Source organism: Chanodichthys erythropterus, chromosome 21 (genome assembly GCF_024489055.1).
Source record: "Chanodichthys erythropterus isolate Z2021 chromosome 21, ASM2448905v1, whole genome shotgun sequence".
NCBI classification, from domain to species: Eukaryota; Metazoa; Chordata; class Actinopteri; order Cypriniformes; family Xenocyprididae; genus Chanodichthys; species Chanodichthys erythropterus.
Genome location: NC_090241.1, coordinates 10,112,712 through 10,173,659, shown reverse-complemented (window position 1 = coordinate 10,173,659; position 60,948 = coordinate 10,112,712). Strand labels below are relative to the sequence as shown.

Here is a 60,948-nt window from a genome sequence, read left to right as displayed (position 1 = left end):
ATTCTCAAAAACTTTTTTATATTTTTGTTGTTTGCTGTGGGTGAATGGGAATATGTGTGTTTATGTCTGTGTGTGTTTGTGTGTACTTGCTGGTTTTGATAAATATGATTGTGTGTGTGTGTGTGTGTGTGTGTGTGTGTGTGTGTGTGTGTGTGTGTGTGTGTGTGTGTGTGTGTGTTGCTGTATGCACTCATTTCACATTCGCTGTTTCTGTTAAAAAAAATCAGAAACAGCGAAAACTAATAATACTAATGAGAAACTGAATGACAGTTTATGATCACACAACCTTGGCTTGTGCTTCTAGCCCACACCATATCCTCCTTTTTTTTAACGCGGAAGTGAGCTGTTTTCTATGAATGTTCGGAGACTTACGATTTATTTAACTGGAAGAAGTTGTAAAATTATTTGCACTACAAGCCAGTGAGTTCATTATTATGATAATAAATTAAAATAATATGATATGCAACACAACAGACTGATTTTAAACAGCTAAAAGAACTGAAAGTGGAAGCGGAGGACACCTGAAGCATCGACACTCAAGTTACAATGTCTGCGCCCGTTCTTACGTTAAAAATAAGGTCAGTGCTTCACTAAATATTACTTTTTTGCATGCTAGTATGTTAGTGGTGGGAATTTTGAAAAAAAAAAGAAAAAAACATTCAGTGACAAATGAGAATAACAAGTAAACAAACTTCAACAACTTATTATATATATATATATATATATATATATATATATATATATATATATATATATATATATATATATATATATATATATATATATATATATATATAAAATTCAAGCGAAACCAAAAAACTTATACTCTGGCAAAACTGCTAATCCCATGTGATTTTTGTCCGCATTAAGCTTCCATAGGGCTGATCAAATTTTTACCCAGAATGCTCCGCTAGTCATCACGTGACGGCGCCATTTTTACAGACCTGCGCGCTGAGGAGGACACGAGAACGGCCAATGAACGTCAATGTTGTTTATATTGTCTTCATTTTAGTAGCATTAGTTTAACTTGGATCAAACATGTAAGTTATACTCTGAGTTGACTAGTACAAAGGGAAGAACGAAATGGAAATATTAAAAGACGCACTAATGTACACATGTAGCATGTTAGCATGCTAATCATTCAATCATTAAATGGTTAAATGTTACGATTCTATTGCTAATGGAAGCAGATAGTGTTGATTATACACTATGCAAGTCTTCGTTAGATATTTATACAGTTTAAACAATGTGATACACTAGGTTTGCTGCTGCTGTTTTCACTTGTGTATTAGCATAACTGGCGTGAGGCTAGGAAAATATGCAACATGACGAAAAATAAAGTTGTAGTGTTGTTTTATTTAAAAAGTTATTTTGAATATCAAAAGCATCATAAACAACAGGTAGAAGTGACCTCTTGGACAGGTTAACCGCCGTAATGTGTGTTATTCTGCTGATAGTGAAATTGCTTAAATTGACTTTTACGGTCAGGAACTTCATTAATCCGCTAGAGTAGGCAAAAACCCTCGATATGTAGGAAGAGGACGTGTTACATTAAGCAATATTAAATACCAGTGTATTCTATAGTGAAGCTTTCAAAATCTGCCAAAGACGTGGCTAAGTCATAATGCACAGATGTGTAAGAGTGTTGTTACACTGGTGAAACAAGTTGTTGATGTTGTATAGAGTCTGTAAGCACAAATCTTTTGCTGTACTAGAGTTTGTTGTGTTTTGTGCTTGCAGCGTGATGGGGGTGAAGGCGCAGCGTCCTCGCTGCTTCTTTGACATTGGCATCAGTAACGTGCCAGGTAAGAATCTATATGCGCTTTGTAAGACAGCTGCTCTTCAATGTCTGCAAATGTGGCATTTATTTCTCTGTTATCTTCTTCTCCTCCTGGTTTTCCTTTCTACAGCGGGGCGAGTCGTCATCGAGCTTTTCTCTGAGGCATGTCCCAAGACGTGTGAAAACTTCCGCTGCCTGTGCACAGGTAATAAACAAAACAAAACAAAAAACACTTGTTTTTAATCTATGGATCACTCTCTCAGTGAGAGATGTTTTACATCAAGTCTTGCATTGTCCTGGGCTGCGTTTCCCAAAAGCTTTGTGAGCACAAGTTGATCATTGCCAGTGCCACTAATGTTGTCTACGATCAACTTAGCTCATGATACTTTTGGAAAACGCCACCCATGTCTATATTTATGCATTGTGGGGGGTTTCTTTTCCAGGTGAGAAAGGAATTGGCAAGACTACCCAGAAACCTTTGCACTACAAAGGAAGTCTGTTCCATAGGATAGTGAAGGACTTTATGATACAAGGAGGAGACTTCAGTGAAGGTACCACTCTCTTGCTTTTTTCCGTTGAATTATGTATATCCTGTCAGGGCTCGACAATAAGGACTGCCCGGGGCCAGTGTGAACGACGCTTGGGACAGTAGACAACACTGTCACTTGCCCGATCGGGCCAGTGCTGTATGGGTGTGTGTTATGTATCGTCTATGACAGGGGTACACAAGTTCAGAGGCCAAGAGGGCCGCATTTCAACCAAATGAAACGCGAAGGGCCACAAGTTATAACTTGGATCGTAAGACTTTTTAGGCCTACTTAAGACAATATTTGTAGTTTTACTGTTTATTTACTAGTTTATCATCTAGCTAAGTCTTAATAGTATGGTGTCCTTTTTAAAGTGTCACTCAACATGATAAATGGCATTTAAAAAAATGATTAATAGCTTGTCTTGCTGTATTCTTAATGTAAAAATGCATAAAGAAAAACAAGAACTGATGAAAAGAAATCCTTATTCATTCCTTATTCATCCTTATTTCATTTCTTTTCACAAGAAATTTAAGGTCTGGCTGTTGTTCACTGGCTGATAAGAGTTTGTCCGTAAGACGAAAACATTGCACTTTTTTTTATAGTCTTTTTATACTCCATTGCACCTTTTTAACACTTTTTATAGCACCTATTTATACTCAGAGAATAAACGTTTTATTATTTATATTATTATTACCTTTTAATTTGGTAAGAATCCAAAAATCTTTTTTTTCTTTTTTTTAAATGTTCAATCACAATCTCATGAATTATCTAACTATAACCAACGTTGTAAAAATGATAAATAAGATATTCTCCGTGAGCTCAATGATGTGATGACAGATCTGTAATGGGAGCGCTGCTTGCTTTCTGTTTATAATACATTGACATTAAGAATAAAAGGTTTGTTTCTCATGATGCTCGGCAACTTACACACTGCAAAGTTTGAGGAATGTCAACTGCATTTCATCATGGAAAAATAAGGTTACTTTGTTTTTTACTTGCGCGCACAGTCTCGAGCCTTTGATGGCGTTCACGAACACAAAGTGCTCGACACATGCGCACTAGAGAGATTCATGCTTGTCTAGTGTTTTTCGCTCAAATAGTTACAATAAAATGTCTTTGTACTTGTTTAAAATTAGACTTGCTGGTATCTTTTAATCCCCTCAAACAAGCGCTCTTCAACACGGTCGGCTATTGTGTTTGTTGTTACTCTTGTTCCGTCTTATCCGTTTCTTTTCAGACTGAAACAACAGCCCGTTTCAGTGCTGACACCTTGTGGACAAACTAAATTAGTGCAAAAACTATTCAATGCGTGCGTGCAAAGTGCCTTCAGTTTATTGTTCTTTGCAGTTAGAAAAACTGTGCTGCGCGCGTACACTATACGCGTTCTCTGCTGATGATTACAGCGTCACGCGCACTGTACGCCTAACCTTGTGTACGTGTAAAAAAACGAAGTAATATTCACGCTAATTTTAGACGCAAATTATAATAAATATACATTTATATGTAGCATGATGCGGGCCACAAATTTAATGCTGACGGGCCGGATGCGGCCCGCGGGCCGCCTGTTGAGTACCCCTGGTCTATGATATCGGAAATGTTGGTTTAACGATCTGAAATTATCGAGCATGTCCCTCGCTTTACAAAAAACAAACACAAACGCACCCATTGAGTGCACGAATGCACTACGTGGTGTAGTCTAGTAGGTTAGACTAGTGCGCGTGCATATTAAGATTTACGATTTTACGATTAAGATGTACGATTTCACTGCGTGATTTAGTCTACTAAAATGCCTTTAGATGAGGGACAGAAATGACCCTGTATATCTTTCATATTTATACAATTTAACATAGTTAACCAATATTAAACAATGAGCGCTTTTTGTCCAAATATCAGCATGATTACAGATGTTATACTGATTTTACACAGCATACAGTCTAATGAACATTTTAGAAACCAAATCGCCTGTTTCACTCTTTCGCCAATGAAAATGGTCCACAGCATTGTTTTGCATCTCTGAGCAACACTTTCTGTTGATGAATCAGCCGCTTGAATGAATCTGTTGAATCTGTGACATTCGCTGCCACCTACTGGCAGGTTTAATTTCACGTTTAAAGTGTCTTCTCATTTTTTTAATAATTTCAAATAACAGTATTTAATGTTTTATATTTTCAGCATTTCAAAACATTATTTATGCATCTGTAACTGCTCCTGACTGATTCACTTTAATTAAGTTTAATCTATTCTATAGTTATACATAGGGCTGGGCGATATATCGCATGCGATTGTCACGCGTATTTCGTCAGTAAAGCCGGTTCCCTGATTACCGTGAAATCGCCATTACCTGCTTTCTGCGATATGAACGCGTTATTGCGTGGCTTGTCAGTGATCTACGGCTCTGTCTATTAAATGCCGCTCCATTTGAAAGCAGGTGATGGCGATTTTGCTGTAATCAGGGAACCGGCTTTACTGACGAAAAGCGCGTGACAATCGCATGCGATATATCGCCCAGCCCTAGTTATACATTAGATTACAGTTTCTGTACCTGAAAATCTCCTGTTTAAACCTACATGAAAAACTTGAAAAGCACTGTTTATTTATTTGTTTGTTCTGTTGTATCTATTTTTGCTATTACTCATATTTGTAACTATTTTATTACTTACTGTTTATTTGTCTAACAATATTTAAAATTTAAGTGAGTTAATCTAGTAGCTTTTGGTGTCATAACCCTATTTATTAAGGTTACATGTATCAAAAACAATAACTAGGCTTATTTTATAGGGCCATTTTCTTTTCTTTTACTTAATTTTTTGTTGTGGGGCCGGTGAAAATTTTGGCGGGGCAAGTAAAAATTTGAACCACTTACCCAATCGGGCCAGTAGAAAAAATCCTTAGCGTTGAGCCCTGCCTGTGTGTGGAGACATTTGACAAAAGTGTTTGCCTTAACAGGGAATGGCAGAGGTGGAGAATCTATATATGGAGGATTCTTTGAAGGTGAGTCTCCTTTTTCCGTAAGATTTTACTTTTACTAACAATGCTGGTTTCAATATTTTGCCACTTTTCTTTTTCTAGATGAAAGCTTCTCAATGAAACATACCAAGGAGTTCCTGCTGTCAATGGCAAACAGAGGGAAAGACACCAATGGCTCACAGTTCTTTATGTGAGTCCAACATACAGGCTTCTTCAGGCGTCCCTACTGTCCTCTTGGATAATGGATGATAATCTGCAACTGTCGTGTTCTTTTTTTTGCAGCCTTGATGTAGAATAACATTTACATTTAGTCATTTAGCAGACGCTTTTCTCCAAAGCGACTCAAATAAATGTATATGTCCTCAGTGCATTGGTCTGGTCTTGAACGAGTTATAAACTGCGGATGATAATGACCCAGATTGATTTATGATGTGCATTAATCACTGTTTTTGTGTTCGTTAGATTTGTATTTACATTCTGCCTCACTGTTTTGTGTCCCTGACCATAGAACTACAAAACCAACTCCTCACTTGGACGGGTAAGTGTGTAGCATAACGTGATCTATTAAGGAATATAGATTCGTGTTTGCCAATGCAGTACCAACTAGTAATATTTGATAAACCAACTGCTAGGTAACATAAATTCAAGTATATTTTAATGATTTTGTTGCTTTTTCCCTCACCAGCATTCATGTGGTGTTTGGTCAGGTGATCTCCGGCCAGGAGGTGATCCGGATGATCGAGAGTCAGAAGACTGATACCAACAGCCGACCCTATGCCGAGGTCAAAGTGCTCAACTGTGGGGAACTTGTTCCAAAATCTAAAGGTGATATTGCATATTTTCTCTCCTCATGTTTAAGATGGTTTTTGTTATTAGCTTCTAGCTACACAAGATCAACATCATGTGTTATTGCATTTCTGAATATGTTGGCATGCAATTCATTACCAAACACAAGTATGCTCATTGCTCACTGACCTTATATTCTTTTATTGCGTACTTGCAATAAAAAAAAAAAAAATTTGGCCTATGACATGATTTAGATCCAGCTGCTGTTTTTCCATCTCATTAGTTTGTACTGTATTCTACACACAAAAATAAACCACTGTTAGTTAATGAGGATTTGACAGATGAGCTTGCACCTTGATTGCTCATTTATTAAATAACATCAATTGCGATTAGACTGTCCAGTGTTATGGACGTCAATATTTACTTTCACGGTCACTAACGTGTTATTCAAGGGGCTTGACTTTAATTATTCATTCATATAGAAAGTTTTATATCCATTCCTGTAAACTTGTATGAACTAAAATTATGCTCGGCAGTCCAAAAATACTGAATCTGAATTGCAAACGGTTAATAGTGGACACCACACTTTTGGACACCACACTAATTTAATCTTGGTTTAATTGAAGCATCGCAATTTTTTTCCCCCAGTCAATTTATGAGAAAGTGTGTTTGAAAGTATTGTTTCAACTCCTTTCATTCAGCAAAGAAAGAAAAGAAGAAGCATCAGTCATCCAGTGAGAGTGACGACGACTCTTCTTCAGGCAGCTCCACGGGCTCGGAGGAATCGGAGAAGGATAAGAAGCGACGGAAGAAACACAAAAAGGAACACAAGAAAAAGAAGGAACAGAAACACAAGAAGAAAGAGAAGAAAGGGTACAAATCATGTTTATCCTTGTTGAAAGTGAAGTGAAAGTATTTTAAAGGTGCAATATGGAAGAATTTTGCAGTAAAATGTCCAAAAACCACTAGGCCAGTGTTATATATTTTGTTCATTTGAGTATTTAGAATATCCCAAATGTTTGCAAGTTTTTTTTTTTTTTTTGCTATGTTAGCTATTTTGTGAAGTAGCTAACATAGCAAAATCAGATGCAGCTTTATTTTTAGTAACAGTAATATAGCATTTTCTCCATCATACAGTATGTTTTAAAATTAATTCCATTAAATTGACATTTATCAACACAAGCCACCCAGCATTTAATATATTATCAGTGTGCAACAATGTCTCACAGCAGCCGCCAAGCGAACGCACAGAGTAACATTATAATGTTTTCAACACACTCAAAAGTATCTAATATGATAAACAGAGCTATGTTACCTCATACTGATGACCGGAAAAGCGGAAGCAGCGCTGGCGACTGGCATTATAAAAGTTACGCTGCTCGCGGTATGTTGTGCAATCGCTCCAACGGCCTCGTTCAGCTCCCACAACACTCAGTCCTGCTCTGTTTCATACTACAGTAACGTTAATAACCGCATCCATGAGCATGATTTCTTCCCGAGTCCTGTCCTGATTATTTTCCACCGTCTGTGAGGTGAAGACCAGATGTCCCAAATTTTTCACGCTCAAACTTGGCCTCATCAAGCTACGCCTTTGTTTTGAATAGGCCTCTAGTGACCTCTAGTGGACAGAATTTTACATTTTGCACCTTTAAAGGTGCCCTAGATTCAAAAATTGAATTTACCTCGGCATAGTTCAATAACAAGAGTTCAGTACATGGAAAAGACATACAGTGAGTCTCAAACTCCATTGTTTCCTCCTTCTTATGTAAATTTCATTTGTTTAAAAGACCTCAGAAGAACAGGCGAATCTCAACATAACACTGACTGTTACGTAACAGTCGGGATCATTAATATGTACGCCCCCAATATTTGCATATGCCAGCCCATGATTGAGGCATTACACAAGGGCAGCCAGTATTAACGTCTGGATGAAAGGCATTAGACAAGGGCAGAATGTCTGGATGTGCACAGCTGAATCATCAGACTAGGTAAGCAAGCAAGGACAATAGCAAAAAATGGCAGATGGAGCAATAATAACTGACATGATCCATGATATCATGATATTTTTTGTGATATTTGTAAATTGTCTTTCTAAATGTTTCGTTAGCATGTTGCTAATGTACTGTTAAATGTGGTTAAAGTTACCATCGTTTCTTACTGTATTCACGGAGACAAGAGCCGTCGCTATTTTCATTTTTAAAACACTTGCAGTCTGTATAATTCATAAACACAACTTCATTCTTTATAAATCTCTCCAACAGTGTAGCGTTAGCCACGGAGCACAGCCTCAAACTCATTCAGAATCAACATAAACATCAAAATAAACACTGTACTTGCGCGATTAGACATGCTGCATGACGAACACTTTGTAAAGATCCATTTTGAGGGTTATATTAGCTGTTTGAACTTTGTCGTTTAAGGCAAGCGTGAGCTCTTGGGGCGTGGAGCACAGGATTTAAAGGGCCACACACCCTGAATCGGCTCATTTCTAATAATGCCCAAAAATAGGCAGTTAAAAAAAATGAATTAAAAAAAAATCTATGGGGTATTTTGAGCTGAAATTTCACAGACACATTCAGGGGACACCTTAGACTTATATTACATCTTTTTAAAAAAAGTCCTAGGGCACCTTTAATGTAGTCTGGGTTGTATTTTCCATTTACCTTTGTCTAGTTTTTGCTAGGTTTTTTAGGGATTGGAGCAATAAGTCACACAACCTGTCCATGTTGGCATTTGCCTTATTTGACTAGCTTCTACCAAGTGACAGGTAAATTTGCCCCTGAATTCTGTTGAGTAAGTTTGTTTGGACTCACAACCTGTGACGTCAGCAACATGACGAGATGTGGGTTTTCGTTTCTCTTTTAAAAATTTGAATGCTTGTTTTTTTATATATATATATATATATATATATATATATATATATATATATATATATATATATATATATATATATATATATATATATATATATATATATATATATAATATATATAAAATTTGATTTCCACAATAATTATATGGCACATTTCATTTTATTATATGCAGTGAGTGCTGTTTTCACCTTCTGTTGACAACTTCATAATGCAATTTTTACATGTTTTCTGTAGGTCTGATGAGGAAGAGGCTGATCCCCAACCTTTGTCGACCATCCGCCCAGAGGAAGTCCCGCCCATTCCAGAAAACCGCTTCCTAATGAGGCGAAGCCCTCAGAAGTCCAAAGAGGAGGAGCAGGGGAAAGAACAGCAGAAGGAGGACTCTGCGAGAGAGAGACAGAGAGAAAGAGACAGGGACAGGGAGAGAGAGAGGGAAAGAGACAGGTAGATGTGGTATTTTTTTTCACCCAGTCATGGTGTGGAAAATCATTAGTTTGTACAGACATTAATGAAATCTTTGTTGTGTTATTTATTATTCTTTCATTATTATTTTCCTCTCCAGTTCATAACTTGTTTGTTATATTGTAGACCCATGGCGAATTCACGGCCAAACCGCACAAGACTCGTGATGACCAGGTCAGGACGCAGAATTAAAGGAAGAGGACCGAGGGTGAGAATAAATGTGGTTTGCATTGAAAGGCAGATTATGAGTTAGATGTAAAGACACAGCTGTTCAAACGTTTGGGGTTTGGGGTGCTAAAAGTCTCTTCTGCTCACCAAGACTGCATTTATTTGACCAAAAATGCAGTAAAAACCAGTAAATGCAGTAAAAATATTGTAATATTATTACACTTTAATATTAGGGTTTTGTATTTAAATATATCTTAAAATGTAATTTATTCCTGTGATCAAAGCTGAATTTTCAGCATCATTACTCCAGTCTTCATTGTCACATGATCCTTCAGAAATCATTCTAATATGCTGATTTGTTACTCGAGAAACATTTATCAATGTTGAAAACAGTTGTGTGCTGCTCAATATTTTTGAGGAAACTTTGGTAAAAAAATGTTTTCAGTATTCTCTGATGAATAGAAAGTTCAAAAGAACAATTATTTAAAATCGAAATTTTTTGCAACATTATAAATGTCTTTACAGTCACTTTTGATTAATTTAATATGTCCTTGCTGAATAAACGTATTAATTTCTTTTATAAAAGGAAAAATCTTAACTGACCCCAAACTTTCAAAGTAGTTTGTGTTGTCTTACATTTAAATCAGGGTTTCCGCGGGGTCTTAAAAAGTCTTAAAAAGTCTAAAATTCTGAACTTTGAATTTAAGGCCTTAAAAAGTCTTAAAAACGGCCAGATTTTCATCAGAGGTCTTAAATTTCATTTAGTCAGGTCTTACATTTTTTTACCCATTTCCAGAAACGCTACCTGCTGAAAGTTATTACAAAGTAGCAAAAAAGTAGCGAGTCGTAGTTCTTTCTGAGGTATATTGGTGTTTGTATACGCGGTGATAAAACTACAAATCCCGTGATAAATGCAATACCTGCCCGCGAAATACGTCTGCGTCTCCTCAGAGTTTGTTAAAGTTCGGCTACGTGTGGATGGTGAAATGGGAAAGTGTACTTTCAACGAGACATGGCTAGATCACAGCGATTTCTGCTGTTGGTTACAAGTGGTACCCAGCTCCAGGTACGAGGCTCACTGCAAACTTTGCAAAAAAAAAAAAGTCAGTTAGAGAGTCTGGGTGTGAAGCGGTGTAAAGGCGCTGGAGTCACACGCCAGAGCGGAGAAACACAAGCTAGCCGCAAAATCCCTTCAGCGGACTCGGCCAATTAGCCTCACCACTGCCGTCGTCGTCCTCAATGCCTGGTCCCTCCGGTCTCTAGCGCAATAGCATCACAGCTCCGTCGAACAACCATTGGGGTACTTTTGGAGCGACTGACACATCGAAAGCCGAGGTGATTTGTATACTACACATGGTGACTAAACAAACACCACTCATTTAATAGCAACAGTGAGATTAGCGATCTCTTCCAAGTGATGTTCCCTGATTCAGTAATCGCGAAGTCGTTCTCTTGCGGGCCCAACAAGATCGCTTACGGCGAGATTTGGATTGGGGGAGTTTATAAAGAGGGAATTGATTCGTACTCTTACCGGGCCGTATGTCGTAACGTTCAGTGAAAGCCAAAATCAGACCAACAGGACCATTGTTCTGGAACAATGAAATAGTTTAGTCGAGGTACCTGGGCTCACAGTTCATGTGAGAGTGCGGGACACACACACACACACACACACACACACACACACACACATACACATACATACATATATCAGATAATCCATGTTAGATAGATACTCTAATTATCCCGAGGTAAGTATCTATCTATCTAAAATGGATTATCTGGTGTGTGTGTGTGTGTGTGTGTGTGTGCTACATTGGTTGTTACATGGGTTGGAGTAGCCTGTTCAATCTTTATTAGGCTATTAATATGCTGTTTTGTAATGTAAATAAATAATGAGATGAAATCTATTCTATTTGAGGGCAAGTTTGTTTTAGCCTATTTTCATTTTGGGCCTAAGGTTTTTAAGGCATTTGGCACATTGATGTGTGCGGAAGGTTACGAATGTGATTGCTTTATCTGTAAATTAAATAAATGCTTTTTCAATGACTGAATTCATTGAAATAAAATGATTTTTTCAGAATTTCTTTGATTTTAATATTTTTTGGTAATGCGTCGTGTAGGTCTTAAATTTCAGTCTTTATGGTCTTAAAATGTCTTAAAAAGGTCTTAAATTTGACTTACTGAAACCTGCATAAACCCTGTTAAATGTTTTCTTTTTGGTTGTAGTGAGGAAAGAAAAACTAAACTTAATTTTATTTTAGTTTTGACTATCTCTTCTGTCCATTTTTAGCGCTATCGGACACCATCTCGATCTCGCTCACGATCATGGGATCGGTTTCGGCGCAGTGAGACTCCTCCACACTGGAGGCAGGAAATGCAAAGAACACAGAAAGCTAAAACCAACACAGCTGCCACCCAGGACCGATGGATCAAAGGGGACAAGTATGCCCAATTTTACAGTACATGCAAATATTGTGGTCAGGATTCATGTAATGAGGAATTTTAAACTTATTTAATCAGAAGTTGTTGTTGTTGTAATAATTTATTAGTCTTGCTTGAAATTGTTTGTGTATTTAATTTTAGAGGAGATATGTCAGAGGAAAAGGCAGAAGCCACTGAGACAGCCAGTGAAAACAAAGCTACAGGACAAGAAGAAGCAAAAAAGAACTCTGAACGAGAAAAGAAAGATATAAAGCGGGACAAATCACGCAGTCCATCCAAAGGAAGGGATAGGAAGAGGGACAAACATCGCTCCAAAAGCAGAGATCGGGACACTCGTAAAAAGACAGATGCTGATGCTGAAAAGAAGAAAGCACGTAGCCGGAGCAAGAGCAAAGAAAAGAAGAGAGAGAAGGAAAAGCGTGATAAAGCAGACGACAAACGGGGACGCTCAAGCAGCAAGGACAGGAAAGAGAAAGACAAAGATGCCAAAGAGCGAGAGAAGGAAGGCGAACAAAAAGACAGAAGCAAAGAAAGGACCAAACAACATCTGGATGGAAATGAAAAGGAGAAATCGAAGGAGGTGGAAAAGAAGAAAAACGGAGAGCAGCGACGTGACCGATCAAGAAGCAGAGAAAAGGGTCGTGATGCATCGCGGAGGTCCCGGTCGAGGGGCCGCGGCCAGCGTGGCCAATCGCGTGACAGAGGCCGTGACAGGCGTCACAGCAGCAGCCGGGACAGAAGATCATCTCGCCGGTCGAGGAGCAGAGAACGAGACAGAGGTCGGGATCGGGGGAGAGATGCAGAAGACAGAAACAAGAGGAAGAGCACAGAAACCAGAGGACGAGACAGGAGCTCCAAAGAACGCTCTTCCCAGAAAGAGCGAAGCCGAGAGCGAGATGATCGACAGAGCGGTAGGAAGAGGAAAGAAAAGAGCGACAGTGGAAGCAGCGATTCTGAGAGTGATGGCGATAAACGGAAGAAAAGAAAAAGGAGCGAGAGCCCAAAATCAAAAGAGAGGGCAAAGGACAAATCTAAAAGTCCAAGAAAAGATGCAAAGAAAAAGGACGCCTCTTCCAGTGACAGTGATTGAGACTCTGCATGTACCAATCCAGTTTTTTTGTTTTCTTTTCCCCACACAAGCATCAATGGTCTGCTGTTCAACAAACAATACAAAGAGACTGACATTTTAGTCATCATGTAAACATCGTGGACATATCCTGGTACTCAATGCCTGGAATATTTTTAATGACTAATACAGACCGTAAAATCCTAATTTGTTTCAAATGAATCAGTTATTTGTCCCGCTTTTATCTGACGTTTGTTTTTTTTCTTGCCCATATCTCGGCGTAAACGTTTAGTGAGTTCCTTAGTGAAAATGGTTGCTTAAATCTTTTATTTTCTGTCTGATCTGAGCTGTTTTTTTTTTTTTGTTTGTTTTTTTTTTGTTTTGTTTTTTTTAGGGGTTTGTTGGGGACATGTTTGCGTACCTTGGAGTTTTGTAAGGGCTTTATGTTTATAAAGAGATGTTAGGTTCTGCTGAATTTGACAAATAAAAATTGATACTGAACCTGTGAACCTCTTTCAGTGATCTTGTTGATTGAAATCTCTTCCTAAAATTAACCAAGTACAGTAAGCTTAATGTATTAAAGGTGCCCTAGAATTAATTTTATATATCTTGGCATAGTTAAATAACAAAAGTTCTGTACATGGAAATGACATACAGTGAATCTCAAACTCCATTTTTTCCTCCTCCTTATATAAATCTCATTTGTTTAAAAGACCTCCGAAGAACAGGCGAATCTTAACATAACACCGACTGTTACGTAACAGTTGGGATCATTAATATGTACGCCCCCAATGTTAGCATATACCAGCTCATGTTCAAGCAGGACGTCTGGATGTGCACAGCTGAATCATCAGACTAGATAAGCAAGCATGGACAACAGCGGAAAATTGGCAGATGGAGTGATAATAACTGACATGATCCATGATAACATTTTTAGTGATATTTGTGAATTGTCTTTCTAAATGTTTCATTAGCATGTTGCTAATGTACTGTTAAATGTGGTTAAAGTTACCATCGTTTATTACTGTATTCACGGAGACAAGACTGTCGTTATTTTCATTTTTTAAACACTTGCAGTCTATATAATGCACAAACACAACTTAATTCTTTATAAATCTCTCCAACAGTGTGTAATGTTAGCGTTAGCCACAGAGCACTATCAAACTCATTCAGAATCAAATGTAAACATGCAAATAAATACCATACTTACGCGATTAGACATACTGCATGACGAACACTTTGTAAAGAACAATTTTGAGGGTTATATTAGCTGTGTGAACTTTGTTAATGCTGTTAAAGGCAAGTGCGAGCTTCGTGGGCGGAGAGCGTGAGCATTTAAAGGGGCCGCAGCCTAAATCGTCTCATATTTAATTATGCCCCAAAATAGGCAGTTAAAAAAATTAATAATAAAAAAATCTATAGGGTATTTTGAGCTGAAGCTTCACATACACATTCAGGGGACACCTTAGACTTATATAACATCTTGTAAAAAACGTTCTATGGCACCTTTAATATTTAATTTGTCAACAAAATGAAACAAGAATTTTGAACCTGTCTTTTATCATGTGTTCATGTATCTGTTGTATGATATATATGTGTTGTGCCTCATTTCCATATATAAACAACATTTCAGAAAACTTGGAATACAAAACAATTGTCTTAATGTACTGTGATTAATCAACTGAGGAAGTAAGGTGATATCCAGTGTTGGTAAGTTACTCTAAAAAACTAATTAATTTCTAGCTACTAATTACATCTTCAACAGTGTAATTAGATTACTGTACTAATTATTCTCTGTAAGAAGTATTGCATTACTTGTTACCAGGCACGTGCACACATAGACAAAAAAGGGGCTTGAGCACCTGCCCTTTTTCTTCCTGGGGAGAAAGTGCCCTTTTTTCTGGGGTGTTTTTTTTTTTTTTTTAAATAAATGAATATATATTCCTGTTTGCGCACAGCTTCCCCTGTCAAACAAATATATTTACTGTATAAAACAAATAAAAAAATACTATATCAGGTCGGCTTTGTCGAGTTCAGATGCCCTCACTCCGCGACACGCCATTCCCCGCACGCACTCACGCGCGCCACACCCCACCCCACCCCACCTCGAGTTTGCTGCTGGCTGAAAACTTGTGACAAACTATTTCCGCGAAAATCCAACTGCTGTCTGGCGATAAGAAGCGAAAAAGAAAAAAGCCCTAGATGGATTCATCCCGTGCATTTCTTTCAGGTAGGCTAGCCTATGTTCACAAACCTGAAAGTTTTGTCTATTTAAGGGCTGTTTATACATTTAACGCTGCATTAATAGATTGACCACAATCAACACATCTGCCTGATTTGATACTAATGAAATATATGTCATATTATAATTTAAATTATTGTATTGTGCTATGCATTGCGTTTTGAACCATGGTAAACACTTGACCGATAGGTTGGGCTGTCAATACTAAAAAGAGGAGCACTCCATGGACGCACATCCATGAACCACATTATTAGACAGTTTTGTAAGGATGCATGGTGTATTAAAACTATTTAAAAATCATAATACAGCATCAGCTACATAATGCTATTCTTAAATCTAAGCTTACACAGGATAATACATCAATAAAAAAAAAAAACTCTCGCTCTGTCTTTGCATGTTTGATGTCCACATATTCTTGTTGAAGAAATTACAGTGGCTGTAGCATTTCTATCACAAAGAAGTGGGCGAATATTATTATTTAACTAAAAATATATTTTTTTTTAATCATGGTTGGCTTTGATCGTGGATTTAATCGTGCTGTGCTGTCTAACAACAAAAATCAGCAGGCTTTTGGCGCCCTCTGCAGGCATTTGTTATAACATATAATGTATTAACAGTTCAGGAATTTTTTTTTTTTTGATGTGTTTAAATATGCAGATTAGCTTATTTTGGTTAATTTAGAAGAAATCTACAGATGCAAACAGACGGAGGGTAGTAGGCTTAAAACAAACTCCATCTAAATGTGTAGGGTTAGGGTTAAGTTTTCTTTCCATTAGAGTGAAAGACATGGCAGCAAAAATGGACCTTAAAATTGTAAAATCTTAAAATTGTCCACTTCATGAAAGAAGTATTCCAATAACACCAAAAAATTAAAACGATTTATTGATTTGTGCAAAATAAATTATTAGTGAAACTATGTCCCTCTCCTTGGTGCAGTCATTTATTCTAAATATATATAGCTACTTGAAAATAGTTGTTGATTTCTCTTGTGATAAACCAAGTGAATACTAAAGAAGACCATGGTCTCTGTGTGAACTGATTATTTTGTAGAAATCTGTGGAGTATAAAACAATTGGATGAGTGTAAGTGAAGTCAAAGTTGTCTTAATATATTTAAGGGTTCGTTATTTTTTAAATAAATAATTATGAGAAGTGCCCTTTTTTCCACTTGAGCCCCTGCCCCCCAAAATGTCTGTGCACGTCCCTGCTTGTTACTAATTACTTTCTAAATCCCATATCAACCTCCTCCAGTTGAACAATACCAGGATAAACACGAAAATGCACTTTTGATTCTTTCAAAGAAATATAAAATTATAAAAATTATTCTTGAAGTGACCAAAGTATTTAAAGGCAGAGGGTTACATTAACATACCTTTTATATAGACGTTAAATTTGATGTTAAATCCACTATTGTTTTATATAGAACTGTTATATATATAGTCTGTACAGTATTCCATGCAGTTACATCTAATTCAATTACAGAAACATTAAGAGTAATCCCATTTAGTTTTTTAAGGGAAAGGTAATGAATTTACAGTAATTAGATTACTTTGCACAACACTGGTAATAATTTTCATGCTTGAAATTAGTGTTGCAGACACTTTCACAGTTTTATGACTGTATTAATCTAAAATGATTTACTACCAGTGTCTATATAACATCTCGAATAGACTGGTTCGGTTTACTGAATGACTGGAAACAGAAAGCAAGAACGACTTGTTCTTACGGTTTGAGTGACCAATCAGAGCGTCGCAAGACGTTTGAGTGACGTGAGCCGCAGCCTATCAGAGACGGGCAGTGACTAATCATGCTTTGTGTTGTAAGCAAGTGTCTATCTCAGAATCGCTAACGAAATTGAATAATTCACTCAGGCTGCCGCTTCAGGTTAGTACATATTTGACTTCCTCACCTACATTTCGTTACTTGACTTGACGAGAAAGGAATGTTGAACATTTGTTTGTCTTTCATCATGTCAATATTTTGTTTTGTGTTATTCCCTAGCGCAGAATGAAGACATTAGTAGTGTTCGACTTTGACCACACTATAGTGGATGACAACAGCGACACATGGGTGATCCGCTCCACTCCCGACCAGACGTTACCGGCCTGGCTGGAGAAGTCCTACGAAAGAGGCCGCTGGACCGAGTATATGGGTCGAGTCTTGACCTACATCGGAGACCAGTCCGTCAGCCCGGACCACATGCGCGCGGTCATGGAGAGCATCCCGTTCACCGAAGGCATGATCGAGCTCCTGACCTTCATATCTGAGAATAAGAACGACATTGACTGTATTATAATCTCCGATTCTAATACTGTCTTCATAGACTGGGTTTTGCATGCATCGGGGTTGAAGTCCGCTATAGATGACGTTTTTACTAACCCTGCAAACATAGATGCACGCGGCTATATGAGTGTGCGCTGCTTTCACGCGCACGACTGTACGCAGTGTCCTATAAACCTGTGCAAGAGGAGGGTGCTGCATGATTTCAGAGAGAATCAAGCTAAAGCTGATGTGCATTATGAGAGGATTTGCTATATAGGAGATGGAGGAAATGACTTTTGCCCCATTAAAGAATTGAGAGAAGGGGATATTGCAATGCCTAGGAAAGGATTCACACTAGAGAAACTGTTGTGCAAAGCCATTTCAGAGGGTCCAGAAGCATTCAGAGCGAAAATCATACCCTGGACTAGTGGCAATGAAATCCTCCAGGAATTGCGAGCTCTAATCGAGTAAAACAGTATTGTAGGCGATTAGTATCTTACTGAACCAATAGATAGAATATCCAGATGTTTATTCTGCAGTAAATGCATATAGATAATTTACACACACATACAAAATTCCTTACTTTAATTGATTAATTAATTTGGGCATGGTGTAATATTTGTCATAATTGAGTTTATGTGTACATTTTACCATTTTACTTGTTAATTTAAGTGTTTATGACAGTAAATGCAATTTGCCTTGGAGATTTAAATCATAAAATAAGCTCACTGTTAGGAATTAACAGATATTTAACAGTCTGAGGTGCTTAACATTTAATCCATTGAGGTTTGCTGTAGAACATTAAAATGAACAAATGTAAATGTTTTAACATGCTGGCTAAATATTTATTTGCGCGATAGAAATTTCCCTTTAATATAATACTATACCAATGAATGCCATTATTGTATATGTTGTATTAATGAATGCAGCCTGGCTGTGACGAAAGCCTTTAACATTGCAGTTTGGTGCTACTATAAAATTAAAATAGTCTAATATTCCCATGCGGAAGATATAATATGAACCAGATTATTATTATTGGAAGCCGTAATCTGCTTTATAGTACCATATTTCTATATATACAGTGTACCCAAAAGTCTGAGACCACTAGCAGAGCTGTAGTTATGAATTCTGGAAATATTAAAACTATTTTAAAATATTAAAACTATTTCCGTAAGCTAGACATAACGTTTGGATTTTGAAAATGGTATATACATTTTACAGCACAACTTATTATTATTATTATTGAAATGCTTAAACTATTTATTTCCAGATTTTCAGTGTGTTCTCAGACTTTTGGACCCCATTTTTTCTGGACATCAGTGGTGTTTAAAAGCCACCAGGGTCATAGTAACTCATTCTGACCTCATGTAAGGTGTCAGATTTGCTGCTCTTGATTTAGATCAACAGTGCTGTTAATGTTTCTTCTTGAATGAGCCTGAATTTTTTATCTGTATTGGAAATGCAGCCTGATTCAGTGTTGTATTCGAAGCAAACAGATGAATGGAGAACATGGACTTTAGTATTGGTTTATATGACCAAAGAAGCTTGCATCCGTCAGAACAAATTATTTTATATGGCTCAATCATTGCCGTATTCAACTAAGACCTTGTTCCTGTTAATATTTACAACAAATCTTGTGTCCTTTGTATTTGTGACACACGGGTCATGCACATGTTTAGTGTCCTATTAAAAAAGAATAAAATTACCAGTCTAATTTATGGCCTGTCTTTATTTCTTTGAATAATTGCCTGTGTCGGATTGGAGGTGAAACTAAGCATAGGAAGCTGCAGTAATTTACTGAAGCATTTCATTTAGGAGTCCAGCACTTTGTGGAAAATGATGTTATTACTGCACAAACCTTTTAAAAGGATAGTTCACCCAAAAAATGAAAAATCTGTCATCATTTACTCATCCTCAAGTTGTTCCAAACCTGTATGAATTTCTTTCTTGTGCTGAAATTTGTGCACAAATTAAGATATTTTGAAGAATGTTGCAATGGGCCCCTTTGACTTTCATAGTATTTTTTTATGGAAGTCAATGGGGTCCATCAACTGTTTAGTTACCGACATTCTTCAAAATATCTTCTTTTGTGTTCAGCACAAGAAAGAAATCCATACCGATTTGGTACAATTTTGAGGGTGAGTAAATGATGACAGAATTTTCATTTTGGGTAAACTATCCCTTTAAGCTAAGAAAACCATTAGTTATAATTATAGGTTATATGATACGTTTTATTGTGGCTTTTGTTAGAGATATTGTAAAAGACAAATAAGGTCACCAATTAAGTAAGCAATAAGGTACGAGAGGCAGTGCTGTATCGTGAATAAGTCACGGCTGAAGGCCCTTCAGCCGTGACTTATTCACAACACAGCACTAGCCTCGAGTACCTTATTGCTTTTATAAAACGGTTACCACACAATACAAATATTAAAGCCAAAATAATATGTATCAGTGCATCTTTCATGAAGTAAACTTTCACTAAAAGCCTTCCTTCCGCCGGAAAAAATAGTCCCTGACTGTGAACAGCAACAGAAGTTACATCATTATGCCATTAGATGGCGGCAAAGACTGTCTTTATGAGAGTGTCAGTCAGTAGCGAAGACTTTTTTATTGAAAAGGCTGAATTGTTGTGAAAACGGAACAAGACGCAACTGACAAATGCTTTGACTAGCGCTGTCAGTCATGGAAAAACCCCTTAACTGTTAAAAGAACAGGATAATACATCGGACATTTAAACAGATTTTTTTATTATGAACATAGGACTGACCTGAAGGAAAATGCTAAATCTGAATGCAGTTAATAAACTTCCTCACTCGATCTCTTTCTCATGATACTCTTCTACATAATACACTAAGCTTCAATATAAACTGAGAACAAAGAGTTTACGTTGCTAAGAGTGGTTGCTAAGGTGTTGTGTAGTGATACACAGAAGTGTTGGGTGAAGCGGACATAGCTGTGTTTTATCGAGAATAAAACACAGCTATTGGCCAATCAGAATCAAGGACAGGAACTAACCGCTTTATAAAACAATATACCACATATTCTGTAACTAAAATAAAACACTTCAATGAGAGAAAGGAAAAAAAAAAACACCTGATATATTTATTAATAAATTGCCATAGTGTTTGAGTTTATTTGTAGTGCTTATAGGGACAATGCAGAAATGGTAAAGCACATTCAAACTAAAAAAAAAATGATTTAAAAAGAGCAGCACAATGTTTGTGTGAAAAACTCAATTTCCCAGGATTCTTCCCCAGTCTCTGCGTGACATCATAACAGAGCGACGCCATACTTGATTCACGTTCAGATATCGTTTAGTGTGGCGTTTCATTGCGATAAGACAGATCAGAGCGTAAGTAAAGTGAGTATGGTGCTTTTGTGACGTTGCTTGTTTTTCTGATATTTACAGTGTTGCGATGTTTCAGATCGGACCGAAAAACAGCAATGACAGATTGAGCGCGCGACGTTTGTTCAGTGCCATTCTGTGACATGTGGTGCGCGTGGCGTACATGCTTTATAAACCGTTATAACCGCTGTTAACTGAATTTATATAAGTCAAATATAGTATTCATACTGCGTATTTTTGTGCTGTTGAACACTGGGTTTATAAACTTAATCAACCGTTATAACAGAAACTGCATGCAGGAGTTCTGCTGTACTCACACGTGGTTTTTCACGTTCATGTGCATTTTTTTTATGATAATATAGTTTGTGATTCAACTTTTTAATAGAAAATGTAAAATAGAAACAATGTAAGTGTTCACAGACTTTTAAACCTGCGCAAGAAAGTGTCATGACAGTTTTTGTTGTTTATCATCCTAGCAGAGATGGCAGACAATCAGGAAATGTCTCCTCTGGAGAAGAAGGTGGCAGAACAGATTGAGGTGAGATTAGCATAACAGCCTATTTTATCTTTCCAAGCCTTCATACATACCAGTGACGTGAATGCCAATGTTTCTGTGTGTTTAGTACTATTTTGGAGACCACAATCTCCCCCGAGACAAGTTTCTGAAGGAGCAGATGCAGTTAGATGATGGCTGGGTCACTCTGGAGACAATGCTGAAATTTAACAGGTAATTGCAAGAGAAATGTTTCTGAATAAAAGGGAATTGTAAATATGGAAAGCTGAAAATGAAAATTCTGTCATTATTTAATCACCCTCATGTCTTGCTAGACCTGTATTTTGTGTGTGTGTAATACTAAAGGTGAAATTTTGGAATAATGTGCACACTTCTCAAATCCATATGACAGTTCATATGGGCAGTAAAGCTCCTAAAAGGACAGAAGCATAACCATAAACTTCATCATGCACTATATATGGTCTTATTGAGCCATACGGTAGTTTTGTGTGAGGAACCGAGTGAAATTTAGCTCAAATTTTATTCTCATGCACATTCAAATTGACCTGTGTGGCCCCTTTGGATGTGTTGTGCCAGACATTTTTGAAGGAGAATTCCATTTGAGAGCTGCAATGGTAAAGTTTACAGTCAATATAAGAGCTTAAATTTTGGTCCGTTTTTCACACAAAGCTTCAGACTGCTTCAGAGAACTAGTATAGTGCACATGTTGTATAAATTACTTTGATAAAAAGAGAAGAGCTACATGAAGATTAAGTTCTCCATATTGCCAATCCACATAACTTTGCTGCGGATGTGTTTGTGTCCTGTTTTGTATTTGTCCTCACAGACTAAAGAGTCTTGTATCAGACGAAGCTGTCATTGTTGAGGCGCTACAGAAATCTAAAACGGGTCTGCTGGAGATCAGCGAGGACAAAACCAAAATAAGGCGAAATCCGAACAAACCTCTTCCAGAGAACAATGAGGAATACAGGGATGCGCTCAAACACAAATCCATCTACATGGTGAGCGAATAGGAACAATGACATTAAGCCTTCTTTCTGCTCCGTGTTGCCTTTGCTCTAAAACAAATAGCTTATAATAATATTTGAACATGTCTAGTAATGTCTAAAACTGGGACATGTTGTCTTGTCTTGTTTTTGAATGCACTGCAGTTACATCTCCGATTGTCCTATAGGATGCTATTACTTTTCCATCCTATTTGTTGAACCACATGGTGGATTTTGTTGATTGATTTCTTTTTTTGATGTTTAAATTCAACAGAAAGGTTTTCCTCTTGAAACTACACTGGATGAGGTGAAAGAGTGGCTTGCTGATAAAGGCACAGTTGAGAACATCTATATGAGGAAAGGAGCCCAAAAGACTTTCAAAGTAAGGTTTTTAAGAAAGTGTAAGTTCTCTTAAAGTTGGCATTAAAATGGAAGTTGCGGTAGTCTTTCTTCCATATTATGACCAATATCTGAGTGAAACAGTTTCTCAATTGAGGAAAAACGTAGGGCGAGACTTTATTTTGTCCATGGAGAATTGATTGGATGGTTGTGCTTTGCTATTGGTTGATCTCATGTGAGTAACAGGTTGCCCTGCCCTCGTGACAGTAAACACGTCATCAGAGAAGAGATGTCACTGCAAGAGGGAGGGGAAGTGATTTTGATTTGGAAAAAAATGTATATAAATTGTTGATTTTCATTTCATGGTGACTTTAAAGTGACAAAATAAAGCGTCTAGGAAACCATTTGGACAAATAAAATGTTACTTTTGTATTATTTATATACAATTGTAGCATTTATTAATATTTTCAGCTGATTTTAATTAAATTTTTGGTAGTTTTATGCTTTTTTTTTATTACAGTGTCTACACTGGATGCGACAAAGCATGCCTCGCCACATCAAGTGTAGACAGTGTCACTAATTATAATAGTACACAATATAATTTTTTTCCCCCAAACTGTAAATAAATGTAAAGAAGTCTATACATCAAAAATCCTGACTTACTATTATAAGCTTATTATAAGTGTTTATATTTTAGACCATTCGAGAAGGTTTTCGCTGGAAATTTCATACATACGTCACTCGCCCCTGCGTTTTTCGTCACATCCATAGAGAAAAGTTGCTCTGGCTACTTTGACGCATGTATGGTGTGGGAGAGGAATAGGGTAGTTGTCACAATGAGCGAGTAGAATAACCCAATCTCTGTTTTAAAATGCGACAGAGCTTGTAATAAAACCAGAATCAACATTGGTTTGGCTTTTCGGTGATGGCGAGAACTGAGGGATTTAAAAAATTTGTAAAAGTGACGCGGAGATGCTGTTTTTATTACTCAGGCTAGAGGTCCAAAAGATACATGGGGTGTACCTTTAACTACATTACTCAATGTGAACTAATAATGAAAAATACTTCTGTAAAGCATAAACAAAACTCAATGTTTTCAATGAATTCTTGTATTTTTAAGATTAATAAATGTAACAAATGTATTGCTCATTGTTAATGCGTTAACTGTTAACTAATTAATCAGACCTTATTGTAGAATGGTATGTTTTTATATATATTTTTTTAGTTATTTTATTACCTAAACATATTTTATTTCAGTTATTTTCCTAGGCAACATCTAGTTTTAATTAACCTAATATTTAATAGTATTAGTTAGCAACACTGGGACAGATTAAATTGTAATATATGAAAACCGTAGCTATCTGCTGTCTACCTCATCAAAACTGAGCTCTATACTGTTGTTGTTGTCGTCTGCAGGGATCAATCTTTGCGGTTCTAGAATCTGAAGATGCTGCCAAGGCTTTTGTCGAACGTGCTGACGTGAAGGAGTACAAGGGGAATGAAATGATCGTCATGATGAAGTAGGTGCTTTTGCGGTTTAGTTCCTCATGTGTCATTGTAGGGGTGGGAATCTTTAGTTACCTAATGATCCGATTTCAAAACGATTCTTGATCTACTTTTTTTCTAATTAATTAGGTTACGGACATGAAAATTTTAAAATCCTTTCATTATTATAAGTAGCCTATCTTTTAAAATAATTTCAAATTGAAAAAATTACTAAATTAAAACAGTTGTTTAAGAATTTTAAATTTATATAATTTCAAAACATACAAGCAAGTAGCAAATAATAAAGAGTAAAGAAACAGTATTTAAGATAATCTGAACGTTTTCCATTCAAAAACTGAGTGATTTTTCTTTTCTTTACTGTTGTTTGATTGTTACTATAACAACATAGACAGCGGGAGATAAGCTGCATTCACGCATGGATCTCTTTTGAAATATAAGAAGTAATGTGGTTTGTCCTGTCCGTTTAATCCCTTAAGACATAACAGGCTGTGTTTAGATTAATTTTGCATCATAAATCCATGTTGAGACGCAAGTGCATTAAAACACTTACGGAGTCGTGCACATCCGCACGCGCGAGCACTCTTCACAAAAGCGTTCACATTTGAAATTGAAAGCAGCCTTCTGAGTTTCATATTTTAAATTTGAAAGTCCACTGCATTACAGCCGACATAAATGATGCCTTTGTAGAGCATGTGTAACATCAAAAAAAGCGCGCATCTCTTACAGGCCATCCTGTGCAATGAAGCCTGCGATTGTCCTTTGCAATTCATTTCAACCTTTCCGAACTTTATGAATGATTATTTTGCGGAAGGTTTGGATGTTGTTTTTTTTGTTGTTTTTTTTGGATGGTTCTTCTTCTCCCACCCCTATGTCAGTGCATGTTTACCTAGTAACTGAATGGTGTTGAATAAACTGGTGTAAGAGGTGTTAACCCTTGACCTCTTTCTGTAGAGAGGCATACTTTTCTAAAAAGTTGGCAGAGAGGAAGCAAAATCGCGTAGAAGCAAAAGCTAAAGCAAAAAGGTAATTCACGACACTACATATTTTCTACAAAAAAGTGAGATGACATAAAATGTTATAATTGGTAAACCTGTGCATTTCAGTGAAAAGGAGGACAAGCAGAAACAAGCTGAAGAACAAGAGCTGGTGAGTTTCATGCAGAAATGCCAATAAAACAAGTTCTCAGATGTGTTTGTTAAAGGGGTCCTACTATGCTTTTTTGTCAAGTCACCTTTATTTAGTGCTTTATACAATACAGATTGTTTCAAAGCAGCTTGACATTGAAAATAAAGATTCAATGATGCAAAAGCTGCTGTAAAGGAGCTCTTAAAAGACAATAGTAAACAGTGATTATTCAGTTGAAATCAGTTCAGTGTTTCAATATGGTTCAATAATTCAGCTATTAAGCAGCTCTGTAGAAAACAGTGATGTCATCATGCAACTCAGTTCAGTACTCTTCCAATAGTGCCAATACAGTCAAATCAATAATATTGCTGAATATTAAAGTGTCCCCAACTAAGCAAGCCAGAGGCGTCAGTGGCAAGGAACCCAAACTCCATCAGGTGACAGAATGGAGAAAAAAAAACGTGTGAGAAACCAGGCTCAGACGGGCAGCCAGTTCTCCTCTGGCCAACGAACGAACACGGTGTGATTTATAATTCAGGCTGCATCACAATTCAGATTGTGGATAAGGTAGCATTCAAAATATTTCATCCAGTTCCTTCTGCTTGAAGATTGGATTCATCATGCTGGTATAGAGGCGAAGCTGGCCATAGGGGTTCTGTGCAGAGGACTTGTCTGGTTCTTGTGGTCTTTGCTGAGGATCTGTGCCAATGGCTGTCGTGTCGGCGAGGGCTTCACGGGGGATTATTCTAGTAGACGGTCTCTACTGACATTCAGGGCTGTGATGAGGTCGTGTCTAGGTGCAGGTCCACCATCTGATCTGGATATGGTCTGTAAATAACTAATTCTCGGATGTTTTTTTTAATGAGAGGTTTAATAACAGCCAGCTTAGAAGTTTTTGGTACGTATCCTAATGACAATGATAAATTAGTAATATTAAGAAGGGGATCTATGACTTCTGGAATCTCTTTCAGTAGCTTAGTCGTATAGGGTTTAACATACATTGATGATGATTTTGGAGATTTATCAAGTTTAGACAATTCTTCCTCTCCTATAGCAAAGAATGCATGGAATTTTCAACTTTCTTTAGTGTATAATGTTGCTTTTTGAGCATGAAAAAGGTCTGATCACAATGTCACTCCATAGGGAGTTATTCTCCACATCCGTGCGCACGTTTTCTGGACTCCCTGGAATTCAATTGTAGCCTTGAGTTTTCTTCCAGGAATGAACACGTCACAATATTCCTCTTTTTAAATCTTTTTATGCCCCAGACACATGCAAAATAAACTGGCTAATCCTGGTTGAGCTATTTAGTAGTGTGTTGAAACTTGTGGTTATGGTAGGGCTGTGGCATTTCCAAAACACACTAGAAGCAGGTGACCAATCATAACACACTGATCCAGCCTACAAATCAGAGTACATTGCGCTTTACTTTTTTTAAATATAGCCAGCAGCTATCACCCTGTAGCCCAAGACTGTTTGCCCACTCAAGCTAAGCAGGGCTGAGCCTGTTTAGTACCTGGATGGGAGACCTCCTGGGAAAACTAGTTTACTGCTGGAAGAGGTGTTAGTGAGGCCAGCAGGGGGTGCTCACCCTGTGGTCTGTGTGGGTCCCAGGATAGTGATAGGGACACTGTACTGTAACAAGCACCATCCTTCGGATGAGATGTTAAACCGAGGTCCTGACTCTGTGGTCATTAAAAATCCCAGGATGTCCTTCGAAAAAAGAGTACGGGTTTACCCCGGCATCCTGACCCAATTTTCCCATTGGCCTCTGTCCTCTGGTCTCCTAATCATCCCCATACACTGATTTGCTTCATCATTTTTCTCCACCAATAAGCTGGTGTGTGGTTGGCGTTCTGGCACAATATGGCTGCCGTCGCATCATCCAGGTGGATGCTGCACATTGGTGGTGGTTGAGGAGATGCCCCCCCCTTTCCATGTAAAGTGCTTTGAGTACCCAGAAAAGCGCTATATAAATGTAACAAATTATTATTGTTGTTATTACTTCATATAGAGCAGAAATAAACAGAGCGTTACTGACAGACTGCTGCAACAATGTCAACTATGTGAAAAGTGTTTTTTTTAAACATTCAAGCATGATAACCTTTTCCAGTAGAGCCAAAAAACAAAATCAAGACCTTGAAAAAGGGCATAATAGGTCCCCTTTAATAATATTACACTTCTGTTAACCCAGAAATCCCTGGATGATCAGAGGGGCTGTCTGCTGAAGTTCTCCGGTGAACTCGGTCAGACATCGAGAGAGGATTTCCACGAGGTCTTCTCTGGTCATGCTCAGATCAAATGGATTGATTTCACCAGAGGAGCAAAAGAGGTGAGAACAAAGAATCCTTCGCAAATGACTCTAATAATAAAAACATACAAATAAAATAAATAATTTGATTTATACCTTAAAGATGTCTTCCATTCATTTTGGATATCCTTCTCAGGGCACCATCCTGTTTCACTCAAACGCCCAAGAGGCCCTGCAGAAAGTCCGCGAGGCTAAGGGAGGGGAGGATCCGAAGGTTAAAGACCAGGTTGTTCAGTGGGAGATACTTGAGGGAGACGCAGAGATGGAGATGCTGAAGAAAATCATCGAGGATCAGCAGGAGTCCATTAACAGACGCAAAGGAGGCAGAGGTAATTTTATCAGGACACAATAAAGACAAATGATCTCACTTTTTAAAACATTTGCACTTGTTCCACGCCGTATCTTATTATTGCAGGAGGTCACAGGGGTCGTGGAAGAGGCAGGGGAGGCCGCAGAGACCGAGGAGGAAGAGAACAGACCCAGTTCAGGGGAAAGAAGACCAAGTTTGAAAGTGATGAAGAGGACGATGAAGGTAAAAGGGACATTCTCCTGTCCTTTTCTCATTGATTGATGTCACATACGTGGGTGTTTTATTTTTAATAATATAAAGTAAAATAATACTATAATATTTTTTTTACATTTCTTTTTATTACATTATTATTATTAGTTTTATATTTGCATTTCATTTTCTTTACCTCCAAGTTCTCATGCCTAGTAATATTTATCATTTTTAAAACCATTTGTATGTTTTTATTTTTAAGTTTAATTATATTCTATACTTAAGACATAGTCTGACAGTTTCTTTTCATTATTGTTACATATTACAATATTAATAATAATTTAGCATATTTTGCAACAAATTAGATACTCATTTAAATCATTGCATCACTCTTTTCTGTAGACAACACTAAAGACGTTATACCTGTTTGTTGACTTTGGTCAGACTTTCCCTTTATGCAGTTTTAAAAACTACAATTCAAACCTTTTTTTTTTTTTTTTTTTTATTGCCATTTGTGTTTCTAGCATAACTATTTTATTAAGAAGCTGACAACAGCAAAGCACATTTTCTCTCTTATTGTTATTGTTTGCATTTTTTTTTTTTTTTTTTAAATGGATATCTTGTTTCATGCTGATGCTAGATGCTTGCAGAACTTTTTTTCATCACCCACAGACTTTTCCACTGGTCAAGGTTTGAGTAAATGAATGCTAAGTTTGTTTTTGATTTTAGTCATATGAAAACAGAAATGTATTTTCCCCTTCAACAGAACCCGCCAGTCCAAAGAAGAGACCTCTTGATTCTAACGGACAAGATAATGAAGAACCGGTTTCCAAACAAGCAAAAAGTGAGAATGGTTCTTAAGGGCAAGGAGTCGTGGCCTTACTTTTGTACTGTAGATGTTCGTAAAATCAAAAGACCTGGAAAATGCATTTTCAGACTACGTTCTGTGTCAAAGGCTAAAAGCTGCTCAAAAGCTTGACGCCACACTTTATCCCTAAACTCGCCATGGAAAAAAAAAAGGCATCATGCAAGCTCTGATGAAATTCTTTTCTTAGAACAAACATACGTGATGCATGGATGCTGTTTATTTATTTACCATATACACACTTATGATTGTTGGTATGATTTAAGATCTCATCTACAGCTTTATAAATGTGTTGTTTTCAAAGTCTATACAGCTTAAACAGTTTGCTGGTAGCACTTGTATAACTATTGACATCTTTATGCGTTCTTTCATTCCTAGAGCGGTGACAGTCTGCTTATTCTGCACCGATTGTTTTCAGCTTTATCAAAGGAGCTGATTATTGGTTCTAACAGCGTTTGTATGCAATACTGTATTATTGTAGAAATGTTTGAGGCCTATAACTGAGCTTGTTAAGGTTTTGGAAATGTCAGAATTTTTAGTCTTAAGCGAGTGTGTTTTTTTTTTTTTTTTTTTTTTTCATTAACAAAAAAAATATTTTTCACGTGGTAGAATATTCCATTGGTTTTGTCACTTGCACAAACATAAGATAAGTGTGAGGTATCCTTATTTCATTTTATATGTTGCTGTAAAGATGCTTCACGTGGTTAGAGGCATTTATGTCTGAAGAGTTATCATTAAGAGTACTTAATTTTGACTGAAGATTTTTTTTAAATCACCTTTTCTTTATTACAGCAACAGAAACATGTCTCTTAATCTAAAGTGCTGTTTTAGATGACATGCTTCATATTTACCCCTTCAGGGCTTCAACAAGCATTCATTTTGTTTTTCCCTTATGTTTTTTACTGTATCTCCTGTGTTGAGATGAATATACATTTAGAATTTCAATAAAGATCTTGAAAATAGTAATTATATGTGGTTTTACCTGGGAAATTGTCATTATTGATGCAGCAGTTAGTAGGGCTGGTTTAAAATATTTCTCGATTTTACTCGTTCTCATTGTTGATGAACCAAATTGAATTTTGTAGCATGCCTCCCATCCAATAAATCGCAATAAGCTTCGTACTTTGTTACTCAGATTTAAAATTCAAAGAAAAAAATTTTATTACGAAATTCAAACAATAAATACCGTTTTGTGTTGTGACAGATCACTGTAACGTCTCAGTTCATTCAAGTAATGTGAACCGATCATCTCTTCAGATTTACTACTAGTTACAGTACGGAAAAAACTTGAATGAACATAAACAGTTATGGGGCGTAAATCACAGGGGGGTCAGGACCCCCCCTCTCTGAGTGCTGTCCCCCCCCAAAAATATAATTAAAAACCACTCCCAAGTATTGTAAATAAATGACATATACTTAAAATTATTGTGTAAGTAGTAAAGCAATACAAACGCAAACAGGCGTTTTAAGTTTAGAAACATTTTAAGTCACCCCTCCCGTGCCTCACAGTGGTTTGGTCTACCGCGCACGTCACACTCTTGTGTGTACAAGTCCGGCGGCGCCGGCGGGAGAGAAGATAACAGTTCTTCAGACAGTAGTTGAGACTGAGGAGCTCCAGTAAGTAAGCTGTCAAGGCTGTTTTATTCAAAAACTTTGGATGAAGTGGTTATTTTTGCTTAAATGCTGACGACGCTGAGTAATTAGTCATTAAAAAAAAAAAAAAAGATGATAACATGATTTTTTTTCCCCCGTGAGTCCGCTATTTTAGCGATTATAATGTTACCTTGCTTGTTTGGTAGCTTGATTAATATAGCTTGTTGAATAAGTCACCCACACGAACAACAATTTACATTGTGATAAGAATATGTGAATTGTAATAAGGCTAATTGATTTACTGTTGTGTGTTTGGTTTTGCTCAGTGTGTATTCATCATATTTTGGTTGCAAACATATTCCAATAAATTATTTTGAATATTTTGGTCAATTTAGTCAGTTTTATTGAACCAATGAGAAACATTGAGCATAATGGCACAGTCTACATGATACAATAATAATAGTAGTAAGGTTTTCTTCTGTGTAACATTACATATATTCTTTAGAAGTAAAATTTTGGCTATATTATATGTGTCCCCTTCAAAAATTGCTCTTGAGAAATTTTATGTTTATTGTCCCCCCCCTACTGTCCGATGAAATTTACGCCAACAGTACATCCTGCCGAAATCCTTATTCTTATGTATCGCTCAGAGTTTCAACCACGGGAAGAAGACGTCAATAAAAGAACTTGTAAACATTGTCACGTAAAGTTAGCCTACGTTCACCTCAGAAAACATTCAATGTCCATTAACTCGATAGTTAACTGATAAATATATATTTATTTATATAAATAAATATATATTTATTTATATATATATTTATTATTATTATTATTATTTTTAAAGATACATAATGTCATTAAAAAGTTATTATAACGTTATAATAAAAAACTTCCTTGTGTATTAGGCTAATTTAAATCTATATAAATAGCCTATACAGATCATTTCATTTTAACATTTATAGTAACCACTTGGGGTTGCCTGTAGCCTATAGTTTAGTTTACAGTATTAGTTGAGAGAGAGATTTTTTTTTTTTTTTTTTTCTTGAAAATTTGCCGTGTACCTGATAGGCCTACGTACCCCAAATAATCAATATCGAAATCGGAATTTAGTCGAACCGCAAGCTTATGAATCAAAATCGAATCGTGGCATTTGTGTAGCTTGTCACTGGCTCTCTTGAACTTGAATAGCCTACAGGCAAAATTAATTTTTTAAATGATCTTGTAACAATTGAACATCTGCGTGCCTTGCAAGTGGCCCTTTTTATTGGCTGCCATCTTGGTCATCTGCCTTCTGTTCTTTAGGAAAAACAAGGCAAATGCCATATTAACGACGGCCACTAGCTTGCAATGTACACTTTAACCAAATTCTCTAACAAATATGTAGTGAATCCTCCAGAATTTATGCATATAAAAGCATTTTACACATTCAGTTTCTTTTTTTTTTCTTGTCTCCATGCATTAAACTTTTTTTGAGCATGTAGGACGTTGCCTAGCTGGAATGCTCATTTAAAATAAAAATTAAGGTTGCAACAGTACTGTGGCAGATTAGAGCAGTATTTAGCACTCTCCACAGACTAAATCTAAACAGTATCTTTCATAATATTACAGACTTAATGATGCGAACTAAATGCTACAATACATGGATGTTTTTTTTTTGAAAATGTGACCTTCTTTTGCATATCAGCATTATTTCAGCATCTGTTATTGGAGCAACGATCTGTATAGAACAAAACACTGCTTTTAAAAGAATGTTAACCTACTCTGTTACATTACCATTACTCTGACCTCCATAAGGCTTTAAAGTCTTTACAAAGTTTTGAAGAGAGTAAGTGTAAAACTTATTGTCTTATAGAGGTTATCTAAATTATATTTGTGATACCAGCATGCAACCAGCAGGGGGCGTGATAACTCCTTTTTAGTGTTCAGCACTGCAGTTTTTGTATGCTAAATTCAGGTTTTGCTTTGCTTAGAGGTGGTTGTGTCCTTTATCGTAAGAATGCCAATTCTACTGTCTATGCTGTCCCTTTGGTGCAATGTTGTCACTGTTGAGAAGCAAACCCAATTTCCAGTAAATTGGTGTTGATCCTCAGCTTACTGTGTCAGCGCATTGCAGTTTCTTGATCTCATCCACTGTAGTATGTTGACTCATTTGTTGAGCTTTCTGTTTGAGCAACCTCATACTGTTTTGTCCATATTATAAATATAGATGTTCATTCCACTGTGAAAAACAGTTGTTGTTTAAGGTCAAGAATATCATAGGCTTGGGCCAGTAAGAAACCACCTAGAGCATTCTTCAGCTGGTTTAGTTGGTCGGCCAGCTGACATGTTCCTAAAATCCGTCTAAAACCAGCAAACCAGTTCAGGTTCTTTTTTCTTTTTCTTTTTAACCCACAAAATCACTCTAGTAACATGGTTTTACATGTGCAAACATCACTTATACATTAAAAAATTGAGTTATTTCTTTCTATGCAAACTGCTTAAAGGGGACCTTTTACAAGTCTCTGGTGTCTCCAGAATGTGTCTTTGAAGTTTCAGCTCAAAATTCCCCACAGATAATTTATTATAGCTTATAAAATTTGCCCCTATTTGGGTGTGAGCAAAAACACAGTTTTTTTTTGTGTCCCTTTAAATGCAAATGAGCTGCTGCTCCTGCCCTCTTTCCAAAAGAAGGCGGAGCTTTAACAGCTCATGCTTCAGTTGCTCAACAACAACAAAGCTGGAGAATCTCACGCAGCCAAAATGACGATTGTCAGTAACATAGCCTTATATTGTTCAAACCAGAGTTGGACACTGATGGAGAGAATCAGGAAAAATTTACAACTTTTAAAATGTAACTGGATGTTTATGAATGGATAGTGGATAAATGTATGTATTTTCCACAGAGTTGATTCAACTCATCGACTAGCATGGGCCAGCATGTTAATCTTTTGTGCAAATTCAATGAATTGACCCTCGTTTGTGAAGCAGCTTAAAATGACGGCATGGCAACAACACTCTACTACAACAACTCTTCCTCCTAAAGCAGCCCAACATGCTTAAATAGTGTTCTGTGTTTGTCTGTGCAGCCAATGACAGAACAGTTAGCCTGCTTTGCTCGAACGTTTGCCATGGCCTTAGAGCTGGCACACCATTATAGCTTGCAAAAACAAAATGGAAGCACCGTGGGCGGAAACATGCAGATTAAGGGGCGGTGATATTATAATAAGATCCCCTTCCTACGTCACAAGGGGAGCGAAATCTGAGCAGCTCGTTTTTTCACATGCTTGCAGAGAAAGGCTTACTAAAACAAAGTTACTGGGTTGTCCTTTTTCACGGTTTCTGGGTTGGTAGATGCGCCGGGGACCCGATTATAGCACTTAAACATGGAAAAAGTCAGATTTTCATGATATGTCCCCGTTGAGAATATCTGATTGTTGTTCTCATTTCTCCTGGTTAAGATGCTTGATTATTTTCTGATGTTTTTCCTCTGAAATCTCCTAGAAGATTTTAACTACATTTTCTATGTTTTTTTTCTATTTTTGATGTCATTTGACATTGAGCAGCTCACAGTATTCATATGGTACACGCACACACAGGTCTTCATGCATCAGCGCGGTCTATTGTCAGCCTTGTTTTGCATGCACACACAGTCGTCCGCATGTCAATGAGTGTCCCTGGTGTCTTTCAATGTCTGCAGCACCTGAAAGTCAAACATTTGACTGTGACACCGAAACCGCTGCTATTCAGTGCACATAAAGCACGTCCTGTGAAATGAATGCGAATGGGTTTATGATCTTTTACAGAGATACCGCCATACACGGCAACGTGACTTGAATCGTTTGTTAACAAATGGGTTGTCGGTTGTTATTTAGCACACAATCCAATATCTGCAATGTATCAGTTGGAATTTCACAGCACTTGTTGAAGTCAAGTAGATATCTGCCTCAAGCTATCAAATGGCTTGATATCAGTGGTGATTAATAACTGATTATGTTGTAGTCAATATTTTTTTTTCTATGCATTTTGTTTGCGTAGTAAAAAAACTTGTAGCTGTAGTTTGCCTACTTAACCAAGTTAGAGTTTGTTGCATGTAGTTGCAAATTATAGTGAGTAGAATGTTTAAAGTGGACCATCAAAATAAAGTGTTACCCAAATATACCCAAATATGTGTTGTAATGACCTTTTTGCATGTAAGCAACCTCGCTTCACACTGTCGGAAGCTGTCACGTCACTCTGTCGCAGCATGTACACCGCTGATGGACATCCATTGTTACTTGTCCTTGAAAAGTGCATGAGTATAACGGTGACGGGCATCTACAGCTCGCTCTCATTCACACATGGTCAATACCTGAGCAATCAGGGCTTTAAGGAAGAGAATCTGTGGGTGGCAAAGGCTTTCAGAGATGAATGGACAGGGAGAGATCAGCCTGATAACGGAGGTTTAATTCAAGCCCCAGTGCATTATGTGCAGCCGTTAAGTAGCATTTTAAGTTGATGAAGTGTTGTAGAGGTTAGATTAACAGAACCATGTTGAGGTGTGTGTGTGCGCAAGAAACGGGGAATGTCCTTTACTCAAGGTCATGGTAAAATGTGCAGTTGATGAATACTGAATGTGTATATTTTGACTGAGATATAGTTTGTCATAAGACTTACAAGGGCAGCAAATTAAATTGGTGGGGATCTTTCTCCCTTAGGCTGTCTTGACATCGCAGTGACAAGATGATTAGTTTCTATTTTTAGGCCTGTCTAGAAACATTATGAATGCCTTTTTATTGCCCAAAAGTCATGCTTTGATCTTTACTTGGTGCAAGTCTTGAGAGATGTGAGTGGTATCTTTTGGTTACTAAGCAAGTGTTGTCTTCAAATCCTATTCATCATGAAATAGCTCCATCTACATGTGGTCTGAATTTGGATGTACTGCCAAATTCTCTGAAACACCTTCGGAGACAGCTTATGGTAGAGAAATGAACATTCAATTCACAGGCAACAGCTCTGGTGGACATTCCTGCAGTCAGCATGCCAATTACACGCCTCAAAACTTGCGACATCTGTGGCATTATGTTGTGTGATAAAACTGCATATTTTAGATTGGCCTTTTATTGTGGCCAGCCTAAGGCACACCTGTGCAATAATCATGCTGTCTAATCAGCATCTTGATATGCCACACCTGTGAGGTGGATGGATTATCTCGACAAAGGAGAAGTGCTCACTAACAGATTTGTGAGCAATATTTGAGAGAAATAGTCCTTTTGTGTACATAGAAAAAGTCTTAGATCTTTGAGTTCAGCTCATGAAAAATGGGGGCAAAAACAAAAGAGCTGCGTTTATAATTTTGTTCAGTGTAGTTAAAGGACAATGTGCAAAATGTAAAAAAAAGTGGCTATAACATATTTAAAGGTGCCCTAGAATTAAAAATTGAATTTATCTTGGCATAGTCAAATAACAAGAGTTCAGTACATGGAAATGACATACAGTGAGTCTCAAACACCATTGTTTCCTCCTTCTTATATAAATCTCATTTGTTTAAAAGATTTCCGAAGAACAGGCGAATCTCAACATAACACCGACTGTTACGTAACAGTTGGGGTGTACGCCCCCAATATTTGCATAATGCCAGCCCATGATTGAGGCATTACACAAGGGTAACGTTAGCCAGTATTAACGTCTGGATCTGCACAGCTGAATCATCAGACTAGGTAAGCAAGCAAGAACAATAGCAAAAAATGGCAGATGGAGCAATAATAACTGACATGATCCATGATAACATGATATTTTTAGTGATATTTGTAAATTGTCTTTCTAAATGTTTCGTTACCATGTTGCTAATATACTGTTAAATGTGGTTAAAGTTACCATTGTTTCTTACTGTATTCACGGAGACAAGAGCCGGCGTTATTTTCATTTTTAAACATGTGCAGTCTGTATAATGCATAAACACAACTTCATTCTTTATAAATCTCTCCAACAGTGTGTAATGTTAGCTTTAGCCACGGAGCATAACCTCAAACTCATTCAGAATCAAATGTAAACATCCAAATAAATACAATAATCCGATGTATGCATGCAGCATGCATGACGAACACTTTGTAAAGATCAATTTTGAGGGTTATATTAGCTGTGTGAACTTTGTTTATGTTGTTAAAGGCAAGCGCGAGTTCCGTGGGCGGGGGAGCGCCAGATATAAAGGGGCCACAGCATGAATCGGCTCATATTTAATGATGCCCCAAAATAGGCAGTTAAAAAAAGTAATTAAAAAAAATCTATGGGGTATTTTGAGCTGAAACTTCACAGACACATTCAGGGGACACCTTAGACTTATATTACATATTGGAAAAAAAACCTTTAACTTTTCTGAATTCCATGTCTGTGCATGCATAGTTAGTGGTCCTTTTCCCATACTTGGGGTTGAAGATTTGATAAAACCCTTAAACCTAAGTAGCATTTGTGCTCTGGACATGAATGATTCCTCAAATTGTGATTATATTATGTTTAACAAACGATCTGAATTATGATTTTCTATGGCTGAAGTTAAAACGAGAATGAAATGCAACTTCAAGAAAATTCCTGGCATCATTGAGGTGACTTTTGCATAGGAAAATATAAAATCTAGTTAATTCTGTAGATCTGTTTCACTCTAATATACTACAGCCGTTTCACTATGTATCTGTGAGCAGGTAATTAGTATCTGGTTGCATGTCCTCTGTACCTGCCACTAATTAAATAGATGATTAACTTTAACAAATTAGCCAAACATTGCTTACATACCTGTCATAGCAGATGGATTGATTGATGGATTTTCTAATAAATTCCAGAAATGTAAGCTAAATAGCAGTCTGATTCTTCTCCCCTAATGAAAAATGACAGCTTAACCCAGCTGAAGACACTTGATCTGGCTTAAATTTTTTTCTAGACTGAACAAGCAGGTGGTTTAGCTGGTCGCCATCTAGTCCAAAACCTCTTTAAAGACCAGCCTGACCAGCTTATGCAGTGTTTATTAGCAGGGTATGAATATTACATAAGTGTAATGAATATCACATAAGTGTAATGGATTATCAATAAAAAAAAATAGGGCAGGGACTTGGTTTTATCTGTAAGTTGTGATTGGATGGATGCAGATCTGAGATCCGAGAGCTTGCAGTCGATTGTAAGAAAGGAGTCATGCATACATCACCAGAGAGAAGTCTGTTGTTTCACCAGAAAATCCAGTTATGATATTTTGATTAAAAAATATGGGGTCAAAACAAAATTAAAAAAGCATGGATGAATTAGTCATAATATGATAATGCATTTAAAAAATTGATAAGGAGAATTTTCATTTCATAGCATATACAGCTGTATGTGTGGTCACGTGCTGACTCCTGTTTCGACCCAGTTCTTCACTCTCACAGACATAAATGCACAGATGTAGTCTCAAGGTCAGCTGAAGATCTCTCTGCATTGGGCTTTCCTCTGCTGTCAGTTATTGCAGCTGTAGTGATATTAATGCCCAGGTCGTATGTGCATATGATTAGTGAGTTTTTGCTTTGATAAATGGTGGTGGGGTCGCTATCAGCCATCCTGACATTATTAATGACCACACCGGCGCTAAGCAGAGGCAAGCCAATGAACAGAAATATTGCTGTTATCTGTGCGGCCATAATCATAAAGACAATAGAGAGATGTTTAACGGTGGAGCACAAAGGCATTCATCATCTGAAAGAGGCCTGTCTGGGTGGCGAGACTCACGGATGGCCGAAGTCGTGGAGAGTGTTTGTGTTTGTGTGCAATACACTTTTGACATTCATTTTGTGTAACTAGGGCATGGAGAGCTACATAAAAACACATTTACTTCAATATAATGTAGCTTTTTCCCCCCTTTATTCTTAGTGGTCACTATTCTTATTGCTCATATAGAAGGTGAGGGATTTTGAATTGACTTCTAATGCTGTATCCTAACCAGTTAAAGGTGCAATATGTAATATTTTTGCAGTAAAATATCCAAAAACCACTAGGCCAGTGTTATATGTTTTGTTCACTTGAGTACTTACAATATCTCAAATGTTTCCAACTATTTGTAAATCGTGAGAAATTGCAATTTTAACCAGGGCTCCAGGACAATCAATGGCGTCATACCCGCATTAATCCTCGGTCTGCCTTGGTTTCCGGTTTTATTTTGTAGAAACCATGGAAACACCAAAGACGCTTTCATATAAAACACGTTTTAATAGACAAGGGAACAACTGTTTTGATATATTTATAGACAGAAAACTAATTAATGTTATATAGCTCAACACGTTTAGTCTTATTGTTTAAATCAAATTTTCTTGATTTTTTGCGAGTACCATGCTTTACCATGCATCCGCCAGCCGCCAAGCGAACGCACAGAGTAATGTTATAACATAATTTTCAACACACTCAAATGTATCTGATATGATAAACTGAGCTGTGTTACCTCATACTCATGACCGGAAAAGCGGATGCGGCGCCAGCGACTGTGTCATAATAAAAGTTCCGCTGCTCGTGAGGCGTGTGTTGTGCAATCGCTCCAGCGGCCTCGTTCAGCTCCCACAACACTCGGCCCTGCTCTGTTTTATACTACAGTAACATTAATAGTCACATCCATGAACATGATTTCTTCCCGAGTCCTATCCCTATTCTTTTGCACCGGCCCTTGAGGTGAAGACCACATGTCCAAAGATTCCGCGCTCAAACTTGACATCATCAAGCTACGCCTTTGTTTTGAATAGGCCCCTAGCGACCTCTAGTGGACAGAATTCTTACATACTGCACCTTTAAGTTACGAACATCTCTAGTTTCTAGTGATTCTGTTTAATATATATATATATATAAATCTGCATGATGCAATTATAGCCAGTCATATTTGATGTTCAGGATACAGCTCAGTTCAAAAATCTAAGGTCTATAAGATGTTTTGAAATCGGTCGGTATGTTTTTGAAAGAAGTTTCTTCTGCTCACTAAGGCTGCAATTATTTGATTAAAAATCCAGTACAAACAGTAATATTGTGGAATACAATTACTATTTAAAATAACTGTTTTCTATTTTAATATATTGTAAAATGTAATTTATTCATGTGATCAAAGCTAAATTTTCAGCATCATTACTCCAGTCTTCAGTGCATGATCCTTCAGAAATCATTCTAATATGCGGAATGGCTGCTCAAGAAATCATATTTTTGTGAAAAACATGCATTGTTTTATGGATTCTTTGATGAATAGAAAGATTCAAAAGAAATCAAAAGAATATATATATTTAAAAGAATATCAAAAGAACATATTTTCTAATTAGAAATCTTATAACATCATACATATTTTTACTGTCACATTTGAGCAATTAAATGCATCCCTGGCTTGCGGAATAGAATAATTAATTTCTAAAAAAACAAACATACTTTCCCCTAACTTTTGAACTGTAGAGTGTAAATGGAGCAAGACTGCAGACCAATGAGATTTCAATGTGTGGATTTACATGGAGGAATCACTGCTTTTCATGTCTGGTTAGGATTTGGTATTACTCTCTAAACATTAAACTATAAATATGCCACGCAAATCATTGTTTAGATGCATTCGCATTGTATTATTACTTTTCTGAGCAATTGGAAGTACAATTTTCACCTTGTGGATGATATAACTCCCAAAAGGCATTGAAGGAGGGATCTGAGTGCATACTTGGGCTCTTTTCGACCTGTGCCAGTAAGAAATCATCTAACAACCACTCAGAACACCCTAGCCACCCACCAACTTATCTGTGTGGGCAAATGTTAATGGCAGAATAAGGGTTCAGTGCTGACCCAATTTTTCAGTGGGCCAACCTGCAGAGAGAAATGACGGAAGAGTCGCACACGTACTCTGCTTAACCTCAGATGGTCTGTTTCTATGACAACCCTCCTCTGGCCTGTGGAAGTGGGAGATGAGGGGCGTAGAACACTCACTCTTGACCAGTGGGCCGTGGAAGGGCTGTCAATACTGTTCTGCCCCATCACCACCCAGAAAAAGAGAGGTGGGAGACTGTGACGGAGAAAGATAAATGTACAGAGAGGAGGTGCAAAACAGAGAGATGATTGTCATAATGTTCTACGTCAGAAGGTCACCCATGTTTTCTTCAAATAATGAGGCACAGCTGTCCTAAGGCATGTTTAATGTCAGAACTGACCCTGTTTACTGGTTTTAGGAGCAGTTTATGAATGCATTCTTTATTTTTAAAATGTCAGTGTTGCTAGATGGACGCTTTGTCTCTTAAGTAGCTGTTTTTTCAGCATCTCATGTCATGAGTGATGTGTTTATGGTGTGTTAAGTTAAAAATAGTTTTTGTTTTGACCGTGCAGTGGCTTAGTGTCAGTTTGTAAAATGGATCATTCAGATCAGTCTGGGGGGCAGCATTAGTATATTTACATAAGGACAAGCATATAGACCTTAGGTACTTTGTACTTCCGGATGCCATAACAAATGTCAGTAGACCACAAATATTTTAAATTAAGTGGTTCATTCATAAATTCGTAAGATCTTACCATCATAATGTGGAAATAAAAAACAAAACGGGGCGGGGCTACATACGGTCTATAGAGCTCAACAGTCGGGTTCTGGAAGTAAAAACTCAATTCATTTTCTACATAGGAAAATAGATTTTTTACAAAAACTTTTAAACCTTTAAAGACAGGCATACTGTGAGCTAAGAGGTTGTTAATCCATGGCATTTGCTTGAGTTGAAGCTGTCAGCCCGCATTATTTCAGCTTATTTTTAAAATAATCGTATTTAACAACAGAATTCCTTACAGAAGATTACACCAATCAGTGAGTCGCAAAAAAGCAACATATGCCAAAATTGCGTAATGTAAATGTAATTGAGTCGATCTCTCTAAGCTTTCAAAATAAAAATATATGCATATTTTGCTATATATATATATATATATATATATATATATATATATATATATAATGTACAACATTTGTACATGAGAAGTTTTATATTTCTCCATTGTTTTTAAATCGATTATGCTGTTCGCAATGTTATAATTTATGCTGTCATCGTAAGTTTATCCACAATTATTACAAGCCTGTTGTAGCGGACCCCGTCCGAATGATGCCCAAAACTTTACTGTTGAGTTTTATGTTTATTGTACATCAGTCAAAAGATGAAAGATGAAGATTGTACATAGTACAAGAAGTGCACATTAAAGTTTTATCCATAAACTCTCTATCTCCCTTGCATTATCATCAATATACACAGCGACTAACAGTAAACAACTAACAGTAAACAAATATATACAGACCCTCTGCCTTTTCTTGGGGTGCTTAATAAACTGGTAAACTTTATATTCGTAAAATAACTCAGATGAACTGTTATAAGGTGTGTGCTCTCTTCCATTTTTTACTACCGTAACCAGTATTGCTTCGGAGATTATAAACTGGATCACAAACAGTTGGTACTGGTCCATCCTTGAGTAACATTTTACTTTTTTGCAAAACTTGTTTTGTATTGACCCTCGTTCATAAAGCAGTCTGGTGTAAAATGATTGGTGCAGACTTAAACGAATTAAGGTATATGGGGGCACATTCCCTTCAAAAATAAAACTAATCCACTGCGTCTTCAGTAGCTCTGATGTTGGGAGAACATGAAGACTGTTATGTTCACTCTTACATCCAGCAACAAAACACCTGTGTTGCTTACGAGACATTCTTGTCGCTTCAGGTGCTCCGGCCTGAAGAAAATGGCGGACAGTGTACAACTGCCTCAGGGCGGGGTCTATGTTAATAATATCCTGGCTCTTCCCAGCTCTGTAATAGGCATTGAATAGTTTTTGAAGCTCCAAAAAGTGCATCCATCCATCATAAACGTAATTGACTCCTTTGGGTTAATAAATGCCTTCTGAATTGAAACGATTGGTTTTTGTAAGAAAACTATCCATATTTAAAACTTTATAAACTATAGTTTCCGGCAAAAGCTGTACGCGTGTTCACAAGAGAGTCAAGTTTCAGCGGAAGGGTGACCTTTGGCCCGATTAACTTTTCCTTTAATATAGCTATGCAATGAAGGCTCATTTTGTTCAGTTCCTTTGTAGTTTGTCTGTTTTAAATGCTTAAATGTGTCTATAAATGTGCCTGCCCCTTACTGTACATGATTCATTGATGCACATCATTTTAATTATTTACTTCACCAAAACCTTTCTTTTCATCTGATGTCAAAAATGCCTCGCCTCCATCCATCTGACTATAAAATATTTTTTTTCTTATTTAAAGGTGCCATCAAACGTTTTTTTTTTACAAGTTGTAATATAAGTCTAAGGTGTCCCCTGAATGTGTCTGTGAAGTTTCAGCTCAAAATACCCCATAGATTTTTTTTTATTAATTTTTTTTATTGCCTATTTTGGGGCATCATTAACTATGCACTGATTCATGCTGCGGCCCCTTTAAATGCTCACGCTCCCCGCCCACAGAGCTCGTGCTTGCCTTGAACAGCATAAACAAAGTTCACACAGCTAATATAACCCTCAAAATGGATCTTTACAAAGTGTTCATCATGCAACATGTCTAATCACGTAAGTACAGTGTTTATTTGGATGTTTACATTTGATTCTGAATAAGTTTGAGGCTATGCTCTGTGGCTAACGGCTAATGCTACACTGTTGGAGAGATTTATAAAGACTGAAGTTGTGTTTATGAATTATACAGACTGCAAGTGTTTAAAAATGAAAATAGCGACGGCTCTTGTCTCCGTGAATACAGTAAGAAACGATGGTAACTTTAACCACATTTAACAGTACATTAGCAACATGCTAATGAAACATTTAGAAAGACAATTTACAAATATCACTAAAAATATGATATCATGGATCATGGATCATGTCAGTGTCAGTGTCAGTGTCAGTGTCATGTCAGTTATTATTGCTCCATCTTCCATTTTTCGCTTTCTGTCCTTGCTTGCTTGCCTAGTCTGATGATTCAGCTGTGCACAGATCCAGACGTTAATACTGGCTGCCCTTGTGTAAAATGCCTTTGAACATGGGCTGGCATATGCAAATATTGGGGGCGTACACCCCGACTGTTGCGTAACAGTCGGTGTTATTTTGAGATTCGCCTGTTCTTCGGAGGTCTTTTAAACAAATGAGATTTATATAAGGAGGAGGAAACAATGGAGTTTGAGACTCACTGTATGTCATTTCCAAGTACTGAACTCTTGTTATTTAACTATGCCGAGGAAAATTCAATTTTTAATTCTAGGGCACCTTTAACATTCTGTTTCACTCATTAATGTCAGATGGCTGAAGTAAAATGGCTTGAATTTTTTATTTCATCTTGACTTTAAAAGTGAAAACCTTAAATTTGCACTGTTTATGTGTACATTATGATTATGTACAAACCTGTTTATGTATAATCATTGATACAAGCTCAAATGTGTTGTAATCATGTGCGTATACTGATTCCAACAATGTGTTTTGCAAGATTAACCTGTCCATGCGAGACAAAGTAACACTGAGTCCTGAGCCGCACACAGTTAACAAAAATGGCTGACTTTTGACAGGCCATTTCTCTTTTAGACATCATGGGCATCTTTTTCCATTCTTGTGGTTGCCATGGGGATGAATAAGTGGGTTTTCCTGCTGGGCAGAAAAAGAGATAATTTCAGTGTCTTTGTGTGTGTGCGAGAGCATGAATCATTGAGTGTGTTTCTGACTCTATGGTTCTGTTCCACAGCAGTGAGCTGCCTTGCCGTCTAAAAGGTGACTGATTTGGAACGCTCTACGTAGGCAGCTACTCGCAAATAGTGCTTGTTGCATGAAATGCATGGGGGATTTTACTCACAATTGATTGCATTAAAGTTTGACGTTAACAGTTTACTGTAACAGTTTACTTTAGGCATACATAAATATTTGGGCAATTTTTATTCAAATTGAACAAGTATACTCTCATCTTTAATGTTTTTTATTCAATGAGCTATGCACAGTGCATTCTGGGATGGCCTTCTCCATGAAGTATACATGCAATGTTGCTATAGATTTTGGCCAAAATTAAGTTTATCTTATAGAGTCTAGACTTTGCATCAGGAAGCATGTCTTTGATGGCATAAGAAGCTTTTAAAGCTACAGGGTATATATTTTGTTCAATTAATAAATTAAATAATTGCTGTTCATTTTATGTCATTTTTAAAAATCAAAGGTCCTTGAACCCAAATATAGATTTCTGACGCAGTTTGTGCACAAAACGCCTCATGGTAAACTCTCAGCTGCTCTAATGTGCCATGATAGCTGTCTACAGCGATTAACTAACCCTCACGCTAACATCCTCTCCAGCTATTTACAAATGGCTTCATGCTATCATGCACAAATAGTGTCGGCATGGTAACCATAAATGGTCACAGCCCACATCTTATCGTTGAGTCCTCGTCCCATTCAATTTTCTTAATCTTATGATTCATCATGGTCAAAAACACTAGAATATTAAGATATTTTTAATACTTTTTTTAAAGGTTTGTATAGACTCCATGTATATATATATATATATCCCATAATTATAATTTCTGTCCTTCTGATGACTAAATATTGTCATTTCATTAATTGCTGGCAAATGTTTGATTTTGTGACCTGACGAAAAATGCTACAATTGGCTTCATGCTACATCCAACCAATAAAATACCTTGCAAATGCAAGTGAAATGTAAATACAAGCTGCTGTGTTGGTGCGAGGACACAATCCGCAATTAGCATAAACATGTACATTAGCATATGGCAGTGAGTCTGTGGAACGTATCATCCAATAGAAGAGTGGCATAACAGTAGCCAATCAGATGACAGGAAGCCTTAGCGGCTTGTGACATCAAAAACACACCCATCTTGCACAGAAAAGCCCTGAGTGTGTGACGCACATGATTAAAATATGCCACTTCTGGCCGTCCAATCACTTTGTGTCCTTTTGTATGTCATCTCCATTCTTGTCACGCATCCCTGCCTCTCCGTTGTCAGTTTTTCTCTAGATATCTCTTTTATATTCTAAGTTATTTGCGTCTTTGAGATGTCAGTTTGATGAAGGGGTTTCAGATAGGATCCACTGTGAGTGACATGCATCAAAGTGGCTGGTCTGTTTTACATTTTATCTACCAAATGTCAATAGTTTACATCCAGGAGCATCAAATATGTTCAACATGCAATAGCATACTGACACAGACAGAATACTTTCGAATATATTAAAGCATTCACATGTTTTCATGTGCATACGTGGACCCATAAAATATTTTTGACATTTAAGGTGTGCATAAAGTCTTTGAATGTCACTGCATTATATAACAAAATATCAGAGCAAGTGGCATTTATGTTTAAGAAAAATAGCACAAGCTACTTTTTACAAAAAAGAAACATTCCTGTGTGTTTTAATCATTCTGTATCTTGAATACAGTAACATTCAGGTATTTTTAAATGTGTTTTTTAAATGTTTGGCTTGCTGTCCGTAATTGACTAAGAGTATATAGGCTATACCGGTAACTCCATACACGAGATGCTGACAGGAATTGTCAGAAGCCGTGACGTATGCAGTTGTTCACACATGCTCAGCATCGTGACTCACAGGATTATAAGAATAGCTGAGTCTTTCCCACATCATACATGATTTCCTATGGTTTGTGATACAAATGCCCAGTCCAGTGCAGCTGGAGGTCCTTATCTACGTCAGATATTTCCTAACTCATTCACATCAAAATCCAACATACAGAATTTAAAATACAGTAGTGGCCAAAAGTGATGTCTGGAGGGAATATTTGCTTTTAATGCCCATGAGTTCAATTAAACCATCAAAATATGAGGAAAATATTTTACTTTTTTAAAAATGTTACATTTAAAAATTTAATTTAATTTAATTTTAAATATAAGGGAAGAACTTAAGGTTAAGGTGTTTATCTGACAAAATAATTTATAATAACTACAGCTTAAAGGTTATTTTACTATGAAAAATGTGCAAAGAAAAAGCTCACAGGAAAAAGCATACACTGACTACAACATAATCAGCTACTACTATTTAGTAGGTTTCTCTTGTTTTTACATAATTTCTTTGTGTGACAGTCAAAAATTATGGCTGCACATAATTTGGCATGTTTCATTGTGTTATTACACAAATAAAACAATCGACTCCAAGCACAAATACACAATATGTTTACAAAATCTTTAACAATATTTGAATAAAGGATGAAGATGATCAATTTCCCTAGGTGGGACATCACTTTCAGCCACTACTGTATATCAGTGAAAGAGCGAATTATCTTCCTTTCTTTCTTTCTCTTTCTTTCTTTCTTTCTTTCTTTCTTTCTTTCTTTCTTTCTTTCTTTCTTTCTTTCTTTCTTTCTTTCTTTCTTTCTTTCTTTCTTTCTTTCTTTCTTTCACAAATTGTGTTTAATATCTTAGTTGTCACTGCTAGACAGCGATAGATTAAATGTTCTTTACTTGTTGTATGATTATGTGAGTCTGTTTATATCTGTTAATAATGTTTAATGGACCTGAGCTAACATGAACTAACAATGAATAGTTGTATTTTTCTTTAAATAATGTTAAAAAGATTAATAAATATTGTTAGTTAATATTAATGCATTAATTAAATAATGGGACCTTATTGTAAAGTGTTTCTGCATGTTGTACTTTGTATGTGACTATTAAAATTTGAATATGAAAAAAAATTGGACTAACTGGATATATTAGCGTGCTTCTCATCGTGTTCTCTTGTAAGAAAAAAAAACAGTAATCACGTCGCCCCTAGATTTCTCATTAATGTCTCTAACTGTGCTCAGATTTCTAGATCTGCAAAGTCTCAATGTGAATTCAAATATTTCTCGTTGAATTCTTCCTAGATCTGAGCTGCTCTAATTCTATACAGTAATTGTATCATTTGGGTCTATTTTTATTTCTCATTTTAGGAGAAACATCTGAGGCAAAGTTTATACCTAAATAAACATAGTTGATAACCATTACATTTCCTGAGCTTTGAAAGAGTAACATCTGAGCAATTTTTCCTCTGGGTTTTCATTTCCTGCACACCACAAATGTCTAGTGTTAATACACCATTACCAGTGACCTCTGAACTTTCCCCTCTCTCATCCTTGCTTTTTTCCTCGCTTGTGTTCAGTGTTTGTGTGTGTGTGTGTGTGTGTGTGTGTGACTCTTATCAGCTCTCCGCAGATGCTCTCCCTTTGCCGTTCACATTTCGCTGTAAAATTGGCTTTTCTCTCAGCAGGATAGTGAGGATTATCCTCTTCTCCTCCGCTCAGCAGAATTAGCTGCTGGAATAACCAGCGACCCATTTTCAGCTTATTTTAGGAAGCACTGAAACACATTGTACTGTACATCATGAAAGGCCTGAGCTCTCAATTTGAAGGAAAGATTGCTTGAAAATTTGTGCAAGGTCATACATTTACAAACAAAACGAGAAGAATAACGCTAAATGCAAAGGGTCCGAAATTACCTCAGTACAAATGCTACCAACCTCCGTTTAATTATAGGAGGATGAAGGGTTGCATTTATTTTTAAATATTGCTCACATTAAAACAAAATGAGAGTCTTTCTCTTCCAGAAAAATGGACCAAAAACATTGATGACTCATGTTGCACTTAACATATTTTTGTCCAATCAAATGCTATCTCAAGTATTCTGTGTATTCCGCCTTGAGTGCTTTGTTTACATTAAAATAATTTGATTTAGGAACATGAAAGCACATTTTCAAAGTTTCATTTGTCCAGAAAACAAGATAAAGTGTTCAGTTCATATGTGGAACTCTAAAGACCAGGATAATAGATATCGGTCTCCTACCGATATATGATTTGAATAATAATATCATTATTTGAGTTAAATGCATCAATCATGCATTTCAGTTGTATTATATCTGACATTGATAACTTGGAATTGGGAATATCAGTAAAACCTATGTAGTGAAAAGATTTATATATAACATTATTTAATAAATTGTATGTCATCCAGACAAAAGTAAACTAAAAAATATAGAGAGACTTTGTCTAATTTGTTTATTGTAAGTTATATTTCATTTAATACATCTTGAGATTACTATTATATAAAAAAATAAAAAATAAAAACAATATAGGGACCTATTGCTTAGGATGCCAAAATGCTCAGAAACAGCCATGCAAAGAAACTTGGTCTGTTTAAATAAAACCTTTTACACAAGGAAGCATGCTGTGTTTTCAGCTGAAGTGCTTATGTAATTGTCTCTTGCTGTTGAAAAAGGTAGTTTCTCCCTAATATACACGGATTGTCATGACTCATTGAAAAGCTTAGTCTCTCTCTCTCAGCAGAGCTGTCACTTTAGCTTTAAATTCCCGTGTTTCTCATCTGTGCGTGTGTGTGTGTGTTTGTGTGTACGCTCTAAACTGTCAGTTTAGCTTTGCATCTATTTTGTATTTGTTTACGCAGCTCCTCATTTTCAACTTGACGCTGGTTGAAGAACACAACAGCATCCATGAGCATAAACGTGACAGACTTGAGAGTGTTTATTGCCCACCATTTGTTGCTTCATATATTGTTTAATTGTAAATAATTTGTCCTTAATATATATGGCAACTAACTGTGCATTTCAAACACACACACAAACACACAAACAAATGATCAAAAGTTACAGACTTTGACATGTTGAGGCACAACAATAGGAAGTCGTATGACGAGAAGAATCCTTCATGACCGTACACACAATGGCATATATTGGGGCACTGCGGGGACGACTGTGGAAATGATGCCGTCATCCATGATGACGACATTGAAAAGCGTCATAGCATTAGTTGGTTAGGACAGCCTGTTATAAAATGTTCTCTCCCCCTCACCCTCACACAACCCTACAGATGCACAGTGTGTAATGTCAATCCTTATGTCTGTAGATGGCAGCAGAGCTCAGCTTCATGCCCACTGGAACAGAACGTACCAGACAGCAGGTGTGTGAGCTCCTCTTGATCTCACATGATGTGACACCAGCAGGACTAATAGTTCTGCAGTAACTTTTTATTGCTTTAATATATATATATATATATATATATATATATATATATATATATATATCTATATATATATATATATATATATATATATATATATATATATATATGACAACTCTCTGAGTGTTTGGCATGGTAATGGATATGACTGGACGAAACTTACTGGGTTCCCATGGGGCATTAAAAAGTATTAAAAATGTGAAATTAGAATCTCCTGATTTTAAGTCAATTAAAATATCACTTGCTACAGCCAATACATACATGACACGCTCCTGTGAACAAGTAAGAAATGTTGGTGTACAATATCACGTAGATGAATTACCCATACAGATCTATACAGGTGGAGCTGGGGAAGGTGGAGGGTTTTCAGAAAGCGCACTGCAACTGCGACAGCAAATGCTGACCAAGTATTTGAAGGTTGAGCAGTGAGCTCATTGGCTACTGATACAGCAGGAACCAATCAGGACCTATCAGCCTGCGCCATCTGAATTTCATATATATATATGTGTGTATATATACAGGTGTGATTTGTAGGGGGGATGGGGGGGATTTCCCCCCTTCTGGTCTATGTATCCCTGCCTCGCTGAATTATTTTTTATCCCCGGTGGTTTACCCCACTAGCAAACTACATTTTCTGACCTCGGTAATTATGAAACCCTGCGTACGGCCCGGCTTATATTCTGTCTAATGAAATCTGAGGTAAACAAAAATGCTCTGTTATCATAAAGCTGATTTTTCATATACACAGTACACAAAAACAGCTGAATATATTTACAAAACATTCAAATTTCCCATAAATGAACAGAGGTGCATGCATACATAAAACAGTTTGTGCTGCCACATTGTGAAACAGAATATGTCATATCTTTTCTCTGGTTCATTTTATTGTCCTCATGCTGGGCAGCTTCTTCTGACCTTTATTTTCAAAGCTTTTTAATAAAACATATCATTATATGACATTTATAAGAATATTTCTCGAGGTTCTAATATGTAACAGTTTGCTGACCTTTAATTTTCAGTTGAGTAGTTTGTGATTATTGTAAGTAAAAGCAGTTCTGAAAGTTTTAATAAGTATGTCATAGACTTACTGTGACATTTAGGTTTACAACAAGTGAACGGCCTTCAGTAGAGCAGAAAGATCTTTGTGTGTGTTTGTGTAAATTGGTATATGGATGCATTTGACAGTGTTCCTTCTTATTTAATTCAGGGCATGAAATCCAATCAGGCTTCTTTAAAAACAAATTACACTCCGCTATAGCGCCTAGGGTTTATTTTGAGTTTTACGGGGTCTCTTTGACTACGCAGAATGCGCAATTACAAAAACAGAGAAGATGTAGGCAGTCTTAGGTTACCCCATCCTCTCATCCTTCTGTGAAAAATACAAAACTGTCCTGCCTGGTTGCCATAGAAACAAGTAATTGCTGCACCTGGCAAATTGCAGGGCACTTTAAAGCGGTTAATTCAGCGCTTTTTCTCGGCTCTTCCCGTCCTACAGGCCTGACATGTGACTCTCTGTTCAGATGCAGAAATATCTCTTGAATCCCTGATGTCAGCAGAGCAGAATTTGACATGTAATGATAATGCACAGATGAAAAGGTCAACTTTTTTCGAGTGTGTTGTGTGTGCTTGTGTTCGTGCGTTTGCTTGTGTGTGTGCAGGCATTTTTTTGTGACTAAGAATGGAATAGAATGTGGTTGTGGTTATGTACATTTGTGCTTTTGAGTTCATTTTAGGATAGATATCAGATAAAATAGAATAGAAGAAATTACATAGAGTGAATTGGTATTTTTGTGATTTTAACACTAGAAGTCCCAGAGATTTGTAACCCTCCTTTAGCCAAGTGGATGCTAACTGGCTAGTCTTTTGGCTATCATTAGCATCAATTCATGTGTAAATATGGTCATTACCTGAGCAATCTGCAGGGGGGTTGGGGGTGTGTGTGTGAATGGTTGCTGGTGGCTTGTTTGTATGTGTGGGGGAGGGAGGGCTGCTAAAAGCAGAGAACTTGATTGACCATGGGCCGGTTTCAGAAAGGAGGTTAAGTGAAAACTCTGAGTTAACCCTGAAATGAGGGAGTGTAAGTGATGTTTAAAAAGTTAACTCACTCATTCACACTGCAAAAATGCTTTTCATACTAAGTATTTTTTTATCCGATTTCTAGTAAATTTTAAAAAAAAATCTTAAATCAAGATGGATTTTCTATATGAGAAAATTATATATGATATTTAGTCTTGTTTCCTGGGGGGATCTAAATTAAGTGCATTTTACTTAAGTAAAATGATCAATATCTGCCAGTGTGGTAATAAAAATAATCTTAATGCAAACGGAAAGTGTTGGAGTGTCTAGGTGAAAAAAAAAGTGCAGTAAAATACACTTTATTTTAGTACACTTTTACACTTCCATAATGTACAGTGCTCTATTTCCGTGCACTTATTTTGTACTTAATATACTAAAAGCTCTTCTTTAGTACTTCTTAAGATAATCTTAAGAACATCTAAGTGTACTCAACTGTGCTATTTTGAGACACCATGAATTTGAACTAAAATGTGCTTTTAAATTACTATCTCTGTATAGAAAAATTTATTTAGTTACCACTTGTAGTACACTTGAACCCATCTTTCAAACACTTTTAAAAATGGACTTATGATGTATTTCAAATATAAGATTAATATATAATGAATATATACAAAATGTATTTATAATATATTGCCAGGCAGTGCCAGGATTGTGAGTGATTGCTGGAATGTACAATATTATTTGTAAATATGTGTACAAATGGTTGGTTTCTTTATTTTATTTTGTACTATTTTTATCAATAGATCTCAGCAACAAAGGAAAAAAAAAAAAACATGTGTGTTGATTTCTCCCTAAGATGGCAAAGTGAAACACAAGTTTCCTTGAAGTGGCTCAGCATGGCCCCACATTGTTTACATAACAAAAGCAACTGTTCACAGCTGATTAAGGATATTAGCCTAAAGCCTTCCAGCCATTCGGCTGTCCTGCGGGTTTTATAGGTAGAAAAGCCAAATGGCTGCTCTCTGGGACTTCTAGTGTTAAGGCTATGAAGAGAACATTTCTGTGAAATTTGAAATGAAATTTCTGTGCACATTTATATGTGGTTAATGCTGCGTTCAGCACATGTTGAAATTACCATAATTACAACATATCTGCTTGGAGTCGTTCACGTCCTCAGACTCAGAATTATGCGTTTCTTCAAAACTATCAACAGCAATAGAGCGCAACAGTGCCTGCCCAATTTTTCAGTGACATTGGTTCCGGAAGTATTTTTTCAATTCATTTCTCCCATAGGGATTTCAAAAAAAGTCATCATTAAAGAGTTATAACCCATGAACCAAGCCAATCAGCTACGAGGAGAATCATAATATCACTAACTTTGACTTGAAGCAAAAAATCGGAGAAAAAAGGTACAAGCCTGTGTACTTAAAGGGATAGTTCACCCAAAAATGAAAATTTGATGTTTATCTGCTTACCCCCAGCACATCCGAGATGTAGGTGACTTTGTTTCTTCAGTAGAACACAAATTATGATTTTTATGAACTATCCCTTTAACGGCTTTAGTGAGGGAAAGAACTAGAATACCATGAAACATTGCAAACAGCATAACCTAATTTGCAAAATATTATATATATATATATATATATATATATATATATATATATATATATATATATATATATATATATATATATATATAAAGTATTTTGAGAGTGTAAGGAGACCGACTCGATTACATAATTCAAAGTGCTTTATGGGAGTGGGCGGAGCTAATGAGATCTTTTGGCACAATTTGGTTGTTTCGACTCTCTAATTGGTGGAATCTTCTGTACAGCATCATGGGTAATGTAGTTTTTCACTAAGAATTCTGCTGATAAAACACGATTATTTTAAAACTAAGTTGAAATAATGTAGGCTAAAGAAAATGCTATCAATTAACAACCTTGTAGCTCACAGTAAGGCTATCTTTAAATGTTTAAAGATAATAAAAATAATTTTTATAATTCAATAATTTTTTATAATTACGCGTTCTACGAGGACGTGAATGCTTTTTTGTAATTACGACATGGTGTGAATGCCAAATAAATAAATGCTTATTTGAAATTTCTATTCATCAAAGAATCCTAAAAATATATCATAGTTTCCACAAAACTAATAAGCAGCTCAGCTGTTTTCAACATTAATAATAATAAGAAATGTTTCAGATCAACATATTAAGAATGATTTCTGAAGGACGCTGAAGACTGGAGTAATGATGCTGAAAATTCAACTTTGATCACAGAAATAAATTACATTTTACAATATATTCAAATAAGAAAACAGTTATTTTAAATTGAAATAATATCTCACAATAGTACTGATTTTACTGTATTTTCGATCAGCTAAATGCAGCTTTGGTGAGCATGAGAGACTTTAAACATTAAAAAAATACCTACCCCAAAATTTTGAATGGTAGTGTATATTTGTGTGTGTTTCATGGTGGTTGGTGTTCGGTTATCAAGTTGGTTTCGTGTATCAGAAATCCTGAAGCACTCTGTCTTGTCGTCCGTCTCACAGTGTGTTTTAAAATCTTGAGGGATTAAATGAGGTTCAGATGAATTGGTGGCTGGGTGAGATGAGAATGCTGGAGCAGAGCAGGAGTTTTCACATTTCTAATCACAGAGATTTTGTCCTCAAGATAGCAACAAGATTGAGGGCTTCTCTTCAACGAGGCAGGCAAGAGAAAAATACTTCATTTAAACAAGATAACCATCAAACACACACACACACAGGTTTAAATGAATGAGACATGTCAGCAAGAAAGGAATTACTCAAAGGAAGTGAAAGATTTGGGATGGTGTGCAGGCCACTGATTATCTGAATTTATGGAGGAGAGTCGTGACAGTCGGAATACGCCTCTCTCTCTCTCTTTCTGCTTTATTTCACTCGTCTCTTTTGCACCCCATTGCTTCCTCTATCAAGTGGTTAATGAGGGGTTCTCGTATTCTCACTGTTTATATTATGTAAAATCTGTCAAGGTCAGGAAAAGAAACTAGTTTCAAGTTTTCTGAGCAGTCAAATCGCCTTCACGGTTCCACACAGTGTCAATGTCGGTTTGCTGGAAGCATCATAACTTTCAATTAATTTGGTCTACAAAACAAACTTGCTGTAACTAACCTCCTTATCTTCAACAGCAGCGTGTCCCACATTGGCCAATCATTAGAGCCGGTCCCAGCTGAATTTATGCGTAGGGTTTAAACGTGCATGTTAAGTGCTGTAGTCTGCACTGGTATCCATCATCATTAGGTTGCCAAGGCATTTACTATGAGGGATGAAAAGCGAGCAGCGCGTTAGTTTATCAGAACTCTATTAAAAGAGCATTACGCCCTAAGAGTTAAAAGAGAGTGCAGAGAAAATAAATGAACCAACACAGCCAGTGACTCAACACATTTCCGTCCGAGTCTTCCTGAGCACCTCCCTCACATGACAATATCTGCTCTGCATTGTACTAAAATTAGTTCAAAATTGAAATTGAAAAGGAAAATTTATAATGGACTCCATTTTGTTGTACACAAACACATTCCTTGTCACTCTCATTCAAATTATGATATTAATAAGAGCAGAAAATAATAGTGCCATGTATGCAAAGCATGCATTATCATTCAAATGTATGGGGTCAGTACGATTTATTAAAATAAATTAATGATTTTATTTAGCAAGGATGCATTACATTAATCATTACATTAATCAAAAGTGACAGTAAAAATATTTGCATAAGATTTAGATGTAACATGGTTTTCACAAAAATATTAAACAAATCAGAATGATTTCTGAAGGATCACTAAGGAATGGAATAATGATGCTGAAAATTCAGCTTTGATCACAGGAATAAATCACATTTTACAATATATTCAATTTTAAAACAGTTATTTTAAATTTTAGTTATATTTTACAATATTACTGTTTTTACTGTATTTTTTGACCCAAAAAATGCAGCCTTGGTGAGCATAAAATACTTCTTTCATGAATATAAAAAAATCAACAATAAAAAAATGTTTAAACGGTAGTGTATATTGCAATAAAAAATAAACAAATAAAAAATTAAACATAAAAAGTAATTTAAAAAAACTGTAAAAACAAATCCATCAAATACCTAAAATAAAAATAATAAATTCAGTTAAATTACATAAAATATTTGCAAAATAAATGTTGTCTATCTCAATTTCAATCTCTCTTTGAATCAAGTAAGAAACACATGAATAACTTCTGAGGGAAAAGGTTGCATGCGTGTATGTGTGAAATGAAAGGACAGAGGAAGAACTGCTAGTGTATCCTCTCTCTGTCAGAATGATCTATGATATATTGTTATATGTGATATCTTTGTTACAGTGCAGGAATATAAGGGCAACTTTCAGCTCTCACTTGATATCTATATTGAATGAAATAAAATAATGTACTAAAGCATAGATGGATAAAGCCAGAGCGTGTGTGAGAGTGCATGTGTGTGGCATTAAATCATATGTGTCCAGATAAAGGATGTGTTCTCCACGGGAATAAAAACAGAGAAGGGAATGATGTGAGAGAGGGATGACAGATATTCTTCCTCCGCTCAGCCTGAGGAATGATGGAATAGTCAAATCCCACCTGGGGCTCAAAGAGAGAGAGTGTTGGAGAAGAGATTTGTTGGCAAGGAAGAAAACTGAATGTGGATACTGGTTTTCAGATTTGTATTCTAGTGAAGCACGAGAAAAAAAGGCAAATTTATGGGTGAATGACTGAGAGAGATGTCCATATTCATTCATCCTTATCATAGTTCACATGTCTATATTTTTGTCTATATTTACAGTGGCCTCAAAAGTATTTGGACACTTAAGTCGCAAATGAATGTCACTGCACTTTAAATCAATGTGTTATTTTAGTATAATTTATATACTATTAAAGGGGGCTTATTATTCCCCTTTTTTACAAGATGTAAAATAATAAGTCTCTGATGTACCCAGTGTGTGTGTGTGTGTGTGTGTGTGTGTGTGTGTGTGTGTGTGTGTTTGTTTGTTTGTGTGTTTGTGTGAAGTTTTAGCTCAAAATACCCCACAGATAATTTTCTATAGCATGTTAAAATTGCCACTTTTTGGGGGCAAGCAAGAACGCAGTTTTAATGTGTGTCCCTTTAAATGCAAATGAGCAGGTGCTCCAGAAGAGGGCGGAGCTTTAAAAACTCATTCTCTGGCATCGCAAAATGTCAGAAACTGTCAGTAGCAGTGTTCAGCCGTATGTTAGAAACAACCTTTGTGAAAATCCAGCGTTGAAAAGACCCTCGTTTGTGAAGCAGTCAGGCAAAAAAATTACTGGCGCAAACATATAAGACTTTACCGATTTTCTTTGGGACATTTCCTTCAAAAATTAAATTTAACCATGATGATGTCATCTGAAATTGTTTGATTTATGGAAATTATAAAAAAAATTAGTTAGTGGATTTTTACCATTTTACCGTTAAATTACGAATTTGTTCTCATAATTTAACGACTTTTTTCTCGTAATTTAATGACTTTATTCTCATAATTTAATGACTTTATTCTCAACATTTTATCTCGACTTTTTTCTCGAAATTTAACAAGTTTTTTCTCTAAATTTAACGACTTTAATCTCGAGATGGTTTTATTTTTTTATTATTGCTTGGCCCTAATTCTCTTCCATACCATATTGACAGAAAAACACAGAATTGTTGACATTTTTGCAGATTTATTAAAAAAGAAAAACTGAAATATCACATGGTCCTAAGTATTCAGACCCTTTGCTGTGACACTCATATATTTAACTCAGGTGCTGTCCATTTCTTCTGATCATCCTTGAGATGGTTCTACACCTTCATTTGAGTCCAGCTGTGTTTGATTATACTGATTGGACTTGATTAGGAAAGCCACACACCTGTCTATATAAGACCTTACAGCTCACAGTGCATGTCAGAGCAAATGAGAATCATGAGGTCAAAGGAACTGCCTGAAGAGCTCAGAGACAGAATTGTGGCAAGGCACAGATCTGGCCAAGGTTACAAAAAAAATTCTGCTGCACTTAAGGTTCCTAAGAGCACAGTGGCCTCCATAATCCTTAAATGGAAGACGTTTGGGATGACCAGAACCCTTCCTAGAGCTGGCCGTCCGGCCAAACTGAGCTATCAGGGGAGAAGAGCCTTGGTGAGAGAGGTAAAGAAGAACCCAAAGCGGCCAAGTACAGGGATATCCTGGACAAAAACCTTCTCCAGAGTGCTCAGGACCTCAGACTGGGCCGAAGGTTTACCTTCCAACAAGACAATGACCCTAAACACACAGCTGAAATAACGAAGGAGTGGCTTCACAACAACTCTGTGACTGTTCTTGAATGGCCCAGCCAGAGCCCTGACTTAAACCCAATTGAGCATCTCTGGAGAGGCCTAAAAATGGCTGTCCACCAACGTTTACCATCCAACCTGACAGAACTGGAGAGGATCTGCAAGGAGGAATGGGAGAGGATCCCCAAATCCAGGTGTGAAAAACTTGTTGCATCTTTCCCAAAAAGACTAAAGAATAAATGGCTGTATTAGATCAAAAGGGTGCTTTTACTAAATACTGAGCAAAGGATCTGAATACTTAGGACCATGTGATATTTCAGTTTTTATTTTTTAATAATTCTGCAAAAATGTCAACAATTCTGTGTTTTTCTGTCAATATGGGGTGCTGTGTGTACATTAATGAGGACAAAAATGAACTTAAATGATTTTAGCAAATGGCTGTAATATAACAAAGAGTGAAAAATTTAAGGGGGTCTGAATACCTTCCGTACCCACTATATATACTGATATTTTGATTGATGTCCACATCAATCAAAAACAACCTGTGTGTTGCACACAAATCATAAACAAAACAAAATCAAACCAAATAATAATAATTATAATAGTGATTATAAAAAAAATTAAAAAGGAAATACATATACAATGTGTTCTTTATATCACAGTGGAGGAAAACAATAAGAAACAAACCCTACTCTTCAGTACAAACTGTCTATCCCCTAATCCTAAACCTATACCCATCACAGAAGACTTTCTGCATTTTTACATTTAAAAAAAAAAACATCATTCTGTATGATTTATAAGCTGTTTTCCTCATGGACCAAAAAATGTGCCCACAAGGACAAGAGTTTTAGATATTGCCATCTTTGTGGGGACATTTTGTCCCCATAACGTAGGGCTTACCTGAACCACACACACACACACACAGGTTCAATAGCAGTAAAGCTCATTAACTCATTGATGCGGTGTCCTGGGGGAAATGCTGCTTTTAATTATAACAATAATGAAATGTGAGTGTGTGTTCACTGCATAACACACCCTGTGGTTTCAGTCACAAATTTATTATCTGTTAAACACTTTTCAACAACTAAAACACATTTAGGATTCATCTATGCCTTGTTGAAAATGATCTTATAACTTTATCTGCCTTGACCAAATTTGTTGTTTATTGCACTGCTGTTGAGAAGGAAATCAATCTGTCTTTGACATTTTATGACATGTAAAATAATGTGACAGGAAATATGGCTCAGAGAAATGGTGATCTGAACCCTGCAGTGTAGATCTATCATGACTAGAAGTGTATGAAAGTCACAGAAACTTATATTTCAGCCTGTGTATCAGAGAATAATAATGGGATGAGTATTGTTTTTTGCTAACACATATTGAAATTAAAGAAATATAGGTGAATGAAGTTGTCAAAAGGGCTTAATCTAAGTAACTTGTGTTTCAGTTGTGCTGAATGATTTTTTATTTATATTTTTTATTTTATGATAAAAGTGAGTGGATTATTTTATCTTTGAATGCTATAAATTACAATTTTTTACATTTTTTTTCTGGCAAATCCAAATACATTTCCTTTTACAATTAGTTTTACTGTTTAAAATACCTATAAGCTGTTTAATAGCAGTTCCATTGTGGCAAATTACTATATTGTGACAACATGCCTCACATATCTTTTTTGCATTAGGGGTGGAAATGTTTTCAAAAAATAACTTTTTTGTTTTTGTGCTAAAAAGTGTGTGACTGCCATCCTCTGTCTCCTCAATTGTATCATGTATAATATATTTTCAGGCATAAAAGAAGCATAAATGAAAGGTTAACAGGGTTCAGTATTTTTCCACACTCTGTTCTGACCTGTTTTTTAGCTGGTTACATCACATTTTGCCATCAGCAGTTTTTTTCTTGGGCATGTTTAAAAGAAATGCAAAGGCGTTGAGTATGACGGTCAAGAAAAGCTTCTGTCTTGTGTGTTTGAGCCGTAGGATGTATTTTACTGTTGTGCAGTGCTGTAGACTCGCAATGAAAGGCACAATTCTATTCATGTATTTTAAGGAACTGTTTCTACTTGATCTAACTCATAAAAATGACTTTTGTTGTTCAAATAATATTTTTGATTTGAATAAAACCAAGTTTTAGCCAATCTAGATGTTTTTTTAGGTTACTGTAAACACTTTTTACAGTGTTCCTTTCCTATTTAATAAATAAACATTTGATATGACATGGGCATTACAGTTACATATACAATAGACAATATATCTACTCCAATATACACACAGTGATATTCAAATGTCTGAGAAATGTCGTCACATTTATCACAATATATATCATTTCAAAAGCAACTTTACAGAAAATCATGATGCTAAATTTTATAATATTATCTTCATGCCTTAAAGTTGCATTGGTTTGTTGGTGTCCTTGTTACAGTAATCATATGTTTAAGTACCGAGTAATATTAATTAACTACATGTACTTACTATACAGTTAGTGTTTGTTTTAGGGTTAATTTTGTGTAATTATGCATAATTTATTGTTAGAGCTGGGCAATAATATACATTATTGGCCAAAAGTGATGTCTGGTGGGAATATTTGTTTTTAATGCCCCTATAAGTTTGATTGAACTTCAAAATATAATAGTACATATATCATAGTATTAAATATTTTAAATAAAAGGGAAGAACAAAACACTAAACTTGGTTAAGGTATTTATCTGACAAAATTATTTAGCAAAAAAAAAAAAAAAGCAAACAGCAGCTACAGGTTTTATTTTGCAAAAAAACAATGCATAGAAAAACAAAAAGCTCAGGAACACTGACTACATCATAATCAGTTATTAATATTTTGTTGATTCTCTCTTGTTTTTGCATGTGTTCATAGTTTCTTTGTACGATGGTCTGGCCAGAAATTGTCCAAACAGTTTGGCATGATTAATTGCATTATTATCACAAATAAAACAATCGACTCTGAGCACAACTACAAAATATGCAAACAAAATCTTCAAAAATTTGAAATAATATTTAAATAAAG

The 60,948-nt window shown here is 36.4% G+C and overlaps 3 protein-coding genes across 10 annotated transcripts; all 3 read left to right on the top strand.

Annotated features, from left to right (window-relative positions):
• Positions 1-295: 295 nt before the first annotated feature.
• Positions 296-14,697, top strand: ppig (peptidylprolyl isomerase G (cyclophilin G)). Of its 3 annotated transcripts, none has more exons than XM_067373524.1 (13): positions 296-578; positions 1,741-1,805; positions 1,911-1,985; positions 2,224-2,331; positions 5,257-5,301; positions 5,380-5,467; positions 5,786-5,815; positions 5,963-6,102; positions 6,765-6,936; positions 9,171-9,380; positions 9,525-9,606; positions 11,857-12,008; positions 12,150-14,697. In XM_067373524.1, exons 1-13 carry the CDS (start codon positions 547-549, stop codon positions 13,096-13,098), a joined length of 2,148 nt encoding a protein of 715 aa, XP_067229625.1. In that variant the 5' UTR covers positions 296-546; the 3' UTR covers positions 13,099-14,697. The 3 variants fall into 3 exon arrangements, with proteins under 3 accessions (XP_067229625.1, XP_067229626.1, XP_067229627.1); XM_067373525.1 differs by lacking the exon at positions 296-578 and adding an exon at positions 921-1,040 and having other exon boundaries at positions 12,150-14,696; XM_067373526.1 differs by lacking the exons at positions 296-578; positions 1,741-1,805; positions 1,911-1,985 and having other exon boundaries at positions 2,237-2,331; positions 5,740-5,815.
• Positions 14,698-17,077: 2,380 nt separating this feature from the next.
• Positions 17,078-19,283, top strand: phospho2 (phosphatase, orphan 2). 2 transcript variants are annotated; one of them, XM_067373744.1, is made up of 2 exons: positions 17,078-17,199; positions 17,317-19,283. In XM_067373744.1, exon 2 carries the CDS (start codon positions 17,323-17,325, stop codon positions 18,046-18,048), a length of 726 nt encoding a protein of 241 aa, XP_067229845.1. In that variant the 5' UTR covers positions 17,078-17,199; positions 17,317-17,322; the 3' UTR covers positions 18,049-19,283. The 2 variants fall into 2 exon arrangements, with proteins under 2 accessions (XP_067229845.1, XP_067229846.1); XM_067373745.1 differs by having other exon boundaries at positions 17,094-17,199; positions 17,322-19,283.
• A 1,557-nt stretch (positions 19,284-20,840) lies between these two features.
• Positions 20,841-29,679, top strand: ssb (small RNA binding exonuclease protection factor La). 5 transcript variants are annotated; one of them, XM_067374066.1, is made up of 13 exons: positions 20,841-20,938; positions 21,400-21,461; positions 21,547-21,650; positions 22,264-22,438; positions 22,698-22,805; positions 24,179-24,282; positions 25,220-25,291; positions 25,372-25,414; positions 27,588-27,725; positions 27,841-28,033; positions 28,120-28,236; positions 28,970-29,047; positions 29,447-29,679. In XM_067374066.1, the coding sequence occupies exons 2-13, from the start codon at positions 21,405-21,407 to the stop codon at positions 29,452-29,454; spliced, it is 1,197 nt and encodes a 398-aa protein (XP_067230167.1). In that variant the 5' UTR covers positions 20,841-20,938; positions 21,400-21,404; the 3' UTR covers positions 29,455-29,679. The 5 variants fall into 5 exon arrangements, with proteins under 5 accessions (XP_067230167.1, XP_067230163.1, XP_067230164.1 ...); XM_067374062.1 differs by having other exon boundaries at positions 28,970-29,679; XM_067374063.1 differs by having other exon boundaries at positions 20,854-20,938; positions 21,403-21,461; positions 28,970-29,679.
• The last annotated feature ends 31,269 nt before the right edge of the window (positions 29,680-60,948 follow it).

What these genes read in the sequence shown, in the direction of transcription:
- ppig (XM_067373524.1), top strand. Translation starts at nt 547, where the DNA reads ATGTCTGCGCCCGTTCTTACGTTAAAAATAAG. An exon ending in AATGGCTCACAGTTCTTTAT is followed by an intron (nt 5,468 to 5,785) that starts GTGAGTCCAACA and finishes CCCTGACCATAG; the next exon opens with AACTACAAAACCAACTCCTC. An exon ending in AGAGAGAGGGAAAGAGACAG is followed by an intron (nt 9,381 to 9,524) that starts GTAGATGTGGTA and finishes GTTATATTGTAG; the next exon opens with ACCCATGGCGAATTCACGGC.
- phospho2 (XM_067373744.1), top strand. Translation starts at nt 17,323, where the DNA reads ATGAAGACATTAGTAGTGTTCGACTTTGACCACACTATAGTGGATGAC.
- ssb (XM_067374062.1), top strand. Translation starts at nt 21,405, where the DNA reads ATGGCAGACAATCAGGAAATGTCTCCTCTGGAGAAGAAGGTGGCAGAA. An exon ending in AACACAAATCCATCTACATG is followed by an intron (nt 22,439 to 22,697) that starts GTGAGCGAATAG and finishes TAAATTCAACAG; the next exon opens with AAAGGTTTTCCTCTTGAAAC. An exon ending in CAGACGCAAAGGAGGCAGAG is followed by an intron (nt 28,034 to 28,119) that starts GTAATTTTATCA and finishes TTATTATTGCAG; the next exon opens with GAGGTCACAGGGGTCGTGGA.